Raw genomic sequence first — 72,089 nt, forward strand, 5'->3', positions numbered from 1 at the left:
TATTTAATCCACAATTAATCCCTTGATCATGAAAATATCCAAAACTCCCTTTAAAATTTTCAAAAATATTGAAATAGTCCTAAACAACTAAAAAATGGCCCATCAGGGCTCATTGACATGGTGGATGGGGCTAGCCGCCCGGGCATGGCCTGGGGGCCTTGTGTGCTAACCTCACAGTGAGGGGCAATGCGGGCACATGGTCGCACACCAACGCCCATCACGTGTCATTGTGCACATTGTACTGCGCGCACAACCTCACGCTAACCTCTTTCTCGCAAGTCATGTGCACAGCCGAAGCACACATCCTGCTGTCTGCCTTATAACATGCCTACTAACCTCTAACCAAACAACCATGCCCATCTCACCCTCACATATATGTCACTCGGCCACTACCCATAACATTATTTTTCACCCAGAACATGACTTGACTTTAAACGTGTATATCTTTAAATCTATAACTCTTTTGGAAAAAAGTCCTACAAAGTTGCTCTAAATTGTCTTAACTTTCTTATCTCAAAGTTTCAAAACCAAATGTTACTAGACATGCTTTGTAGCCTTCTTGAAATATACCTTGCTCAGATTCTCTTATAAAATGACCTCACCTTTTTTAGACCAAAACGCCTAGCTTCTCGCCTCAAAATTTTCCAATTTCCCTCTTCTATAAACTAGATTCAAATACTGAACTTTTGAAAGTGATTTGAGAGAAATTGCACGAGTTGTGAGAAATCTTTATGTAAAGTTGCCTATTTATAAGAAAGCCTTGGATGAAATTTATTTGACACCTAATTCTTAATCCACCCTTAATTTTCCTTTAGACACATCCTACTTCCATTCCAGCTCCATCTTAGAAGCAAACATGTGATTAGCTTAAAACACTTGGATTAACTTTAAATCGATTGCCATAAGCTTGCTAAGTAGTTGTCCAAAACACCTATATAACCTCTATGGTCCTCGCATAGCCTTGGCCGCCCAACCAAAATGCTTAATGTCATCTCATCTCGCCTACTAACCTCTTAATCCATCATAGCTTAGCACAAGACCAACCCTTGCTAACCTCTCATTTCCTTCTCGCCTAGCCATGTCTTTGCTAACCTCACAAGGTTTTGCCTGTTTGTTATATTTTTAAAATTTTTTTTTTATTTAAAATGTTAAATATCTTAAAGACCTATAATCCTAATTAGACACTTTAAAGTTAAACATAACGACAATGCTATGAGAATGAGATAGGACGGATAAAATAAGACCTCCATCCAGAATTACTATGATGTTATACACATCGTATTATGAGTCTATTATAAAGAGTACTCTAATATCCAATCCCATCCCAGAGACCAACCGCAGCATGAGAAACGGCCACATTTAACATGTTGGATATGCTCACACCCAAGAATATTCAATTCTCAAAAGTGTTTACATGGCCAATATCAAAGCTACGTGGCCTATTTTGATTATATTACAGAATCAAAGTTCACATATATGTACATACATGTATATAGAAGAACGAGCAACGGAATCAGAGAGCGTAAAACTGATCAAATTCATGCACATCATCCCCTGCTTTTGAGGCCCCTATCTCATCTACTTCTATATAAAACCTCTACATAAATGCTCTTCAACATTGTATTTCGTACCACCGTCTCTGTTAGTTTTTCTCATTGTGCTTGGCTTTTGGCTTGTGATTAGCCACTTTCTGTTTCCCCTTCTCAGCTTTCACATCCTTCTGTTTTAGCTTTCTCTGTTCAAGTTGCAACTGCTGTGATGGCTTTTTAGCTTCTGAGAAGACTTTCGTCTTGTCTTTCTTCACTTTTGTATTGCTCGAGCTTGATGTTTCTTTTTGTACATGTTTGAGATTTGGCCTGTTTTGCAACTTTTGTGCAGACTCTCCCTCTTTGTTGACAATGTTCGTCGCGCTATTCTCAGTCTTCACAACATTTTTGGCTGCAGTTTCCTTTCTAGCTGACACAAGCTTTGGCTTACATTGTGACTTGTTGGAAGATTCTTTAGCTGTGGACACAACGTGGACATGGGGAACTTTCATCTTATCCACTATCTTTGAATCATTTTGTGATGCTTTCTCCCTGCACATTGGCTCATGCTTTGGTTGAACCTGCAATCCTTGTGAAGACCCTTTGGCTGTTGGCATGTTATTGCCTACTTTCATTTTTTCCTTTGCCTTTGTAACTTCTTGCGATACTGTTGCCTTTGTCACTGTATCATTTTGGGATGTTGGTACCTTCTGTACCAACTCGATCTTAGATTGAAACTTCAACCCTTGGGAAGACCATTTAGCTGTTGACATGTCATCAGCAACTTTCATCTTATCCTTGGTCTTTGTAGCATTTTGACATGTTTTTCCCTTGTGTACTGAATCAAGATTTGGTTGAAACTGCAACCCTTGTGAAGTCGCATTAGCTACTATCTTCTTCTTATTCTTAATATTTGTATGAGATGCCGTTTCTGACTTGAACTTCCGCTGAAAATAAAACACTTGTGAAGAGCCTTTAGCTTTTGGCATCTTATTGTCAACACTCGTCTTCTCATTCTCTTGGCTTTTTCTTTTTGTTGTTCTTCTCTTCCTTCTGGAAGCAGATGAAAGCTTGGAACTTTGGCTTGTATTCGCAACCATGTTTGAAGTGTTTTTCTCTTGTACTCTGCACTCCAACTTTCGGGAAAGTTCTTCAATAGTTGTAACAACTTCAGGATCACTGAAAATAACAGGCAAAAAACGTGAAATGCGCATATTGATTCAGAACATCCTAATGCACTGGAAATTGATCATATTTGACGTAAATTTTCTATCAAAAATTCAAAACACCCCCCCAGGGCAGAAAATATTAGATGAAAGGCCACAAAAAGGTTCTGCAATTCACACAGTTCACTTGATTTAAACCAACCAATCACCAACCTCTTAAAAAGGATCTCATTTGTTTCGTACATACTAAAACCTGACAAATCCAAGCGATGAGCAAAGTTCTCATAATTTATTTTCAAACCATTTGAACTCTGGGCTAAACTTGGCGTTTACAATCACAAATTGATTAGATTTTCTTTTCTTTTTGTTCTCTCTTTTTCTAAAGAATCCATATTTCATAATTCATTGAATGGATAGGGGGGGAGTGTTGTAGTTTTCGATCGGGCCTTCTATCACTAAGTTCATTCCTTTAGCCATTGCGATAGAAACCCAAAGAGAACTAGAATAGTATTGAAACATGCAGAATAACCCATACTTACTATTTTCTTTGTTTTCATTTGTCACCATAATTTTCCTTAGCCTAAAAAAAAATTTAAAGACCAACTTCATTGAGAAAAAATGAAAAAATAGAAGAGTCCACATAAAGACCAAGCCCACTAAAAGAAGTACCCTATAGAAGAAGGGTCTCCAATCTAACAAAACAAGATCAAATGACTAATTACAAATAAAATAAAATAAAATAAAAATACGTCACAGACTATCATAATTCATTTATCTTTATTTGTTCAGCCTTCTTTCAGAACTTCAAATTTTATTTTAACTAAAAGCTCTACCAATAATAAAATATCATAAAAGAAATGAATTAGAGAACAATAAGAAACTAACTAGACAAGCCTCTCTTGATGATGATGAGCTATAGAACTAATCTCACCTTATATTTACTGCAGGAGATGTCTTCAGTTCATCAAGTATGCTTTTCACTCGAAAAAGTTCGGTCTCTTTGTCAAAAGAGCTTGTCTGTTTAGATTTGGGCCCTGAAGCATTTACGCAATGAACTTTTTTCTTTAACTTCATCTGAAATAATATTTAAGAGAGAATGCAGCTTAAAGACAAAATAAATAAATAAAATAAAATAAAAAACAAAAAACAAAAAACAAAAACAAAAATAAAACAAAATAAAACAAAAAGGAAAAAGAACGAAAGAAAGAGAAAAAAAAATAAATAGCATAACATAACAAGATGTTACCTTCTTTAAGGCATTCCTCTTGCAGCCCTTCGGATTGACCATACGAGTCTGTTTTTCTGAGTTCATTGAATCAGACACTTCACTCGAGTTCTGTTTGCTGGTGATTGATACTGCATCTATGTTGTCATTCTCATCCTCGTTGGCACAATCTAGCACTTGAGAGGTTTTAGAGCTGATAGACTCAGCTTTCTTGCTGGCAGAAGGAGAAGACGACCCACAATTGTGATTATAAGTGAGATTCTTTGCAAACAGCAATTTTCGTATATCATCCTTCTTGCCAATTTTATTCATTCTAATCAAAATGGTTGCTGGAGCAACGGGTTTCTTGCAAACATCTTTAAAACATACTTTCACAAGAGGATTCCTTATCTTCCAAACTGCTTCTGCCACATAATTCAGGAAACGATGGTTCTTCTTCCTTCTTTGCCTAAAAATCTTAGAGAATGCCTCAGGTAACTGTGAATGCATATCAGGTTTACGAACAAAATCATACAGCATGTCATAATACTTCCCCAAATTGGCAGAAAGTAAACACAGTATAATGACCAGTCGCAACAGAAAAATGGGATAGTATTCCTTTGAGTTGATGTTGGATCTCTTGATCCATTCCCTTGCACCACAGTTATTGAAGAGAAGCTCATGAACCATTTTTGCTATAAAGTCAAACAAGTGTTCAGAAGATATTTCGTAATTCACCATGCGTTGTACTTGCCTACTAGACCACTCCTCACAAATGAGCAACTCAATGAATGAAGATCGAGTGGTATAGAAGCATCTTTGAGACATTGATACCAAGACAAATTGACGCTCCACTATATACAAGAAACAATTAGGTGTCATAAAATCAAACTCTTTCTTCCAGTTCACAAAAGTAAGCATCAAAGCCTTATGCAACTGATTGATTAGATCAACTTCTCCAGAAGCCTCAACAACTTTCCTAGCCACAGAACTTTCTGAAGTTTGTGAAGCTGTCACGTGTCTTTTCAATGCATCAATTACTGCCTTCCAATGTAATTTCACATTGCATCTTCCGGCAATCTTATCATACAATCCAGAAATTAGCTTCCCAGAACCTAAAAGTGCTATCACCACCTTTCCAATTTTTTCATATGATAACTGACCCTTTGAATTAATGGTTTTCAATATGAATGCTTCAGTGACACTCCTAGAAAGTCCAGATTCTCTAAAAGTAATCATACTTTCAGTCATGGGATCAGTCCAACAAGCGCCAAACATATTATCAAAGAAATGGTCAGTATATGATTCAAGATAATCATGCAATTGTTTGTCATCATCAGGCAATCTGGCAAGATTAGAAGATAACAGGAAGTTTGCAATATCAACGATAGCAATGGCAACAGAACTTTGACGAAATTTGGAAAAGGAATGCATGACAGAGAACCTGTGGATGTTGCTTAAGAATTCCAAAACTTTCATACCAACCGAAATTAACTCTGTGCTCCAATAACTTTTAGCAGCAAGAGCGAATTTTTGAACATCCATGCTCATCATCTCTCCATTTTTCTGAACAGATTGAAGGTTAATATGAATTATCCAATCAGCATCAGTAAAAAATAACTGATAATTGTTCTGATTGTCAAAATGCTTCCTCATACCCAAGTATTTCAAACAGAACCCCTCATAAATTATGAAGTCGTCAACATTTTTTGTACCAAGAGACTCGAGATATTTGATTATGCCTGTGATCTTATCCTTCCAGAGATTCCAAAAGTGGGAAAGGGTTTCAATGGAAATCTGGCTCTGAGAGATTTTATTCTCTGCATGCCTCAAAAGATCACTCACTATATCATCTTCCCAGTCATATGATGAGAGGTTTGAACAAAGGTGAGCATCAAGAACTCGTCGAGCTGACAATATCTCACCACAGATGTTCTTATTTTCTCGGGAACTGCTCAAGTGATGTTTCATATCTAACAAGCTATAAATTCCATCAGATAATATATCAGTCTCTAAACAAACATTTCTGTAGAATACATCTGAATTGAGGCTTGCAATTGATTTTGCTTTTGATAGAAGTTCCTCCTTTTGTTTAAACTGCTTCAAGGGCCATCCTTTGCTTTGCGTTTTCCATAGAGAGCTGGCGAGAACATAGAAGAGGATCAGTTCCACAGCTTCTTCAAGTTGGCCAGCCTTCTCTAATAAATCAACTTCAAGCAGAAGATCCCCTTTCAGCCTTGCAATCAGAGCAGCCTCTGTAAAATTTCCTGATATTTCTTCCAATGATAAAAGCTCATCAAAGCAGCCCAAAGACTTCAAAAATACACGTTTTGAATCCATGGAATCAAAAGCTTTAACATATTTCAGCATTGTTCTTTTGTCTTGAAGCCTATGATAGTGAAGTGCACATGTCCTTAAAAAAGTAGATTTCAAACCTTCCAACTCTTGAACATTACCAGCTGAACTACCTTCGCCCAGATGTTGTTTGCAGCACAAGACAAACTGCAGCCTAACACTGGTAAAATTTTGCAAAAATGTTCCAGAGGCACATTTTAGAAACTGCGAATTCTTGAGAAAATTTTCAACTTCACAGAAATTAATGGCTATCATACTTTGACACAATTCAGAGACGTTAGAGGCAGTGGCAGAGAAAGAAAAAAGAGCGTTCAATTTTTCCAAGACCTTCATTCCCATTGACAGCACTTCTGCACTCCAATATCTCCAACCAGCAGATGTAAACTGGCAAGCAGCAATGCTAATTAAACCACCATTGACTACTTCTCTTACCCAATCAGCACCAGGATTGAGCAAAAAGTAGAGTGTTTTTTTATTATTGTATTGCCTCCTTACACCAAAGTGAGACAAACAAAAATCCTGTTGACTCTCACAGTAATCATCAACATCATCAATGTCAATAGAACATAGATAGTTTAGTACGCCAAAGAGACTATCCTTCCAGAGATTCCAGAAGTAAACTAGTGTTTGAAAAGACACCTGATTTTTTGAGATGGTGTCTTTTGAATGCCTTTCTAGCTCACTCTCTATTACATCTTCCCACATGTAATTTGACACATTGAGCTTAAGATGAGCATCTAAAATCTTCCAAGTAGAAAGAATTATACCTCTGAAATTTTTACTGCCCTCCGAAGCGGTTAGACTCTGTTCCATCTCATCCAAACCACCTACTTTGCATGATAAGATATTAACCTCTACAGAAATCATTTCATAAAATGATTCTGAATCACGTTTCGCTATGGATATCATTTTCTGTAATAATTTCTGCTTGTGCTCGAACTCCTTTAATGGCCAACCTTTGCTTCCAGAAGACCATAACGAGTTTGAATGTATATAGTGCATAAGAAGCAACGATGCCTCTCTATAGTTTCCTGTCTTTTCCAGCAAATCAACTTCAAGAAGAAGGTTTCCTTGTGACACTGCAATAGCCAGAGCCTCAGAAACGTTTTGTGCTTCCATTTCAAGAGACAACAGTTCATTGAAGTAGTTGAAAGACTTCAAGAATGAGCGTTTTGAATCCATAGAATGAAAGTCCCTGACAAACTTTAACATCATGCTGCTATCTTGTATTTTATGAAAATGGAGAGCACAACTCATGAGATAAGATTGTGAGTTGTCATGTACAGCTTGAATTTCATTGGCCAGATCTACATTTGGAGTCTGGTGCAGTCTTAAAAACTGGATGGAAAGATGCCCCGAGTCAAAGATTATTCTCTGATTTTTGGAGTTGATAGATGACTTGATATAATCATTTTCTGTGAGGAACTTGGCCATTTGAAAGATATGAACAGCAGTGAAAGCTTGAAGGTAAAATGAGAGAGAGCTCCTCACAGAGAGCATATGGAGATCTTTTAATTTAGACAAAACCTTCAACCCAACAGAAGATAATTCTGAAAACCAATAACTCTGTGCCGCTGCAACGAACTCTCGAGAATTGATGGTAACAAAATTTTCGTTGCCTTCAGAAGATACTTTCATAGCCCATTCAGCTTCAGGGTTAACTAAATGGTAAATGCTGTTCCCATAAATTAACTGCTTCCTTACACCCAAGTAATCTAGACAGAATTGTTCATAGCTTGCATAATCACCGTTGATTTGGTTTCCAGGGAGTTGCAGATACTCTAATATGTTCATGACATTTTCTTTCCAGAAGTTCCAAAAGTAAACTAGTGTCTGAACTGAAACCTGGTTTAGGGAAATTGTTTGCTCTACATGTTCTCTTAAATTTGTCACTATTTTAATTTCCCATATATATTTGGGGGCACTGGAAGTAAGATGAGCATCAAGGATTCTCCAAGCAGACAAAATTTCACCTCTCAGATTTCCATGCCTGTGGGAGGAACTCCAACTCTGCTCCATCTCAAATAGTTTCATTGTCTGATTTGATAAGATATTGGCTTCAGAAACAACATAATCATAGAAACTGTCTGACTCTTTCATTGCCAGTATCTTTGCTCTGGTTAAAAGCTTCTCTTTTCGCTTAAATAACTTGAGTGGCCAACCTTTTTTTGCGCATCCCCACAAAGAACTGAAAAGCACATGTTGCAATATGAGTGATGATGCATCCCTGAAATTTCCAGCCTTCTCTAAACAATTAATCTCAAATAGAATCCCTCCTTTCTTCATCATCATATCGATTGACTCTTCTACATCTTCCTCCAGCAACAATATTTTCTCAGAGAGACCTAAAGTCCTGAGAAATGAACATTTTTCAACCATGGAGTCGAAGCTTTTAACAAATTTCATCATGGAATGGAAATCTTGAAGTTCGTGATAGTGAAGGGCACCTTTCTCCAGAAACACCTGCCAGACCTTTTTGATATCTTCACATTTCTCAATCAGATCATCATTATCACATTTTCTCCAGTCGCTGATCACTTGTAATGCCATCTCAAAAAGATTTGCAACAGTGCAGACATTCAGGAACTTAAAGACACATCTACCCCTTGAATATGCCTCAGCCGCTAATTTGTAGCATTCAGCCAACATATAACAATCACCAGCATCTTCTAATTTTGCTTCTCCGCATTTTGTTAAATATATATAAGCTACATCAATAGTTGAGACATATTAACAAGATAGATTAAGATAGGTGTTCCACTTCAAAAGAAACACATTATATGCTTAAAAGAAAGAGAAATGAAAGGGAAACAGAAAGAAAGAAAGAAAGAAAAACATTAATAAAACAATAAAGAAGAGGTGCAAGTAAAAAGGATGGCTAACAAATACATATTTATGCAACGTGAGAATTATATAAAAATAGGGCCCATTTAAGGAAACCACAATTGAGGTAAGACAAAGTAAATTAAATTGTATTATCCATTTCTGTAAATGGATGCAAAAGTGAATTTCTTAAAATTTGTAAGGGCGTTGCATAATAAAGATTTTTCTTTTTATGAGAAATGATCAAGATCAACCTAAATTTCATTGATGGTATGAAATAACAAAAGACAAGGGAAGCCATGAAGATTATAGAAAGTAATTACAATGTGCAATAAGAGATGTAAGACTGCAGTCTGTATGCACAAATGTGAAGAGAATAAACACCAAGATTGAGAAATATGATAAACAATTTCCATTACTAGTTTTCTTATTGAAATTTTTTGTTGCAGTACAAACTCTGAAAAAATATCATTAATACCGTTGCATTAGCAAAGAGAATATACTTCAAGTGGTTCAAAGAAGTTGGACAGCTTCGTGAAGGTGTAAACTCAAGCTAAACAATCATCAAAATGGTGTACCATCTCATAATGCCCGGTCCCTCTATTTCTAAATAAATACTCTTAAACAAACTATCTCACAAATTATCATGTTATCCCTTCCTTACTATTTAGTCGCATTGGATTCCTAATTATGATCCTTTGAACAGTCTTTACTTTAAACAAGATTGAAGTAACGTACCTGCTGTTTTATATTCTTTTAACTCTAGGAAGCACTTAGCAGCAGCCTCAGCATGATCCATAGAAATATAAATTTCTGCAGCTTCCCGAAGGAGATTACAAGCCATTTGAGGATTCGAAGCATTCAATGAGCCAGCAGTTGCACGAAGAGAAGCAGCCCTGGTCCATTCTTTTCTAAGCCTGTCTTCAGCTCTTTCAAAGCACAAAGATGCTGCCCCATAAACACCCTCCGAAAATAACTGCCATAATGTATAAGAAGTAAGCACCAAAGATGAAAAAAGAAGAGCTTGCAACAGAAATAAGGATAGAATCTATGGACAACTTCGACATAGCTAAGACCGTGTTTACTCACCCATAAAAGTAATGAATCAATGGTAATTCGAAAAGTGGGCCCCATTTAATTACATTTATTGTTGTTTATCTATATTACGTAATTGTAATGAAATATGGGGTTCATTTCAAATTTTGTAATCAAAGAATGTAATATGATTGAAGAATCAAGGGTGTTCAATTGGATTGTATTTGAGATTTACGTAAGACCCACTAGCTAATATCGTTACCATTACATACATTGCCACTGTTACAGTATTAGAATTATGAATATGTCATATTTATGGTCACTATTATGTTATCGTTATCGTTATCGTTACCAATACTGTTAGGGTCTAATTGCAGCAACAGTAAGACTAACCATAAATATGACAGGTTATATCTAGTAGTAAAGGTAACGATATCGGTTGTAGAAACACAAGTAAATAAGGTCAAAAGCAATCAAATTACTTTTGCGATCCAGACTCATTACGATTGATCTATTAATGGAATTTCATTACGATTACATTATACCACTTTCATTATGGATTGGTAATCATGGTCTAAAAATATTTCCAAATTCATATATAACAAATCAATAAATTATTAGTTATTGGATACTTCTTATTATACTAAGAAAAAGTCTTCAGCCTCTGGGTTGTTTATCTGTTAAAATAGATGCATACGCCCATAATCATGATTTCCTTGAGCAAAAATGCACTTAAGTATTGAGTCCTTTCATTAGGAATCCCTTTTGGTGGAATAATGCTAAAAATGAGTAGCTTTTCATTGATAGTATTGGACGCAATAAACTTAAACACAAGACTTTACGTGGAAACCCGAGAGCAAGGAGAAAAACCACGATATTGTTACTTTTATTATTTTCCAATGATATTCTTGGCTGAGATTGTAATTGTTTAAATCTATTATGTAATTTGTAATTTTCTTTTTGGAGGTGATGAAGGTGCTAAGGGGGTGTCACTCTAGCTGAGATGCCCACGTACACTTCATGATCCGTAGCTTTATGCTTGTTGTTTCAATTGTACTTTGAGCATTAATCTCATATAATATCCTAATGAAGAGGCTTGTTTCTTGTTCAAAAACATTCAACAAATAGGGCAATCAAGTTATCAACAAGGCAGATTTTTTGGCTTGCACACAAGGATTCCTTGATGAGTATTGTTTGACAGTATAAGGTTCCATCTCAAAATCAATTGGCAATGAGAGAAGTAGCCCATCTATCTTATAAAGAGTGAGTTTCCTTAAGTTTTTCAATGTTAGATTCTCTAACATCTCAACAAGTATAATAGGAATTGAATATAGAGATTCTTATTGATAGCAAAAGATTCCTGAAAGAGATTACAATCTATCTTCCTCCTATTCTCAACAGAAGAACCACCAATAAACATACAGATAACGTAACGGCTTATTTAACCAACCCACATATATAGAAATAACTATATAAAAGTAACGACAGATAACTTCCAAAGGACTTCCCAATCCAATCCATTAATAACTTCTTGGAACTTCCCTATCCTATCCATTATTAACTACTTGGAACTTCCCAATCAATATATTATTAACTACTTGGTCAAATCCAATATATTATTAACTACGTGGCCCACTGACTGAAGCTTTCTCTTCCATGACCAACTCCTTTCCTTTGCTTCTGGTACCTCTCCTCGCATATGTGAATATAACCAGTGGCATCAGAGTGTTAGATATTATATTAAATTTATCTTCACCCATCAGCTTAAGCTTTTGGGTTTGAACCCAGAATATCTTGCAACAACCTACTCTAATACCATCTTAAATCACCAATTTACCCAAAAGTTTAACCTAGAGATTGAAGACAAATTTAATTATATATCATTAACACAGAGTGTTAATAGTGATGACATGGAGATCGAAATTCCAATTTTCATTGAGCAAGATAAGATTTCAACTGAAGTTGATAAAGATTCTAATTTCCTTTCACAGAGTTTGTTTGAAGATAAAAATTCTTTTTCTTCCTCGATAAAAAATTACTGCCTCAAGAATTTTCTGTTTTTTTGAAAAGGAAACAAACTTTTCATTCAAAATATGAAAGGAGACTAATGCTCGAAAAATACGTTAATGAGGAGAGAAATGGAGAAAAACAAAAGAAAATAACTGTTGAGATACAATGAGAAGAAAACACCAAAAAGAAAACTCTTAAAACCCAACAAATCAACACTAGAAAAGAAACTCAAAGCCATAGAACACAAACTTTAAAGCCAAAGTCAAAGCCAATTGAAGACCATCAAGCAAACAAAGAAAGAAGTCCTTGAAGACCAAAAGTACGAGTTCCAAAAAACAAAACAGTTCAACTTCTAAACTGTTGCTTCCAAGCTTGCAACTGCTATAAAAAATAACACAACTTCTTTAAAGCAAAATAGTAAGGCTAAGTCTCAAGATCACAAGAATGCCCCAATATTAGTTCTAACCCTGGACCAAACCACCTAACTAAACTTTTCTTGCTTCTTGGAAACTTTAAGCCATGTGCTGGTTTGTTTACAATTTGCAGGAGACATACTCAGAATCATTCAAGTTTACTCATCCAATCTTGTTTGTGCAGTGATTTGAATCTCAAACAAGGAATGGCCTTCCTTGCCTCGAGATATTAGTGCATAATGTATTCTGGCTTTTTATTTTCTTGAATTGATTTTCAAATTGTTTACAGGTTGAGTTTTATGGGTCTTATTAGTTAGCAAGATTATTAGTTCCTGCTCTCGGGATTTTATGATGAGCACCTAGATTCCATATGAAGTGTATTAATAATTATTAGAATAATCAAGAGGGTACTCCTTATCGGTACTTCAACATTATTTTATCATGCAAGCTGCAAGCTGGAAAAAGTGATCGTACCTCTAGCCCCAGTGAGCTCCACTCCTCTTTTGTGCTTTGGGCCTTCATTGCTTGTATGATCGAGTAATCCAATGTTTTCACTTGAATATAACACAGCTTTTTCCAATAATCAGCCATCGGATTGGGAAACTCCTGGTTGTCTTCATAAATCCATAATCGTTGCCTAGAACGTGTAATTGCTACATGGAGTAGCTTTAATTCCCAACATAAGCCCATACATACTGGCTGATTGAAGTTTGGAGAATTGTGAGAAATTTCAAGCATATCTTGCTCGATCATGTATTGATAAATGACTCTCCACTGATGTCCCAGAGGTGATGAGTTGAAAAAATTGTACAACAGAACATCCTAAAATGAAAAGGAGAAAAGAAGAATGGCTATGAATAAATAACCTGAGTTTCTGGTTTTGAAATGCCTGAGGTGATTAATCCCCCAAACTTGAGACTACTCTTAGAAGCGGGATGTATTATCTATTCAAAAATTCCTTAACAAATTTATTAGAATTCAAAATAAGAACAAATATTCACCTGAAACTCCAAGGACTGACACTCCATAATTGTAAGGACAATGGCTTGATTCCCTACGAGATTGGAGATCTCATTCCTGGCATGCTCATCACGAACCAGGATGACTTGTTTTGCTCCAACTTCACAAGTATCTGCATGTATATTTCTTCCCCCTTCAAATAATAGCGTCATCATATTTTGACATTTCCCATTTTCAAGAAGAACCGGAGTTTCAAAATTACCAGAACTCATTTCACTTGTTTCAGGGCACAATATATCGACACATTGAGGAAAGAAACGGAAAAGAAGATCTGTAACACTATTAGCTAATTGGAGAATTTTAGGTTGTGTACAACAATTCTGATTCATGTGAAGAATGTCAGGGATATTCAATAACCCCACATCAACGTCTTTTTCATCAGTTTTTACTCTTGATACGAATTCCTGGTAGAACAGAAATCGTATATCTTGGAACCTGAAGTCAATACTCTTGGCAATAGTTTGAGCTGTATTACTTGAAAAAACAAAGCCTGAACCAACATTTCCACATAGGTATTTCAAAAGAGCAATTTCCATCATAGTAAGAGCTTGCGCTTCATCCACATATACAAAATCCATCTGGTCACCTGTATATTGAAAACCTTTCAACCGATGATGAAGATCGCTGACTAGATCAGCCAAGTCATATTCCCCTTTTTCTTTCTTCATCTTTTCATAATCTAAAAATATATCATAAATTCTTTCTCTTTGCTTCCTACTTAATGTGGACCGATCCATTGCAGGTTGAGTATAGTCTAGCTTACTAAGTCTACCATCAAGAGCTTCCTTTGCTCCTAATCCACCTTTTATCTGGGAAATGATTTCATTGAAAACCACAACAGCATCAAGCTTTTTGGTTAGATGGCCACTGAAATAGGACCAGTAAGAAGAAGCAAAACTTTTAACAGTTACTTCTTTTGATACTATAAAATTATAGGCAGCAGTTGACAAGGGATCTCTGGGCTTGCCACAACTAAGTTTCCACTGTTTCTGGAATCTAAAGAAGTAGGAATCTCCCACAGTTGTATCAAGCATCATCAAAAACTTTCGAAATGTCATCACAAGAGGATATGAGTTGAATGGAATACCATCAAAGCTGTTTGGAACATCCAAAAGATCTTGAGCATCATCCATATCCAGAACGTCAACCCTATTAAAAGTTTGGTTCTCTTCTAAAATGTTCCCACCATTAGAAATTCTGCATATCGAAGCAACCTTCAATTAATGGCTTAAACAAATAAAGCATGATTCAGCAATGGTAAAATAAGAATACATCAGAAACATAATTTGAAACAGCCCTAGAAACAACAATCTGAGAACATTTTTACGGTGAAATAACTACAAAGAAGGGGGAAGATACAAAGTCCACAACCAATATAAGATTTACCATTTGGAAATGAAAGATCTCATGTTGATCTAAAAAAAAATGTTCTTATTTCATGAAGCTACTAATGCATCTTTCATGAAAGGAGTGACTTAGCCAATTACAATAACTTTGCACAAACCTTGACAAGTACAAAAGGTGCTCCTTTACAGCAAGGCATTGTTTAAGAGTGACTGTGATGAAAAGCTGTCGCAGGACAGTCCTATCAATCTTTTTACATTCCTCACTACTCTCATTTATGTAACTTACTTCAGCATTTTGTCTCATCACTTTGTTACATCCCTTTGGATGGATCCCCTGCTGTTTTTCTCTCATAAACAGCTTTATTGTTAAAGCTGCAGTTTTTCCCAAACCAGGCCTTCCCATTATGAAAGCACTGGTAGGAAAAAGAATTATATCCAATTGTTCATCTTCCACTTGACATGGGAGATCCAATTCTTTACTATCATGGCTTGAAAGCAAGAGTTTCGCTTTTTGATAGGATAAAGATTGGAACTTCATTTGCAGCAAATTCTTTTTCAGAGTTGCATTCTTAGTGTCATCACTGTCATCTTGACTTAATATGGCATCGAGATCAGCTTTGATGTGATCCTTATAGACAACGATATCATGAGAAGCACTCCATGTGATTGGAAGCTTAAGATCCCTGGACCAATAACAAAAAATCGTGTGAGACTAACATCAACCGATTTAAAGTAAATGTTTGAATGGACAACCATTTTCTCACTGTTCACATTTCAAATGAAAAGACATGGATGTACCCTTTATGAGAATTTGCCATACATAGATTTAGAAAGTCATCGGTATACAGCTCATGTATGTTGGAAAGGCAATCAACTACTCCTTTTACATCCGTCAAAGGTTTGATATCCCATATCTTTAGAACTTGTTTGTACTTTGAATCCTTCTCAATATCCAATGAATATATGATGTACAGACCTTCAACTTTAGCACAATTTATTATGTCAGAACATTTAGGATTCGAGAAGTTCTTAGTTTCTGGGCGCCAGCCACAGGAAAGCCTCAACAAAAGGACAATAATTGACTTCTTCTGGTTGATTGAGACCACTTTCTGGAATGATGCCCTAAAGGAATCACTTAGAAGAACCTGGAGATTATCAAGAAGGAAAATTTGTTTAAGCACTTGAAAAATCAATTTAAATATGGAAAGCTGAAGATAAGGAACATAAGTATCAATAATGAGGACATATATATCAACATTGGGCAACGAAATTCTCTAACACAATGACAGAGATTACAAGATACATACCTTCCACTGAACCATTTTAAACAGTACACTATCCTTGTTGAGTAAATCATCAAGCTCAAGGAGGACTTTCTTGACCTCTATTATAGCATCGGCCAAGTCTTTGTCTTCCTCAGCATTAAAATAACATTGACGATCTTTGGCATCAGAAACTACAGCTTCCCATTCAGAATTACTATTTCCTAATGTCGTTGCATCTCCCACAATCCAAAGACAGTGCCTACAAAGAAAGATGATTTTAAACTTTAACAAGTAAAAAGAAATTAAATATTACAAAAACATACATAGAGGATAACATACCTAGCTCTCGTTAAAGCAACATTGATTCTTTGTGAATTGGAGATAAACCCAATATTTTTTCTCCGGTTGGATCTGACAGTGGATAATATGATCACATCCTCTTCACCTCCTTGGAAACCATCCACAGACTTCACTTTTACAGTAAAACCTTTACTCTTCTCGTATTTTTGTCCAAGCCTGCCCTGAATTGCTGAAACTTGTGCAGCATAGAAAGAGATTACACCAATGCTGAGCCTTGTCTTGACACTCCTCCATGCTGCATATATATTTTTCCATATGAAAGAAACCCACATCACTGTGTTAGAATCCCACCTAACAAGGATTATCCCAAGACAAAGAATGAACTCAAGAACAATTAGAGACAATCAAATATGAAAATGTATGAAATATATTCAAAATTACCATAAGAACAAGTAACAAAGTAACCCTAGCCTTTCGAGAGAGCTAGACTCTCCCAAGGTCCCCTATCCCATTACAAGGAAATCCCTTTACAAAATTCTTCACACCTCTCTCCAACCCATCTCCTACTATTTATAAGGAAAAGACCTAACTAACTTACTAACTATTTACTAATATGCCCCCACTAACAACCATCTTCATTTCCTACTAATAGTCCACTATTTTCCTATCTAGGGTTCTTACATTACTCTGCCCTTCAAAGACAACTTGTCCGCAAGGTGTGCTTTCAAAACAGGATCACAAAATTGGCCCTAGTTCCTCTCTTTCTTAAGCAATGAAACACTCAACAGCAGTCCTCAGCCTCCTGAAAGTAAAAAACGTCTCCAATTTGGGCTTCCATTAATTCATTTGAGTTCAGCACATTCAGCAACCCATAACCAACTTCTGCAATTTGATCCCACTTGTTGACATCCCCTCCTGACACATCCTAGAGTTGTTTTCCCGCCCCTTTACAGAATAATAAAACAGCACTATCTCCTAATCTTGGTCTCCTTCCACCGGCAACACCCTTTTTCTTTGCATTTTCTTTTCTTCCCACCTTGATTGCCTTTTCTCCTCTGTCCATTGTTGGCCAACAATCTGGATGTTCCCCACTGTCGTCCAACATTTCAGCCCTATTGTCACAGCTCGTCGGACATCGAGCACCCAACTAACATTACCAATCACAATGCTTCCCTCGTGGAACAGATGTTCAAAGTTCACCAACAACATGCCTAGGACCCTGGTAATAGATTGAAAACCAACCATCCATAATTTTATCCTTTGTCGGTACCCCTGGCTTCCTTTAAAATTTTCTTCTTCCTCATTGTGTAATTTCCATCGTTGCCCTTTGAATTTTATTCTCCCGCCTTCTGGTTCGTCCTCTTCTTCAGTCTCATTGGCCATGGTTGGCATTGGATGCTTTAATAATGAAGCCGATCGACGACATGTGAGCAGAGCACACTGTAGTTCGGTAAGGGTGAGTTTCTCCCCGTGGTTATGGTGTTTCCCACGTGGGTCAGGTTCTGGATTTAAAACCAAATAAAACCCATTTGAAAACCCATCTCCAATTACTACCATATTTTTTGACTTAGCAGTGAATTGGGTGTCATCAAATTGGTTTACAGTTAGGCCTTTAACATCTGTATTATACTGCTCAATAAGCCCCAGATGCCTTGCTTCTCTGGATTTCTTTGATTTCTCATGATATAGATTGGGTTTAAACATCACATTAAAATTCAGAATCCCGCTTTTAAGGAGTCCATTGCGTAATCCCCATTTTTCCTCTCCTGACCGCGAGTGGGCCTTATCCTCCATATTTAAAATTGGCCCACTGAGGTATAGTCGGTTCGACCGTTGAATGAAAATTGAACCGTGGATGAAAATAGGTTTAGAATTTTCATTTCCCTCTCGTCTTCAGAATTCTCCAGCCTCTCCACTCGCAAAATAGTGGGCCTCCATTGTTATATTTAAAATAGGGATAGTTGCAAATGTAGCAATTATATTCAAAATAAATAAGTATATGGCAACATTTTAAAAAAATTGTAAATATAGGAAAATCTGTCAAAATCTATCAATGATAGAAGTCTATCACTGATAGACCATGTAGCAAATGTTGGTCTATCACTGATAAACTATAAGAGTCTATCAACGATAGAAGTCTATCATTTATAGACTTTGCTATATTTGCAATTTTTTAAAAATATTGCTACATACTTAATAATTGTTCTAAAAATTACTACCCATTATAATTACCCTTTAAAATAAGCTTAACCCTATTCGACTTGGTAAAACCCAAAATTTTAGGGTTTGTTTCTTTGGCCGTATCTTCATTCCAATGCCACATCAAGGGCCCCACCCTCTGACATTTCACGTGGGCAGCAATTTCATTTTCCACCTATTCATGCAATTCCTCCCTTTTCCCAACCTTCTCCCACCACCTTAGCTCAATTTCGTTCGGCATATCCAGTGCTTCCAACCTCATTATTCTTCCTTCATCTTTTCTCAACGAAATCAACAACAATTTAGTCTTTTAGGGTGTGTTTGGGGTGGGGTTTTAAGGGGAAAAGGATCAGAAAATTGGGTCAAACCGTGTTTGGACCAAGGATTATGATAAATGGGGATTAGGGTTATCCTAATCCCTAAATAACCCTATCTTATCCTCTCTTTTACTTTCTTACAACCCTACATTACCTTACCCAAATAATCCAATCCAAATTCTATTATTATTTTTTAAATTACTACAACTATAACCCTTCTCCCAAACACATATTATTATAACACTGCTATCATAATCCCTCCCCCAAACACATACTATCATAACACTATCTTTTATATTCTTTCTCCCAAACACATATTACCATAAGACTATCCATAATAATCTTTCCCCCAAACACATATTATCATAACACTAGAATTATTATAATCCTAGGATTATGTATCCTAAGATTATCATAATCCTTTTCCCCATAACTCTTTCCCTCCCCCAAACGCACCTTTATTCTCTTTGCCATCCCGAACCATGAATCAGTTGTGTCTTCTTTTTCCCTCGCAAGCTACTGTGCTTGGCGTTTATCAAGGTTTGCTTCTTCAGGCCATCGATGACCGCTTCAGTTCCTCTCTTCTGCCGCGACTTTGTTCGTCTCCACCTCGATTTTCCAACCATGGGCCTACCGATGTACTTTCTTTTCTCCGCCATTCCTTCTTCCATCTGCCGCAACGTGATATTTCCTTCTTTCATCGAGGTCAACCGCTCTCTTAGCTTTAAGCCACCAACCTTTCTTCATTCACCAGTTCGTGAACTTAAGCTCCTTCGACTTTTTTTTTATCTTTCTTGTTCAACATCCCCCTTCAATTGAGCCACTACTGCGACCTTTTCTTTGCACCTTTTTTTCCCACAAATAGTCTTTTTGGTTATGAGTCTTCTCTCTTTTTCGTTCTATTGACCGTGAGTTCAACAGTGGGTTCTTCTTCGTTCTTTTTCTCCTCGGATTGTTCTTCATCTTTCTTGTTTGATTTCCAACTCCGATCGAGACATTGCCGCCTCCAATGCACTATACGAACAACTTCTTCATGTCCCAGGCATCATCAATCTTCAACCCACTAATAGTTTTTTTTTCGTTTCATACTTGATAGTCTCAACCCATTTTTGCTCATCTCTTATATTTTCTTGCACTTTCTTCTTTTGAGCCTCTTCTTCCGCCATTTTGTAATTGTTCTTTGCAGTCCACTTTTGTGCTTGCTCCCATGTACATGGAATTCCTCCCCGTTCCTCCCATTCGCTTTTGAAATCCTTACTCTATTTTAACACTCACTCCCACTCCCATGACCAACCTGCTTCTTCTTCCATTTTCTCTTTATGTTTCATTTGAGTCCCATCTAAAGTTCTAGATTCTGGAGTACTGTCTTGCACTTCCTCCATAATATTTTCAATACTTTTGTAGAAATCCAACATCATTTCCTTTAACACTGAAACTTCCTTCCGTTCTTCAAGTTGTTTTTGTGTCATAGCTGTAAGCATTTTTCAGTTGTTTTAGGAAAGAGCTGTAAGCACTTTTTCAGTTTCTCCTCGATAACAATGATGCTGGCGGTAAACAGTAGATTTTCTTTTCCCTTGTTTCCTTAAGCAGCAAAGCAAGCAAAGTTGTTGTTCGTGTAGTAGTTATAAAGAAAATTAAGTTTTTAGGAGGAAAAGTGAGGTATCTAAGATGTTAGAAATTTTCCCTAAGTGTTAAGAAGAGTTAGGGTTAGGTGGCCAAAGAAGAGAAACTTGAGATTTTTGGCTAACTGTTGGTTTGTGAGCTAGGTGGCCAAGGATGTGTCCAAAGAACCTCCAAAGAGGCCAAAGGAGCTATTGTGAGACGGCCAACATGAAGTTTTAAGCGTTCAAGGTTGTGCTAGGTGGCATGATTGAAGAAGGGTGTAGAGCAAAGAGGCTGTGCGGCTAAAGGAGTGGCCATGTGGGCAAAGTGCGATAAAGAACCTCCATGCGGCAATACAAGGGTAGGCCTTGGCGTGGAAGACATGCTAGGTGTCACAATCGTAACTTCTCAACACGATTGTGCGGCACTTGCTTAGCTCGATCAACAAGTCAGCCGTTCGAAATTCGGAATCCGCAAACAAACTCGCGGTATGATGTAGCCTCCCTCCTCGTTCTTGAGAAAATGTTTTTATAAAACGAGAGAGAGAAATTAAATAGTTGAAAACATCATAAAGAAAGCATTGAAGACTGTCAATTGCAAAGAAAATAGCTTAACTTGCAAAGTGTGCGACAAGGCTTGGGCGGGAGTCGGACTAGTCATGTACCCCCTATAGTACATATTGAGATTTTTGGCCTTGGCACGCTTGCATATGAAAAAGCCGAAATGTCACACTGTGACTCGGCGACACCTAAACGAAAGAATTAACCTAAACTACTTGGACAATTATGCCCTTGACATTCTCCCCCACCTAAATGGTTGACGTCCCTGTCAACTGGTGAAGCTTGAAATCTTCTATCTTCTGCTTCCACGCTTCAAGATCTTCGACACGTTCCCAGCTGGTCTCCTCCACATGAAGGTTCTTCTACTTTACCAAATACTCGTGGATCCTTCGTGCGGGTCTTCTGCCCCTTCTTTAATTGCATGGCCGAGATCATTTTCAACCCATCTGGGTGACGTAGGTCAGTCTATACAACCGAGGGTGTAGGTCCAGAGATCACCAAGCATTTGGTCAAAGGCATTGGGATTACCTGATGTTCGAGTAGGAACTCCATTCCCAGTACCACATCAAAGTCATCCATTTTTACTACTACAAAGTCTACGAGGCCACTCCATCCTCCCAATCTTATCATCGTTTGTTTCACTAGTCCGATGATAGGTAGGGCAGCAGAATTGACGGCTTTCATTCTTCCTGCATCCTTCTCCCAGCGGAGATTCAAACGTTTAGCTTCTGCTTCTGTTATGAAATTGTGGGTGGCACCGGAGTCAACCATAGTCTTTTGGTTGGCTTCTCGTTGATCCAGGTGTCAACGTACATTAAACCCCTTTCCACTGGTGTGTTCGTCTCCCCCACCTTTTTCTGGAGAGATGACAGAAATTTCAAGGCCCCCATTCGAGGGTTATCAACTTCTTCTGTTTGGTCTGCTTCCCTCTCGGTCTGATTTTGTTGATTGTCTGAATCTGAGGCAAAAGTTGCCTGGAATGCATTGAAATGCATTGAAAGCAGTTTTGTTCGGGCATTCCCTGGCCATGTGTGGTCCCTTACATATGAAGCAACTAAAAGGACGATTGGACACATTCTGGTTACTTGGTCCTCGCCAGGAGTTTCCAGTATTCGATTGATGGGATTTACGATCTCCATTAAAGCGTCTGTCCCCTCCCATAGTTTTAGGAGAACTTGGGCGGTTGTTCCTACTTCCTCCAGATGAGGAGCTTGGATGACGTCTCGTATCTTGAGAGTCGTTAGACAGGTCAAACAGCCGTTCGGCTGCAGCGTACGCGGATGTGAGGTCTTGAACTCTTTTTTCATATAGCTTTGTCTTCGCCCACGGCTTCAATCCTTCGACAAAACAGAAAACTTTGTCTTTCTCGGACATATCGCGTATATCCAACATCAGTCCCGCAAATTGTTTCACATACTCCCGAATACTACCGGTGTGTTTCAGCTCCCGTAACTTCCGTCGATGCAAGATCTAGACATTTTCTAGGAAGAATTGTGAGCGAAGTTCTCTCTTCAAAGCGTCCCAAGTATCTATCACACAACGTCCCTCCTGCATGTCAACAAATCGGGACCTCCACCATAACTTGGCATCCTCAGACAGATGCATCGTCGCCAACGTGACTTTGGCTTCCTCTGTAACCGTGTTTGTGGCCCTGAAGTACTGCTCCAGGTCAAAGATATAGTTTTCTAGGGCCTTCGCGTCTCTTGCCCCACAGAAGGGCTTTGGTTCCGGGATCTTCACTCTACTAACCGGAATGGCTCCCCCAGCGGGAGCTTGATTTTCCATTGCTCGCATTGTGAGGCTCAGTCTCGCGTTCACATCTGCGATTTCGTTTCTGACGACATCGAGGGTAGCTCAAAAATCCTCTGACATGTCGTTTATCATCTCTAACAGTGTCTTTTGAGAGCTATGCAGCTCTTGAACACACTCCTCAATATGGGCAACAGAGCCCGTCGAACTGTCTCCACGCTCGTAGTTGACAATTCTTCCGATGTTTATGGTTGTTTCCAGGGCGTCGACCCATGTCATCAACTCTTGTATCGGAAACCCTTCGACACGGCCAGCTACCGCATCGATCGTATTAGTTTTCTCGAAAATTTCATCGAGACGAGACTCCAAGTAGCGGATGGAGTCGGGAACTTCGACTAGGTAGAGCATCTGTTCTTCTAGCTCTACTAGTCGGTCTTTCTGGGCCTTGCCCGATGGATTCGACGACGACATGTTTCGGTCTTATCGTCAATTAGCCAATTTGGCTCTGATACCACTTGTCACAATCGTAACTTCTCAACACGATTGTGCGGCACTTGTTTAGCTCGGTCAACAAGTCAACCGTTCGAAATTCGGAATCCGCGGACAAACTCGCGGTATGATGTAGCCTCCCTCCTCGTTCTTGAGAAAATGTTTTTATAAAACGGGAAAGAGAAATTAAATAGTTGAAAACATCATAAAGAAAGCATTGAAGACTGTCAATTGCAAAGAAAATAGCTTAACTTGCAAAGAGTGTGACAAGGCTTGGGCAGTGGTCGGACTAGTCATGTACCCCCTATAGTACATATTGAGATTTTTGGCCTTGGCACGCTTGCATATGAAAAAGCCGAAATGTCACACTGTGACTCGGCGACACCTAAACGAAAGAATTAACCTAAACTACTTTCAAGACATAAAGATAAAGTGATTTGGGGGTATTCGAGCATACGGCCATCGGTAAATAATACCTTGGACGATTATGCCCTTGACATTCTCCCCCACCTAAATGGTTGACGTCCCCGTCAACTGGCGAAGCTTGAAATCTTCAATCTTCTGCTTCAACGCTTCAAGGTCTTCGACACGCTCCCAGCTGGTCTCCTCCACAGGAAGGTTCTTCCACTTTACCAGATACTCGTGGATCCTTCGTGCGGGTCTTCTGCCCCTCCTTACTCGCTCGGCCAGAATTTCTTCAACATCTTTGTCTTCCTTCTGACTAAGGTCGATAATTGGGCGAGTTACGATATTCCGCTGCAGGTCCTCCGTGTCTTAATGGTACGGTTTCAGGTTACTAACATCAATTACTGGGTAGATTTTCATCCATGTGGGCAACGCTACTCTGTAAGAAGTATTCCCTACCTTTTTCAGCACTTCAACTGGTCCTTCGTACTTCCTGATGAGACGCTGGTCTTTGCGTCCTCGAAACCTGACTTGCTCTGGTCGTAGTTTGATGAGTACCTGGTCTCCCGCCCGAAACTCAAGAGGTCGTCGCTTCTTATCTGCCCACTTCTTCATCCGCTTCGATGCTTTTTCTAAGTACGCTCTGGCGATGTCGTTTGTCTGTTTTCACTCCTTCGTGAAATTGAGGGCTTGAGGGTTCTTCCCTGCAAAGGGATGATCAACAAGGTGTGGCAGTACTGGTTGCCTCCCAGAAACAATCTTAAATGGGCTTCTCCCTGTAGATGAACTTGTCTGAGCGTTTACAAAATGGCGCAAGTATTCCTCGAGCATGCAGTTGAATCGCTCAGTCTGGCCGTCAGTTTGGGGATGGTAGCTTGAGGATATGTTCAGACTTGTTCCCAAGAAGGAAAATAATTCCGTCCAGAAGGAGCCAATGAATCTACCATCCCTGTCACTCACTATACTTGTCGGGACTCCCCACAACTTAACAACATGCTTAAAGAACAATTGAGCTGTCATTTCTACTGAACACTGCTTGGTGGTGGGGATGAAGGTGGCGTACTTTGAAAAACGATCAATGATGACTAAGATGGCTTCAAAGTCGCCTACCTTAGGAAGATGGGTGATGAAGTCCATAGAGACACTCTCCCAAGGTCTTGTTGGAACCGGTAGAGAGTCAAGAAGTCCAGCAACCTTCACTTTCTCTACTTTATCTTATTGGCAGATGAGACACGTCTTAGTGTACTGCATGACATCATCTCTCATATTCGGCCAAAAGTAGCCCTTCTTCAACAGGGCGTACGTCCGCTGCCATCCGGGATGGCCAGCCCATAGAGTGTCGTGACACTCATACAACAATTTCTTCCTTAAGTCCCCTGCTCTTGGGACATATAGCCGATTGCCCTTTGTGACTAACAAGTCTTCCTCGACCCAAAACTGTCGTGTTTTGCCCGCCTTCACTAAATTCATGACATTCTGAGCGGCATGATCTTTCTGTAGGAACTCTCTCAAGGTGTCTCTAACCGACCCGCCAATCTCGCTTCCCCGGAGGTGAGCTAACAAGCATATGGCTGCATGTTCTTGTTTGCGACTTAGGGCATCAGCAGCCTAGTTGCTCGACCCCTTCTTGTGTTCAAATTCGAAGTCGAACTCGGCCAGAAATTCCTGCCATCTTGCTTGTTTCGAAGTCAACTTTGGCTGGGTAAAGAAGTGCCAGGTTGCACTGTTGTCCGTTTTCACTACAAACGACAAACCTAGTAGGTATTGTCTCCAGGCTCTCAAACAATGTACTACTGCGAGCATTTCTTTTTCGGACACAGTATACCTCCTTTCGGCTGTATTCAATTTTCGACTTTCGTATGCAATCGGGTGCCCATTCTGTAAGAGTACACCCCCCAACGCATAGTCAAACGCATCTGTCAAGACTTCGAAAGGTTTGGTCACATCCGCAATCCCTAGAAGTGGCCCCTCCATCATGGCTTGTTTTAGGCCGTTGAATGCGGCTTGCCATTCGGGGTCCCAATTCCAGTGAACGTCTTTTTTCAGTAGTTCAGTCAGCGGGCTTGCTCGTTTGGAGAATCCCTCGACAAATCGACGATAGTAATTTGCCAGCCCGAGGAAGGAGCGTAACTCCGAGACTGATTTCGACATTGTCCAGTCGCGTATCGCAGCAATCTTCCCTTCTTCCAATCCAATTCAGCCACACTCTATCACATGGCCCAAAAAGTTTATCCGCTCTTGTGCAAAAGAGCATTTTTCTCTTTTGACATACAGCTGATTCTCTTTCAATTTCTGAAAAACCTTTTGCAGGTGGTCTCTATGTTCCTCCATGGTCGTACTATAGACCACTATATCATCCAGGTAGACTACTACGAATTTATCGAGATATTCGTGGAAGACCTGGTTCATCAACGTACAGAAGGTGGCAGGGGCGTTGGTGAGACCAAATGGCATTACGAGGAATTCGAACGCACCATATCGGGTGACACAGGTTGTCTTCGGCTCATCTCCCTCTACAATTCTCACTTGGTAGTACCCCGACCGCAAGTCTAACTTTGAAAAATATTTTGCCCCATGTAAGCGATCGAACAAGTCAATAATTATGGGAAGTAGATACTTGTTGCGAACCGTGAGTTTATTCAGGGCACGATAATCAATGCACAATAGTAAACTCTCATCTTTCTTCTTCTGGAAAAGAACTGGGGCCCCATACGGAGTTTTTGCAGGCCTAATGAACCCTACATTCAGTAACTCATCTAACTGTTTCCAAAGTTCAGCTAACTCCGGAGGTGCCATACGATAAGCATTCTTTGCAGGCGGTTTTGCCCCTGGCACCAACTCGATCTCATGATCAATCATTCTCCGAGGTGGCAAAGACTTGGCCAAGCTATCGGGCATCACATCACGGTACTTCTCTAGCACGCGCACGATCTCCTTAGGGACTGTCTCCCCTGAGTTCTCTGACGAATTGAGTGGGATGGCCATAAATGTTAGTTCGTCTCGAGAGAGACCCTTTTTTACTTGCATGGCCGAGATCATTTTCAACCCATCTGGGTGACGTAGGTCAGTCTATACAACCGAGGGTGTAGGTCCAGAGATCACCAAGCATTTGGTCAAAGGCATTGGGATTACCTGATGTTCGAGTAGGAACTCCATTCCCAGTACCACATCAAAGTCATCCATTTTTACTACTACAAAGTCTACGAGGCCACTCCATCCTCCCAATCTTATCATCGTTTGTTTCACTAGTCCGATGATAGGTAGGGCAGCAGAATTGACGGCTTTCATTCTTCCTGCATCCTTCTCCCAGCGGAGATTCAAACGTTTAGCTTCTGCTTCTGTTATGAAATTGTGGGTGGCACCGGAGTCAACCATAGTCTTTTGGTTGGCTTCTCGTTGATCCAGGTGTCAACGTACATTAAACCCCTTTCCACTGGTGTGTTCGTCTCCCCCACCTTTTTCTGGAGAGATGACAGAAATTTCAAGGCCCCCATTCGAGGGTTATCAACTTCTTCTGTTTGGTCTGCTTCCCTCTCGGTCTGATTTTGTTGATTGTCTGAATCTGAGGCAAAAGTTGCCTGGAATGCATTGAAATGCATTGAAAGCAGTTTTGTTCGGGCATTCCCTGGCCATGTGTGGTCCCTTACATATGAAGCAACTAAAAGGACGATTGGACACATTCTGGTTACTTGGTCCTCGCCAGGAGTTTCCAGTATTCGATTGATGGGATTTACGATCTCCATTAAAGCGTCTGTCCCCTCCCGTAGTTTTAGGAGAACTTGGGCGGTTGTTCCTACTTCCTCCAGATGAGGAGCTTGGATGACGTCTTGTATCTTGAGAGTCGTTAGACAGGTTAAACAGCCGTTCGGCTGCGGCGTACGCGGACGTGAGGTCTTGAACTCTTTGTTCATATAGCTTTGTATTCGCCCACGGCTTCAATCCTTCGACAAAACAGAAAACTTTGTCTTTCTCGGACATATCGCGTATATCCAACATCAGTCCCGCAAATTGTTTCACATACTCCCGAATACTACCGGTGTGTTTCAGCTCCCGTAACTTCCGTCGATGCAAGATCTCGACATTTTCAGGGAAGAATTGTGAGCGAAGTTCTCTCTTCAAAGCGTCCTAAGTATCTATCGCACAACGTCCCTCCTGCATGTCAATAAATCGGGACCTCCACCATAACTTGGCATCCTCAGACAGATGCATCGTCGCCAACGTGACTTTGGCTTCCTCTGTAACCGTGTTTGTGGCCCTGAAGTACTGCTCCAGGTCAAAGATATAGTTTTCTAGGGCCTTCGCATCTCTTGCCCCACAGAAGGCCTTTGGTTCCAGGATCTTCACTCTACTAACCGGAATGGCTCCTCCAGCGGGAGCTTGATTTGCCATTGCTCGCATTGTGAGGCTCAGTCTCGCGTTCACATCTGCGATTTCGTTTCTGACGACATCGAGGGTAGCTCGGAAATCCTCTGACATGCCGTTTATCATCTCTAACAGCGTCTTTTGAAAGCTATCCAGCTCTTGAACACACTCCTCAATATGGGCAACAGAGCCCGTCGAACTGTCTCCACGCTCGTAGTTGACAGTTCTTCCGATGTTTATGGTTGTTTCCAGGACGTCGACCCTTGTCATCAACTCTTGTATCGGAAACCCTTCGACACGGCCAGCTACCGCATCGATCGTATTAGTTTTCTCGGAAATTTCATCGAAACGAGACTCCAAGTAGCGGATGGAGTCGGGAACTTCGACTAGGTAGAGCATCTGTTCTTCTAGCTTTACTAGTCGGTCTTTCTGGGCCTTGCCCGATGGATTCGACGACGACATGTTTCGGTCTTATCGTCAATTAGCCAATTTGGCTCTGATACCACTTGTCACAATCGTAACTTCTCAACACGATTGTGGGGCACTTGTTTAGCTCGGTCAACAAGTCAGCCGTTCGAAATTCGGAATCCGCGGACAAACTCGCGGTATGATGTAGCCTCCCTCCTCGTTCTTGAGAAAATGTTTTTATAAAACGGAAAAGAGAAATTAAATAGTTGAAAACATCATAAAGAAAGCATTGAAGACTGTCAATTGCAAAGAAAATAGCTTAACTTGCAAAGAGTGCGACAAGGTTTGGGCGGGGTTCGGACTAGTCATGTACCCCTATAGTACATATTGAGATTTTTGGCCTTGGCACGCTTGCATATGAAAAAGACGAAATGTCACACTGTGACTCGGCGACTCCTAAACGAAATAATTAACCTAAACTACTTTCAAGACATAAAGATAAAGTGATTTGGGGGTATTCGGACATACGGTCATCGGTAAATAATACCTTTGACGATTATACCCTTGACACCTGGCACCCTGATGGGGCTATGCACATGCATGCAGCCCTCTGCCGCCAATGCCATGCGCAAGCCATGCATATGTGCATTTTTAAGGCCATTTTTTTATGTTTTAGTAACTTTTGAGCAATGGATTATTTCTAGATTAAGAAGATTAATTTGAATTTAAATTCTTTTATTTTAAGGCAATAAGAGATTGGACAAATTTATAGACTTAAGGGAGTTAGCTACAAACCGTGAGTGACAAAATGAGTTTTAATTCTGTTTTAAACATGAATTTCTAGTTTAAAACAGAATTCAAACTCATGAATTTCTAGATTAATGGAAGGAACGAAGAGATTGGAATTGCAAAAGGGCCGTAGAGAGAAAATCGAAGGTAAGCCATGAAGCACAACAATGTTAACCCTAGTGGGCACTTTAGGAAGCACTAGCAAAGTTATGTTATAACTTGGTTCAAGCAGCCACCCAAGTCCAGGGCTCTTCCATGCCTATTGGATTAGAGAAGCCATCAGTGGAGCTTGTGAAGGTCACAGAAGACATGAAGTCTTTCAAGGCTTATCACAAGCTTCATGTTGAACAAGCAAATGCCCGTCATGTTGGTGCTCAGATGAAGAAGGTTGCTGAGGCAGAAAAGGGAGAGAAGAAGTAAATGGTTCTAAGTTTTTAACTGTGCCCCCCATATCTTTTGAGTGAAAATTTATTTGGCCTTTAAATTTAGTATCCACCCTTTTTCCTTAACATGTGCAAACCTCGTTTAATTTTGAAATGATTAGAGATTTGTTTTTATGCCAAAAAATAATTCTAGTTTAATGATCTTGGCATGCTTTGAGTTATTGAAGTATGTTTTATGAACTGATTTTACCAAGATGTTTATAAAAGCATGTGTTTAATTAAAAGCTTGAGATCTGATTTAAATGTTTAAGCTTGAGTTTAATGATTTTACTAAGCTATTTACAAAGCATGAGATTTAGCTAAGTTTGAGTTTAAAAGCAAGAGAATTTCTAAGCTAGCGCGAAGCATGAGTCATGATTTAGAAAGTATGTTTTAAGTATAAGTCTGCTATAAGCAAGAAATTTGTTCAAAAGCATGATTATTTCCAAGCTTTAAAAGAGTTTGAGCTTGAGCTAAGCATAAGTTTGAGATAAGTATGAGATTTAAGCAAAGTATATTTAAGCAAAGCATGATTTAAAGTTTTTCATGAGTTTATGCGATTTTCACTAGCGGCACTAAGTTATTGAGTCCAAGGCTAGTATATTATATGTGCACACAGAGATTATTTTGTTGTTGGTGTTAAGTTTACTCCATGACAACGATGTTGTCAAGAGCGTCAGGCATGCCTCACTACGGCAAGGACGTCGGGAGTAAGATGCTGAGTAAGTTAAAGAGAAGTCATGCTAGTGTATTTTAAATGTGAATTGCTTTGTTGAGATTGCTTACTTTATTTGCTTTCGAAGGCATGTTTTATTTAAGTTAGTCACTCGCCAGACTTTAACTCACTTTTTCAAATTGTACTTTCCAGGTAGAGAATGTGATCCCAGAGTCTTACTTATTGCTGCTAATCTGCTGTCAAATTCTAGTTTCTGTTATTGTATGTCACGTATTCTGGACATACATTTTGGTCTGTATATACTTGTTGTAAGAAGTTTAGGGAAATGTTTAGGAGTTTGTCTGGTTGTATGTTAAACCTTAGTTTGTGTCTACTTAAGACCATGATATATTGCTCAAGTTAGAACCCTAGTTGTTTAAGTTATGGGCTGCATTGTTGTGTTTAAGTTTATTTCATGTGTGTATTTAGTTGTTCTTATTCTGAAAAGTTAGTAGTCAAGTTAAAGGTCAGCAGGTATCGTTGAGAGGAGATCGATATTTGTTGGCTTCACGCCGTCTCTTAGACTGAGAGAAAGGAGTCTGGGCGGGGGTATGGCACTTGTCATTTTCCATATCGTTATATTACAATCTCCACAACAATTTTGCATCATCAACAAGAATTATTATTGATATTGTGACCTTTGACTGCTCTATATATTGATCTACAGGCGTGGGAAAAAAAATCAAACATAACAGAATTGGAATTTTCAAAATTTTGTTTGATGAAATGAAACTCTTTTAAGTAATCTAATTTAGAGATCTATTATCTAGGTGATTTTGCACACTAGAGTAAACTGAAAAGGAGATTTTTTGATACACTAATAAATAAAATCAGTGTTACCAAGCATGCTAGACGGTTAAGATTCCCATATAATTGATTTTGACCCAGTAAAAACTCCCAAAACGGACTTGATGTCTAAGTACCAACATACCTCTGTAAAGTTTTTCAATTATTTTGATCACAACAGCTACCTCAACCGCATTCTTCTTGCTATGTCCATCATCATCCCCTTCTTCTTTCCCAACAGAAACATTTATGAAGGTATATGGACCAAACATTGGACTAGGAATATAACGCTTCTTGTATGCTTCATCCATGACAAGAGGAGCATCTGTAATTTGATTGCTGTAAAATTTGGAACTTGGAAAGTAGCTTATTGATGGATGCATTCTGTATTGTGTGTTGAGCAAATGCTTTGAATGTCCTAATAAACTCAGTCGTTCAAAAAGACTTCGACCATATCCAGCTGCATCACAAACCTACATTATAGAAGAGAAAAGATATTTCAAGTGAGTTCAGAGGATACTTGGATGAAAAACTATGTTTGAATGTTAATATCAAAATAGACGATAAATTAATCTTACTTGGCTACTAACTATTGCTGGCAATTGGCACTCATCGCCAATGAGAATAGCATGCTTTATTCCGGGAAGCTGTAATGGTACTACCGATTCACATTCTTTCAGCTGTGCAGCTTCATCAATAACTAACAACTTCACTGGGTCCATTTTCATGGAGTTCAACTGGAATGAACTGGAAGCAGTGCAAAGTATCAGAGAAGCCCTCTGGAAACAGAACTTCTTCACAGATTTTTTATTTGCTGTAGTTGGGAGTTGAAGTTGATCCAGAGAAGCCTGAAGAAATCTGAGAATTGAGAGGCACTGGTTCCTCAAATGTAAAAAAGTTGCTTCCACTGAAGAATTTGGAAAGTCCATAATTACATCAAGACTTGAAAACAGAACCTCCATTTGTGTCGAGGTTATATTATCCTGGGACAGAAGCATCCCAAATGAATCAACCAAGTTCAGAAGGATCACTATATTCTGAAAATTATGCTCCAGGATGAATTGCTTGGGAATATGCGTTATCAAAGTTTGAAGACATCCACGTAGTGCCACAGCAGTAGTATTAAATTTTTCCCTTATGAACCTAAGGAATGAAGTGGCCGCAACCACATCATCTCCTGTCTTCTTTTCCCTTCTGCTCAGGTTTGCATTAGACTCCAAAAACATGTGATACTCAGAATTACTACTTTCAAGAAGTTTTATCAGAGACGTAATATGAGACTTCCAACCAGATTGTCCAAAACACTCAAGAAGCCTGTCAACACGATAATCTGAATATATTTCTTCAAGTTCAGAGCCAACTTTCAGCCGATCCTTATTCCCAAATAAGAGCACATCTCCCAAGGAGCATAGCACCCCTCCTTCTCTGGATGATTCTCTCAACAACTTCACAACTCGAGAAGCCAATTCTGTAATAGCAACATTTGTTGGTGCACAAGCAAGAACTCTTTGCTTCATTTCCAAAATTGCCCATAGCAAGAAACTGATAGTTTTAGTTTTTCCTGTACCAGGTGGACCCCATATAAGCTCCACCGAAGGCTTATGTTCACAAAGGGTCTTGCAGACACAACATAGCACTGCTGCTTTTTGAGAATCATTCAACGCAGAAGATAAACTTGTCCTCAATTTTTCAGCACAGATAACATTATTATACGAAGAGCATTTGCTACAGATTTCATCACCCTGACATCCAAAAACAATCAAATTAATTGCTTTTCTTTGAAACGGTTTCTGCTTTCCCCAAAATTATGCTTAAAGAAAAATGGGACATAAAAGAATGGAAGCTAGTGATGTGATAGGTGAACATCTTAATTCAGGAGAAGTTCTTACCATTGAGTTTTTGCTCAGTACATGCTTGACAATCTTCACATCTTCAGAAAAGTGTAATGAGTTCCATATTCTCAAGTTAGTAGTGACATTCATCAGAAAAACGCTAAAGAATTCTTTCTGCATGCCATGTTCACCGCTGATATTTTTTGATACATTTAGTTTCAGATTAGTAGAGCATCCAGTGTCAGTGATTTTGTTAACCCAAGCAAAAGCCCAGGTCCTTGTTGAGCATTGCAAATTAATATCAGTTCCCGGCTTATCATCCAATATGAGAAAGATATCTCCAGGCAATGTTCTATAAGGCTCCTTACCACTATTGTTTGTTGTATTTTTCCAAGCATCAAGCTTGACATTTAGTAACAATTTACCACTAGATTTTGGCTCCTCAATATAAACCATTCGAGCAAAAGGTGCTTTATGAATCGCCTTCAAACTTGAAGACAGTTCTGCTCTTGTTTCTTCTAATAAAGGAAAGAGATACGACCCAAGATATTGATGCACTGACTTAAACGATTCTGGAATATTTTGCACCTGAAATTTTAAACTCGAGAATAAGAATAAACACATATCAGGACTAATCATTTGACGTATTTCAACAGGCAAAACAGGAGATTTGCAGGAATGAAAAAGGTACTTCCATTTACAACAACGAAGAGATAAATTATGCCCCATCATATGAAGCTTACATATACAATGAAGTGAAGAAAATTTAGTTCCAAAGCCAGCTTGTTAATACTTTAATTGATGTCATAATACTTGCATCCAAATCTTAACCACTTGAAGCCGTTAAACTCATAAAAATAGTAGCATTATAGCATTCAGTTAGGTTTTAATTAAAATTTTGAAATTTTATGAACACTGAATCACATCCCATAATCTCATTTTTGTCATCGTTCAAGTTTTTACAATGTTAGAAAGAAGCTTTTACAACCAATTGCATATTATACATTTTTAACCAGGAAGATCCTAACTTAGGGAACAAAGAAGAAAAAAAGAACATTCCTGAAAAAATGGGAATAAGATTATGGGAAATGTAAGGTGCTTTATTGTGTATGCGAAATATCATGGATGGTAAACATTTTAATAAATATATCAGGAAAAAAATAATAAAAGAAGATGTAACCTTTTATATATAATATAATAAAAGTTGTTAATTTTATATTTTCAGTTAGTACATCATCATCTGTTGCCATTACAAAATAAAGAAATTGCGAGAGAGCAAAACGAACCAAGAAAATAAAAGATGATCAGAATTCAGAACATCAAAAGAAAATAAAAAATCGAACCTTGTCTCTATAGAAATCATCATACAATATGTCTTCCAAAGTCCAAGAAAACAAATGATCAATGAGGCCATTGAAACATATTTTCTTAGCTTTAATCTTCTTTGAAGATCCTCCTGCTTCCATTTTCAGGCACAATGACCAATCACAAACTCCCTCAGCATCAAGATTCCTTGATCAAATTGAGGCACAAACAATGAAAATGGGAAATATCAAGCTCAATCAACATTCACATCCCACTAATTCCTCACACGTCAACCGTTGTAAACTGATCAGAAGCAATAGTAACACTTCAGGACGAAATAAGAGAAAACCCATTTGTGAAGAAAACAATGTAGACTAAGAATTGACTTGAAAAAGCCATTATAGATTAAAAAAAGACTTCCATAGGACAAGATGGGTCCACCATACCTTCTTTTTCCTCCTTTTTCGTACACCCCATTTCATTTTTCTTGGTTTGGGATGCTTAAACATTTTCAAATTGAAAGAAGACGTCATTTTACGAGGCCTCACTTTGCAACCTGGCTAAGGAACCGCATAGGGCGGGTCTTCTCTTCTCTTCACTTATTTCACACTGTAAAAAAAGGGTAATGCATTTTCCCAAAATCCATCGTAGCCATGTCAGTCGATCACTTTTGTATCATCCAATTGAATTTCCTTATTGCTTGATTCTTGGATTTATATATTATCAAAAAGAAAACTTTTTTACCTGTTAGCTCTTCCATTTCCAAATTTTTTTTTTTTTTTTTTTTGCTGCTTTTCGAGGGATTGATTCTGTTTGAAGTGGCGATTTTGGGAATCCTTGGAAACCAACGAATTGAAAATCCACTAGACGACGGAAATTGATCTCTGCCCAAAAAAAGTGAAAATAATCCATTTGGAGAAGTGGGAATTCCAACTTTACTACTGGGAGCACAAGAACAGAACAGAAGGACCCAATAAAAATGAGTTTTTATTTTTTTTTTCTAACCGATTAATGACATGTCCCTTTGTAAACGCATGAGATCTAACCTTCCAACGTAAGAAGCCACTGCACAACAAGACCGTACATGTTTTTAGATTTCATATATTTGTCTGGTATGGATAATCTGTAACTGACGAAAAACTTAATAGAAAAGATATGTATTGTTCTATTTGGATGGTACCAAAATTTGCTTAAAATTGAGTAGACACCATCCAAAATCGAAACTTGGGGAATTATTAGATTAGTATCATGATGATAAATTTGAGAGTAGTTTAACCAAGGGTTATCAAGGTTATCATAATTTCTCTTCCATTCTCTCTCTTTTTTCTTAAACTCTCTCAACTCTCCCTAAGTTTACTATTTCATTTATTTTTTAAAATTTATTATTTATCAAAATCTTTTTTTTTTAATTTGTTTAATGAAGTTAAAATGAATATTATTTTTTATTTTATTTTATTTACAAACTTCATTGTGATCGGTCTAGGGATTCCGTCTTCATATTTAACTTTTTTTTTATTTTTTGAAATTTTATTATTTCATGTCTTTTGTTTGCTTTTATTCTTTTATTTGTTTTTCAGCTTTTCAAATATTTTATCTTAAAACTAACCTATCTATATCTAAACTATTTTCGATAAATTTAAGTTAAATGAATTTAAAAAAAATGAATTTTATTAAACTTATAAAAATCAAACCAAAATCAAATCAAACGATTTAATATTAAATTAAATAAATTTTGAATCATTAAATGATCTAAAAAATGTGAAACAAATTGTTGAATAAGAAATTTTGGAACCAATCACAAATTGCCACATCATTTACTAAAATAATTATATTTGGGATTAACTAAAAATTGGCATGTGTCCCAAATTAAATTTAAAGAAAAATTGGACAAATGATGTCACGTGTTTTATTATGACAATTAGGTCAACTTAATTATTTTGGTTCAATTAAATATTATTTAGTTAGGCTAAAATTCAATTGAGCCCAAAAATAAGCTTAATTTAGCGACCCAAATGCATGTGATTGAGCCCATGGGTATGGTCCATGGACCAGAACAAGCTCAAGTCCATAAAAGCCCACCAGGGAACTCTATAAATAGAGGAGTTCTCTTCATTTGTGAAGATTGGAAATTTTTGACTCTAGAAGGTCTAGAGAGAATTCTCTCAAGAGATAGAAGCCTCTTCAACTCCTGAAGTTGACCACCCTCGAAGATTGAAGCTCTTGAAGATACAAGCTTTCTTCCAAGACTCCAATTTCAAGAACATCTTCGAAGATTGAAGCTCCTTTGAAGATCCAAACTTTCTTCCAAGTCTCCAACTTCATTCAAGAACACCCTTGAAGATTGAAGCTCCTTTGAAGATACAAACCTTCTTCCAAGTCTCCAACTTTAAGAACATCTTTGAAGATTGAAGCTCCTTTGAAGATACAAGCTTTCTTCCAAATCTCCAACTTCAAGAACACCCTCGAAGGTTGAAGCTCCTTTGAAGATACAAGATTTCTTCTAAGACTCCAACTTCAAGAACATCACGTGCTTCGCTTCCTCAAATCAAGCGTAAGCATCCAGTCGAGAGAGAATCAGAGGGTCAAACTCTAGAGATTGAACCACATCGCATCAAATCAACATAAATACAACATCAACACAAGTTCAACTCCACGAATCAAATTTCTCCGGAAATCTCGTGTGAGCAAATTGACACCCCAGTGGGACCTCTCTACCTCTCATCTCTCTCGTCATTCAAATCTACAAGAAAATCAATGGCATCAAAGAAGCTTGCGTCTAACTGTTCTGTTGCAAGCGATGCTTACACAGGACCCATCACCCGTAGTCGTTCTAAGGGAATCATTCAAGAGCAGGATTAAGGATCTAACGTCGCTCAGAGCATTCTCAAGCAATTGATGGAGTCTCCTAAAGCTGGGATTGTCATCAAAGAAAATCCTTTGTATGATAATTCTGATTCTGCCTAGCAAGTCAAAGAAGGAAGCACATCCTGACGTGATGTCTGTCATGATGGCTGATATAAAGGCCGAAGCTGTCATGGCAGAGATGGAGAGGAAAATTAACTTTCTGATGAAAGTTGTGGAGGAACGAGACCATGAAATCACAGCTTTGAGGGAGTAAATGCGGACTCGTGAAACTGCTGAGTCAAGTCAAACTCCTGTTGTCAAAGCTACTGATAAAGGAAAGAATGTGGTACAGGAAAACCAACCACAACAACAATCAGTCTCTGTTACTTCTCTTTCAGTTCAGCAGCTACAGGATATGATCGCGAATTCCATTAGAGCTCAATACGGAGGATCGCCGCAAAGTACTTTCATGTACTCTAAGTCGTACACCAAGAGAATCGATAATTTGAGAATGTCACTTGGGTACCAGCCTCCAAAATTTCAGCAATTCGACGAAAAGGCAACCCAAAGCAACATATCGCCCACTTCGTCGAAACATGTGAGAATGCAGGATCAAGAGGAGACCAACTTGTCAGGCAATTCGTTCGAAGCTTGAAAGGAAATGCCTTCGAGTGGTACACCGATCTGGAGCCAGAATTCATTGACAGCTGGGAACAATTAGAAAATGAGTTCCTCAACTGTTTCTATAGTACCAGACGTACCGTAAGCATGATGGAGCTTACAAACACCAAATAGCAGAAGGGAGAGCCAGTCATCGATTACATAAACCGATGGAGAGCTCTAAGTCTTGACTGCAAAGATCGACTCATCGAACTGTCAGCGGTAGAAATGTGCACCCAAGGCATGCATTGGGGACTCCTCTACATTTTACAAGGAATAAAGCCACGCACATTTGAAGAGTTAGCAACTCGCGTTCATGATATGGAATTGAGCATTGCCAGCAGAGGAACCAAGGATTTTACTGTTCCTGAAGTAAGAAAAGATAAGAAGGAGACAAAGAGTGCCGAAAAGGTAGTGAAGAGCTCTGTGAAAGAATCTATGGTCGTAAATACGACCCCACTGAAGTTCTCTAAAAGAAAAGAAGGGAGAGTTGAAAAGAAGGATGATGGAAGCGAGAGACGATGTTTGACTTTAAAAGAAAGACAGGAAAAAGTCTACCCATTTTCTGATTCAGATATTGCTGACATGCTAGAGCAACTATTAGAGAAGCAGCTGATCCAACTGCCGGAATGTAAGCGACCTGAGCAAGCAGGAAAGGTGGATGATCTCAATTACTGCAAATATCATCAGGTCATCAGTCACCCGGTAGAGAAAGGTTTTGTGTTGAAAGAGCTAATTCTAAGGTTAGCTCGTGAGAAAAAGATCGAGCAAAACCTGGAGGAGGTAGCCCAAACAAACCATGTTGCAATAATGATAATGTCAGAGACTCTTTCGCCAAGATTGATTTTTGAGCAAAGGGAAAGCTTGGTCCAGTTCGGAACCTTTGAGCCTGTAGTGGTCCGATTCCATCAGGAAGTTGCACCCGAGGATTCTCAAGAAAAAGAAAGATTGATCGAAGAAGACGATGAAGGGTGGACTATTGTGACCCGCCGAAAGAAAAGAAAGACAACTTCGATCCAAAAAGAGCCTTGCTTCTACAGAAATTATAGAAGATGGAATAAGGCTCAAAAGAATAAGAAAAAGAAGAAGACTCGAAAGCTTAAGCTCATGCACGAGGAAGATAAGGATTTCCCTCGAACTCAGCGCTTAGTAACCTTGGCAGACTTCTTTCCAACAAGATTCCTTGGTGATCATCAGGATGAAAACCCAGGAGTTGTTGCATGTCATGCTATTAATGCAACCGAGGAAGAAAGCATCCCGCTAAGATCATTAGAGGAAGAAGGAGTGTCAAAAGACCTATCAAGGTTCAATGTGGATGATTTGTTATCACTTCCTCAAGAAACCAAAACCATCCTCATTAATGTATTGTTGAACTCAGCAGCATCAAGTTCGAGTGCTCCAACTGCGACATACGAGAGTACTCCTTACTGCATGTCTATAGACTTCTCAGATGAGGATTTACTATTGGGATCTAAACTTCATAATAGACCCTTGTATGTTTCTGGATATGTTCGAGAACAGAGAGTCGACCGGATGCTCGTCGATAATGGATCAGCTGTCAACATAATGCCAAAATCGACTATGAGGAAATTAGGCATCTTAATGGAGGAACTCTCAAATAGTAAACTGGTAATTCAAGGTTTCAATCAAGGCAGCCAAAGAGTAATAGGTATGATACGCTTGTAAGTTGTTACTCGGTCGTCCTTGGATTCATGGAAATGAAGTAGTAACATCGACACTGCATCAGTGCTTTAAATTTTATCAAGATGGTGTAAAGAAGATTGAAGCCGACTCCAACCCATTCTCAGAGGCTGAATCTCATTTTGCAGATGCAAAGTTTTATTTAAAGAATGACAGTAGCCCAGAAGCCGTATCTGTAGAAGTTCCTCTTGTAAACAGAGAAGATAATTTACAGCTGAAATCACTTGCAAGCAAGGAACCACATAAAAGTACAGGAACCTTTCATTCTGGAAAGAGTGAGGCATCCACAAGCACCGCAAAAAGTGCTTGCGCTATGTCCCACCGATTTTGCGCTATGTCCCCTTGTCGAGGTGCAAGAAAGGCGAATCACCATTTGTGGAGTCCCCACAAGTCTTGAAAGTTGGTGACATTGAAGTCCTAAAAGAAAGCTTCACTACACCGCTTACCAAAATAACTAAGCAAGAAATAAAGATAGACCTGACAGAAGCAAGCTTGCCTCAGAGGCGGACGAAAGACGGGTTCGACCTCAAGGCTTACAAATTGATGGTGAAAGTTGGTTATGACTTCACAACTCACACCGAGTTTAAAAGTTTGAAAATTCACGAACAACCTAAGCTTTCCTCAACCCAAAAGAAGCTGTTACGGGAAGGACATGCTATACCCATGTCAAGAAAAGGACTCGGATACAAGTCGCCAAAGCCAATTCGTATAACTAGAAAGGGGAATGAAAAAGTGGTTGACAGCAATCATATAACTGTAAAGGAGGTCGATAGCATGGAAGAAAAAGAAGGTGACAATCAAAGAACCTCAGCATTTGACCGAATTAGTCCACATGTTGCACGCGCCTCAGTATTTGAAAGACTAAGCATGACAGAGGTAGAAAGAAAAGATCATCAGTCAACATCTAACCTTGATCGACGATCGGCCTTTCAAAGGCTAACTATAACCTTTAAAGAAGAGAAAGGTATATGTCAGGCCTCGATGACTACAAAACCATCGGTCTTTGAAAGGTTAAGCATAACTAAAAAGAAAAATGCACAAACACCTTGTGCTCCAATCATTAATCGTCTTAGGGATGGAGGCCTACATGTCCAGACTGATTCTAGCATAGACACAAAGAAGATGGAATCAACATCTTGCGCGTCGGTTTGGCGTCGAATTAAGCATATAAACGTCGAGAGTCGCCATGGTAAGGATTTTCCTTGTGAGGTAAAGGGAGAAAGAGAAATTCGTAGCAATGTTCCTTCCCGAATGAAAAGAAAAACTTTTGTTACTCTCAATACAAGTCAAGGTTCCTTGAAAGTGAAAAGACATGATGTTATATTAACTAATCCTGAAAAGGAAGACTCAGAACAAGGAGAATGTGAAATCTCATGTCATCACATCACCATTCTTGAGGAATTAGAGATTGAAACTCCTAAAGAAGACGCGGAAGATGCCCCACAGAGTCTAGAGGATGGTGGTCAATCTACCGTAGACGAGTTGAAAAGGTAAACCTTGGTACAATAAAAGAACCACGCCCAACTTTCATTAGTGCATCTCGCTCTAATGAAGAGGAGGGTAAGTACATGAGTTTGCTTACAGAGAATAAGTACATTTTTACTTGGTCGTACAAAGAGATGCCAGGACTTGATCCAAAGGTAGCAGTCCATCATCTTGCAATTAAACCAGGGTATCGACCGATTAAGCAAGCACAACGACGTTTTCCACCAGAGCTTATTTCCCAGATCGAGGTTGAAGTCAACAAGTTGATTGAAGCAGGATTCATTCGCGAAGTCAAATATCCCACATGGATAGCAAATATTGTCCCTATCAGAAAAAAGAACGGGCAGCTTCGTGTTTGTGTAGACTTTCGTGACCTGAATAATGCGTGCCCTATAGATAATTTTCCTTTACCCATCACAGAAATCATGGTTGATGCAACTACTGGACACGAGGCACTGTCCTTTATGGATGGGTCATCTAGATATAATCAAATACGAATGGCCCTTTCAAATGAGGAAATGACAGCTTTCAGGACCCCAAAGGGAATATATTGTTACAAGGTGATGCCCTTTGGATTAAAAAATGATGGTGCCACTTATCAGCGTGCTATACAAAAAGTGTTTGACGATATGCTACATAAGTATGTCGAGTGCTATGTTGATGACCTTGTGGTCAAATCCAAGAGACGACAAGACCATTTGAAGGATCTAAAAGTTGTGTTCGACCGGTTGCGAAAATATCAGTTGAGGATAAACCCTCTCAAATGCGCGTTTGGTGTAACTTCAGGAAAGTTTCTTGGCTTTATTGTAAGGCATCGAGGGATTGAGATAGACCAGTCCAAGATTGATGCCATTCAGAAGATGCCAAGGTCAAAGAGTTTGTATGACCTAAGAAGTCTCCAGGGATGATTGGCTTACATTCGAAGGTTCATCTCCAACCTGGCTGGTTGGTGCCAACCTTTTCAAAAGTTGATGAGAAAAGGAGAAAATTTTGTATGGGATGAGGCTTCTCAGAATGCTTTTGACAGCATAAAGAAATACTTGCTCAATCCCCCAGTATTAGGAGCTCCAGTACCTGGCGAGCCATTAATATTGTACATTGCTGCACAAGAAAGGTCTCTAGGCGCATTGTTGGCGCAAGAGAAGGAGAAAGGAAAGGAACATGCTCTCTACTATCCAAGCAGAACTTTAGTTGGGGCCGAAGTTAACTATTCTCCCATTGAGAAAATGTGCCTTGCACTTTTCTCTGCCATCGATAAAGTGAGGCATTATATGCAGGCCTTCATGGTTCATCTAGTAGCAAAGGCGGACCCTATAAAGTATGTTCTGTCTAGGCCGATTATCTCTGGACGCTTAGCCAAATGGGCGGTTATACTCCAGCAATATGACATTGTCTATATTTCCTAAAAGGCGATAAAAGGACAAGCGTTGGCAGATTTTTTGGCGAACCACCCAATTCCTTCAGATTGGAAGTTATGTGAGGATTTGCCAGATGATGAAGTTTTCTTCACGAAAATGGTGGAACCTTGGACTGTGTATTTTGATGGTGCAGCGCGAATGAGTGGTGCGGGGGCAGGCATCGTCCTCATTTCTTCTGAAAAACATATGTTGCCTTATAGCTTTACGCTTGCTGAATTGTGCTCAAACAATGTGGCTAAATATCAAGCCTTGATAATTGGCCTTCAAATGGCATTAGAAATCGGAGTATCATTCATAGAAATTTACGGTGATTCAAAGTTGATAATCAATCAACTCTCGCTTCAGTATGACGTGAAACATGAAGACTTGAAGCCATACTTCACTTATGCTATACAATTGATGGAAAGGTTTGACAGTGTGATGCTGGAGCATGTCCCTAGAACAGAAAACAAAAGAGCAGACGCATTGGCAAATTTAGCCACTGCCTTGATGATGCCGGATAACGTAGCTCTAAATATACCACTTTGTCAACAATGGATTATGTCTCCACTTGTGCCTGAATGTCAGGAAGCGAACGTAACGACATCTCATTTGATTAATGAAGAAGATTGGCGTCAACCCATCATAGAGTATCTTGAGCACGGAAAACTTCCGAAGGATTCTCTTCATAAAACTGAGGTACGAAGAAGGGCTGCACACTTTATTTATTACAAAGGAACTTTATATCGTCGTTCTCTTGAAGGACTCTTTCTTAAATGTCTTGGAAAGGAAGAGTCGATAAAAGCTCTCTCTATTTTCTCCACCATTCAGGTCCCACAACTCAGTTCTAAAGAAATACAACTCATTTGAGGTAGAGAGTATATAGACTTTCGATATGAAATCCAGTTACAACTCTCTACACCAAGTACGCTTTAACAAAACAATGTATCAGAAAGAAGAAATTGTGCCTTGTTGAACATGGTTCGTGATGGAAAATAGGGACATGCACAGCGAAATAAGGATCAAATTTTACTCTAATTGCAACTAAACATTTTAGTTATTAACTTGCATAACTATCCTTGATTAATACAAGAAAGGGTTAAGAGAAAAACTCACCTTTAAAGCTATTTTATCCTCGTAATTTGCTCACGAACTTGAAGTCGTAACTACCACTAGTGTTAACCCACTATTCTCTGGACTTAGAACTGAGTTGTGGGACCTGAACGATGAAGAAAACAGAGAGAGCGAGATGGAATTAGGAGAAAGAAGTTTTGTTTGAGATTATGGAGAGATGAAGAGTATTTTGGTTTATTTTGCAATTCCAAATTACAAAAATTACCCAAAGTCCAAGAAGTCTTTTACATATTTGTAATAAACTTGTTTATAAGAAAACTTGTAATGAGTTTCTATTCTTAATACTTGACATTCCACCAACTATTAGTGGACTAGGTGTCTATGCATGTAATGAGCTTGCCAAACTCTCAACACTTGGCATTCCACTAACTATTAATGGACTAGGTGTCTTACATGCAGGAAGCCACTCGCAAATCACATGCAAAATTGCATGTGATGAGCTTGCCAAATCTTAACAAGTGATAGTGATTTATTTAACTTAATTAAATTAGTCTAAAGGCAATATGGTAATTTGGCATTTAAATCAAATTCAAACTTTGACTTTTCAAGTTGAAAGTCAACATTTTGACTTTTTACCATTTCGTCCATCTTGACTAATTTCGATCTCCCGAACATGAATCCACATTCATTTTTCTGAAATTTAAATCTTATTTGAATATAAAGCCGGTCAAGGTTAGACTTTTCAAAGTCTAAAGTCAATACTTTGACCATTTCCATCAATTCCAAACTTCTGAATATGAGTTTGTATTCATATTTTTAATATGTAAATCCTATTTAAACATAAAACTCTATCTCAAATGTATAGTTGATGCCGACATATATTCGTCGGTTTCTCTCTCTTTACCTAATTCGAATGATTCGAATTATTCCAATAAAACGTTCTAAGTTGATTCCTTATGAGCTAGCAGGAGAACCTAATAGACCTATAGATCATGGACTTCAACGATCCAAGATTAATTGGCTAAACTCTTTCAGACCAAGCTAATCAACATTCATTAGCTAATGGGTCATTCCACTAAAGTCTTGTAGTTGCACTCCCCTCAATATAGATATATTTGTGTCCATGTGATATAGCCATGATAAGTAAGTTAATCCTTCACAGGTTATTCATAACCTCAGTTGGGTCAAAGTATCGTTTTTTACCCCTAAGACTACATCTTGCTCCTTGAGTCTCATTGATCCACTATTGAACAATTGGTTTAAGATCCAACCTACAAATGGAATCCCTCTTAAGCCAATGAAAGGGTGGGGCTCCTTGTTCAAGACTTGGATTCATTCTTTAGTACAGACTTCTGAGGCTCGACTTGTGGCAAATTAAAGGGTTATCCCAGAGAAAAGGAGTGGACTATTAAGAAACTTTCTCTCTCGTTGCCATGCTTGAGTCGATTAGAATACTCTTATCCATCGTCAGTTTTTATAATTATGAAATTTGGTTGATGGATTTCAAGATAGCATTCCTGTATGACAATCTTGAGGAGAATATCTATATGGCTCAACTTAAGGGGTTTATAGTACATGGTCAAGGACAAAAAGTTAGCAAGCTTCAAAACTTTATTATGGTTTGAAGCAAGCATCTAGATCATGGAATATAAGATTTGATATTGCAATCAAGTCTTATGGCTTCGAGCAGAATGTTGATGAATCTTGTGTGTACGAAAAGGTTGTCAATTCCATCGTAGCGGTCTTAGTTTGGTATGTCGATGATATTCTAGACATTAGGAATGATGTACGTCAAGAAATGGTTAGCCACACAATTTCAAATGAAAGATCTGGGAGATGCACATTATGTTATCGGGATAATCCAAATTATTCGAAATCGTAAGAACAAAACACTAGCCAAATGTTAGGGGCTAGAATAGACCGATAAAATAATACTTATTTGAACCCCTATGCATGCATATATTCATTATTTTCATATTTTTATAGATATTATGAAACAAGATTTTGATACGAGAACAATGCAGCAAAAAACCAGCTCAAACGAAGTAGAATGAGTAATTTGAAGAGTAGTGGAAAGAATGTAAACATATGGAAGTTTACGAAAAATCACACACATTGCTTTAAGGTCGCTGCTTTGAATCTCAACCTCGCATATTTTTCTTCCACATTTTGTAGTTCCCCGTTGGTTGTTTGAACCTCAACACGTGCGAAACGATATATATATATATATATATATATATATATATATATATATATATATAGTATAATGGCCTTTTCCTAAATATTTACCAAATATCTGAAAACATTCCGCATTTCCCTCCAAAATCCTGTGCACGCATGACTTTAAACGTCTTGAGTTCGAATGCTAACTCTTGTATACTTTTTTAACATATTTTCGATGGCATTTTTGTGATTAGTTGGGAACTTTCCGAAAACTAACGTTTTTCCTGCCTTTTTTTTTTTTCGTGTTTGCGCATCCCAAGGTCGTGGCTTCAAGTCCTATTGACACTTATTTCATATTTTCTCTTTAAATACCCCATTTCCCCCTCATTCTCATATCAATTCATCATTTCTTCCTTCTTTCATCAAATCTTACTTCAATTCTGGACAATTCTCTCAAATTCAATAAAATGTAGAGTTAATCTCAATTTCTGCTCATTTCTTATTTAAATTCTGCTGAAATTTCTCCATGACAATGCTAGGCTAAGGTGTAATTGGGTTAATTTTCATTCCATTCTTTAAGGGTTTTCTTCAAATTATGCAAGTTGAATCATGACTATGACTTTATGATTACTTAATTTCTCCGATGAATGTCTTCTTTAGATTTAATTTTGGCCAAATTAATCTTTAAGAATTCAAAAATAATTTTAGTATGCAAGGTACAAAATTGAGAAGTTAGGGTTAAAAATTTCATGCATCTTTCTTTCCAAGGTTTGAAAAAGCAATCTTGTCTAATCAAGTCTTGGTCTGAAACTCATTGATCTTATTATCTTAATGCATTGTGGAAACTTTTGTGTGGAAAAGACAATGTGGAAAACACTAAATGACTCCTTTAGATTTATTGATTGATTGATTGATTTTTTTTTTTTGTTTTTGGTTGAAAAATTACTCATGGAATCAGCAATCAATTCAAGAATTAATTAAGATTATTGATTCCAATTGAATGACCAAGAATATCATTCTTCAGTCAACCTTTTTCAACCCTATGATGAGAATGGATGAAGATAATGCCCAATACCCTTTGCTTGTTTAATTATTGTAGAATCTCACACTTTGTTGAATTGAAATCTTCAATAATAAATTGTTTCTTCATAATAGCACAATCCAAGATTGTATTCCTATAATTTATTTTTATGTTTTTGAAGTTACTAATCAATTATTTTCTTAAGATTTAGATTACAAGAATTATAGCCACTAGTTCCTATGGATTCGACCCCGACTTATCGATACTACGGCCGGTAAGATTGGGTTACAAATTAATCGAAAGAATTGTTTCGGTAGGCCAACCCCTTTTCATTGCTTAATTGCAATTAAATAGCTACTTTAATTATACACACATTTCTTGTTAATCAATATAATTCTTGCATTCTTGCATATTACTCATTGCATATATCATGACCTTACCTCAACGATTTGCATCTTTCAAATTGTCTCAAACATCTTGTATAGATAAAATATTGTCAAGGTATAATATGGAGAATTCCAAGAGCTTTGTTACCTTACAGATATGAAATTCATTTGTCGGAGAAACATTGTCTTAAGACACCTCAAGAGGTTGAGGATATGAGACATATTCTCTATGCTTCCGTTGTTGGGAGTTTGATGTATGCAATGTTATGTACTAGACCTGACATATGTTACTCAGTAGGGTCGTTAGTAGGTATCAGTCTAATCCCGAACGTGATTATTGGATTTTCATTTAGGAGAGCAAATGACTACATTCTCGTGTATGGTGCTAAGGATCGATCCTTACTAGATAATGTGATCGATACTTTTGTTTCTTCATCTTATGTCTTTTTAATCTAAAATCTATACCTCATTTTGTTTTTTCGATGTCATCTGAAAACTTCTCTTTCTTAATGTTTTGGACTGGTCCATATTTCAAAATAGGAGATTTTTGGATAATGGGTTTTGGTGGAGGAATCCCTAAACAGAAAAAATGTCTTTTAATAATCCCTAAATGTAAAACCCTAAACTTTAAGGACCCTCAAGACTTATAAGAACTAAGTAAAAAAAGGGAAATGTTAATGAAGAGATCGAAAGATTGAGAAGGAAAGACATAATGGAGTGAGTAAGAAAATCTTAGGCAGTTTTGAGAGTTCTCGGGCAAAATCTTGTTATCTCGAACTAATCCCAGTGATGACTGGTTGAGATCAAGGACAGGAAAGCTTAAGAAGATAGATCCCAGAGCATATCTCAGAGCTTTCTCGATCGAGTTGTAGAATAGAGTGGTCTTTGAGTTGAAACTCGGGCCAACTCGGGGAAGTTCCTGAGCAATACTGGAAACAAAGAAGAATATTAAAGGATTCTCGAGCAATCTTGGGGTCAATTCCGGTCGAGATTGAAGGCAGAGAGGGATGTCAAATGGTCTTCGGGGCTATCTCGGGCTGTGTTCAACTGAGACTGAAGATAGAGGAGTTTTTTTCAAAGGTTTTTCGGGGTGATCTCGGGCCAATTTCGACTAAGAGTGTTGAAGAATAAGTTTTCAGTAGAGTGCTATTGCTCATTTAACAACATTGAGAAGTATATATATCAAATGGCAAGGCACTAATACCTGATCTTGAGGAAGATGGTTTGAAACTTGCTTTCAATAAAATTCTAAATTGTATAGTATTTTGCATCCATTTTTAAGGATTCTCACATGGAATTTTTAAGTTTCTACTTTATATATGCTATATAAGTTCAATATAATGCTTGCATATGTGTGAATTCATGGAAAGTAAACCGATTTGGAAATCTTGTCGTGTATTGGCCATTTTCTTAAATAGACTAAGATATGTTTTCTTGTGGTATGAGTTAAACAAATTTGAAATTAAGGTTGGTTTTATTTATTTATTTTTGAAATAACAGATAATAAGGAAGAAGACCTAACCCCACCACAACAAGCAGTACCTAAATACTATTCATTGTTATGAGAGTTGTGAGCGAAAGAAGAACATGGGTTTGTTTATTTGTTCTAGCTTATGCTCTTCTTTTGTCATCTTCTTGGAATTTTCTTGTTCTATATTGTCTTGGTATATATTTCTGAAAAACTAAGGAGGTTGTTAGTGGTGGAAGGGAAACAGATCACTAAAGAGATTTTTGGTGTTGTGGTTAAGATTTTGTTGAAGGAAGGTATTTTGGCGATTGCTTTTTGTGTTGTTTATGCTATTTTGGAAGGTATTTTTTTTTAAAAAAAATAATAGGATCTCCCAATGCTACATGTCTCGACATTGGAAAATCCTCTTTCGACGCATTTCGCCTGACCCCCTTTCAACGCGCATTTATACGTCAGAAGATCTTTTCTCAATACATTTTCGTATATCTCTCGACGATTTTGTGCATAGGGAGATCCACAATTTCTGATAGTGAAAACTAATAAAAATGCTAAAAAGTCTACATCGGGACCAATATTTTTCACACCCCCTACACGACCATCTACTCTCAACCTGTGAGACAATGTGAAGTCATCTAATACTCTCTTTTGTCTCAATGATATCAACTGACCCTAACTATTTAATCCTTACTTAAAACTCAACAGAAGCATAAAACCTATCTTTTAAGGAAAGAAAATTCAAGTGTAAGTCATCTTATTTACAAACTTTTATAAAACAAGGTATTTACAAAAGTTTTGACATAATCCAGACTTCTAATACAGTTAGTTTCCTTTTACCCACAACATTGTTACTTAAACATAAAAACTTTACAAAATTCTTGTATAGACTGGTCAGCATGGCAGGGATAAGCTCAGTTCAGGGAAACGTGATCAACACCTGAAAAGTGAGAAAACATTTGAAAGAATGAGTTGAAAATGCCAGTGAGTGATGTTTTTGAAAACATGTTTTCCAAATAGTTATGTCCAATGCTCAGCTTTAACGTACAAATTGTTGTAAACATAGCATATTAAAGCTTTAAAAGCATTTCACAAACTCCTTAACCATTCAGAGATACATTAAGCTATCGCATACCAGCTATTTACTTAGACATTCATAATTTAACATAGGCTTGTATAATTGAACCTTCTCCCATTAGCATTATGTCCTTCACTGATGTAATCGTCATTGGTGATAAATTCTCTTTTTGGTAGGTTGTTAAAAAGATTGAAGCAATGATGCAAAAATAGATGTAAAGATCCTAGTTATTGCACAAAAAAACAAATTATGATTGTACATAAAGAAATGAAATTAGGATATTCAAGAGAATTTGGTAAGAAATTCTACCTCAAGAGACCTTAAAAAAAAAAAAATTTATAAACCCAACTTATTGTTAAATGAAAATGAAGTAGGGTGAAGTTGAGGTCGGTCTCAAAGGAGCTTGTGACAAGAATCAATTAAATTGTTAGAAATTTCAAGAACAATTCAAAGAAATGTAGAAATAAGATGAGTGTTTTGAATCAAACCTTGGAAAGAAATTTGCAATAAATTGGTAGACCTAAATTCTTAATTGTGTATTTTGCATACTAAGAGTAAATCTTGATTTCTAAAGCTCAAATTGGCCAAATTGAAGGAAGCTTTGTTTGAAGAAAGTAGGTAACTATAACATCACAATCATGATTTAACAATCAAATTACAAAATTGAACTCTCAAAGAATGGAAAGAAATAAACCCTAATGCCCTTTTTATGTTCTTACCTAAGCTATAATTGCCCTGGAAAATTTTTGCCTAATTTTGATAAAGGAGAAATGCAGAATTGAGAAGAATTTCACTCTTTATTGATTTGGAGAGAGTTATTACAAATTCTTGAAGTGAAATTGAGAGAAAAGGATGAAAAATTGAGATGAATTTGGGGAAAAGGAAGGTGTTTAAAGAAAAAATATATGAATTATCGTCGGCTGGATTCGAACTCACCACTTGAGCGATGAAAAAGCGTGGGAATGACGAAAATTTCGGAAACATTTCTACTTATTTACATTTTTTCCATTTGAAAAAAGATTCAAATCCATGAACACGGTGTGGCGCACGCGCGGCCGAAGGTTATGCGTGTCACGGATAATTCGAAGATATTACGATTTTGCCATTCGATTATATAAAGAAAAATTGTTTTGTCGACCGAGTGATTCGAACACGCGTGCATGGGCTAAAAATGGTGAAGAAATTCTCTCGCGGCTGAGGTTCGTGCTTGCGACCTTGAAGAAAGTTGTGTGAGCAAAAATTCGAAAACTTCTAACTATTTTACAAATTTGCCCTTGATCTTCAAGTTGCCTGTTCTCCTCGCTTGAGCTCCGTTTTAGCTGGTTTTCATTGCATTTTTTTCTTGTATTGGAATCTATTTTTGTAATCCCTATAAAAATACGAAGATAATGAGCATATGTATGCATGCGATAGAATTAATTGTAATATTATCGATCTATTCTAGCCCTAACAATAGGTCCCTCTATAAAGCCTTCACATATGTAGTTGGGAATCATTATGTGCATATTCAGAAGTAGTTTGATATAGCACTAGCATAGCTTAATAAGAACATTCAAATGCAAGTTGCTAACAAAGCTTGAAGTTCATCTTAGAAATCATAAGCATTTAATTAACCTTTTCAATGCAAATCATTCACAAGTTATTGCTTGTGTACCTTGAAATCATTCATGATAAATCAAGCTTGTAAATATCCTTAGAAATAATTTAATGTAAGCCATTCACAAGCTATTGCTTGGAGAACTTGAAATCATGTTTGATAAACAACTTTTAAAACAAGTTTTACTCACAAACTTGAAGCTTTTCTCCTTATCTTGAGAATATTTACTAAACTTCACTTGTCTTGAAAACAAGGTATTTACACTCCATTTAATCCCTAAAATTTAGAAAATACCAAACTCCAAGAAATAATTGGTAAAACATAAAAAAAATTCCTAAAATTGTAAAGTAGGTTGGCTGGTGTGTAGGGCATGAACGGCAGGCTGCACACACGCATGCAGGCCCAGAGGCCTAGCCACGTGCTAACCTTGCAAGCCTTCGAACACCACACAATGTGTGCCTGGGTGTAGGGTTGGTTGCGCGCTTCTTGTGTCGCGTCGTGAATTGCACAAGACTTCCATGTATACGCATGGCACCCTATATGGTCTCGCATGCCCCATGGCCCCAAATAACCTCTTTTGTCCAAAACACACATCCGCCGCACCTTGTCATATTGGCACTCAGGCCACCCTTGATTTTGCCTAAAAACATGATTTTTAAGAAAAAAAATTACTAGACTTTGGAGCTCAAAACTGAAAATATAGTCAAGAAACTTTCTTTGATAAACTTGTTTAGAAATGTCTTAGCTAGCTTAACTTAAAATTGTAGCCATAAATTCCAAATATTGAGTTCTATAGTTCCAAACTACTTAGCACTACTTAGTTTTCCTTCGAAAATGACCTTTGAGTCTTTTTTCACTTCAACGCCTACTTTCTTGGTCTCTTTTCTTCTTCCCAACCTTTTTCTTGATACTAGACTCAATTTACGAGATTTTCCAAGTAAAATTCTCAATTGGCACGAGTGGTTTGTGAACACCATTCATCCAAAGTTGTCCTTATATAGTGATCCTTGCATGCTCCTTGATTGACACATTTCTTCTCACCTTTTACCCCATATACCTTTCACTTTCCACCTCATGTTGCTTACCTTACACCTCATAATTTGCAAAATATAGGTATCTTGCATGTTGTCCATTTGAACTCCATCTCACTTCTTAGCTCATCAAGCTTAGGTCATCCTTTGGCTACCTACCCTCTTTTTCAATGAGGGTTCTTTAGTAAATTCTTGCTAACTAGAATGCCTAAGACTTTTTCTTGCTTGCTTAACCTCTTATTTATATGACAATGCCTTTAATAAACATGTTGTCCAAAGACTAGCCTTTGGTGGCATGCCCTTGGGTTGCGTGGCATGCCCTTGGGTTGCATGACACCCCTCTTAGCAGCATGGCTCTTCTTGGATGCATAGTTCTCTTAGTTGTAAAGCAGTCCCTTAGCCACATGGCCCTTGGCCTTGGTCTCTTGGTTGCATGGTAACCATTTTATAGCTAGGTTCTTGACACCTCCAAAATGTCTAGCCTTTTTGCCTATCATACCCTTGACCATCTAGCCTTGTCTTATAGAGGTTGTCTTGACACCTCTCAGCCACACAACATCTCTACCTCGGCAACCCAATTCCTTATCCTTAAAGGTTCTCTTGAATTTCTTTGCCATCTAGAGTATGCAACATACCTAGCCAACACTTGGCTAAAACTTAAACATTTCTTAGGCCTTCCTTAGCTACAATGACACTTTTCTTTTGTCATCTTAGAAACAATAGCACATCTTCCATGACACTTGATTTTAACCATCAAATCTTAATAAAATTCCTTTACAATCTATCTTGAAGCATCAATCTTAAACCAATTTTCTCTAACTAATTTCAACCTCTTATCTCCTTCTAAGTTCCTTAGATGACTTAAGGATGCTTAGGGATTAGGGTTTACAATATTCACTCTAAATGGAGGAACAATAGTGTGGAGAAGCATAAATCAAACATGTATTACAAAGGAATGTCTAATCGTTTGGTATTAAAATGCGAAGTGATGCCATGTGAAGAAGAAGAGTTTATCATTTCAAGGGAATGTCTAATCTTGAGTTGACAACTAGTTACGTGTTGAGTTTAAGCTTAATGCATGGCCTAATGAGTTACAAGTTGACACGTGCAAAATTGTATGTAGGAGCTAGCGAGCTATAAGAGGCTTGAAGATGACTAATTAGGTTAATAAGTATTTCTTGAGTGATTTTCTAAAAGAGAGAAGTGTTTTGAAAGCATTCTTTTTGAGTCTTATGTTGTATTTATGTTTAACATGTAATGTATGTTGTTGATGTTGATGCTGTTTATTGAAAAGAAGGTTTCTAAATTAATGTTTCTGTGTGATGATTGTGATGTTTGTATGTGAGTAAACCATTAGCCTTATTCCTATCAATGAGCTAGCTATTACATGCAACTAATGAGTAAAGGCAACCATGTAGAAAAGGAGTACATGGCAAGATGAAGTTAGCCAATGAGTTTGAGTTAACAGCCTGAGCAACATAAAATGAACTAGGAAAATTCTCCAAGGGATGTTGTTGATGAAAAGGCCATCACAGTAGTCTATGCGTGAGAATGGTTCATAATCTTGGTGGAAAGGAATAAGTAAAGGCTAATGTATGATTGATATGTTTTATTGAAATGAGACATTGAGAGCCTGTTTAGGAAAATAAAAATAAATTTATGATTGAATTGTATTCCCCAAAAGGTTTTCTAAAATTATCACTCACTAAGTATTTGATTATGCGTTAAAGTTTCCCTTCCCCAAGTATTAGGTGTTGAGGCCAAATAGAGAAGGGTAAGGCAAGCTGCTACGCATTGAGGCCAGTAAGCTAGGTGTTTAGTGGAAGAAGTTGTGCTAGGCGTTGAAGGACTAAAGTTTATGTTTTAAGCTTTGTTGTAGAGAGAGTATGATCATTGTATTTAGAATTCTGGTTGTCAAGTAAATAAAGAGAAGTTATTTGTTATATTTTGTTGTGTTATGATTATTCTTATCGCTTAAAAGTTAAAGAGTTTAAGTTGAACTACGCGATAAAGCTAAGGTTCAAGTTGCGTTGAGATTGGTTGTTGAAGTAATTTTGGTTCCTAGGCGTTCAACGTACTATCTCGCAGGTAAATATGCGTTGAGTGTCTAGGCGGTCATGTCTCATCTTGGTCTCAAGTAGTGTCCTTAGAGCAAGGCATGATAAGGGGTCACAAGATAAATAGCAATATAAAACATTTCATTTTGAAAAATATAAAAAAATTAAAATTAGAAGAATGACAAAGTGACTTGTAGGATTATTAATTATGAATTAATAATTCACCAAAATATCCCTACTGCAAATCATAACCACCAAGATTTCATTGTAATTAAAAATAGGATATTTTTAAATCCTATTAAAATATATAGTTACTAATAGAAAATTCTAAAATTCAAATAGTAACTATCAAATCTTAAGTATATTGCTAAATAATTATGATTAAAAAATCTATTAACTATGAAAAGGGTAATATTTTTTAAAAAACCTTAAATTACATTTAAAAGAAAAACTATGGAACACAACATTTAAAATAGTTGTTAGTCACATCCTACAAAAACATTATCCTAAAAAATGTGTGTCGTCAAATAGGAATTCACAAAAATTGGGCAACCAATTTTCAACAATACCTTGTATTTGCACTATTTCAATGTGAAAAAAATAACTATAATCATAGACTTGAGACCCACAAATACCTTATACTTAAAGAAATAACTAAACATGTTGCACTATATTCTCAAACTATATTGTATTTGGGAAAAAAAGCTTAACAAATGTTAAGAATAGAGTCAATTGATTAGTGTATAATACCTTAATTATATATTTTGTTAGTTCATGATCCGTTGTCAAATTAAGAGGTAGGCACATCGCTCATGAACCAATACAAGAAAAACCACCTACTATGACAGTTGTTCCATCCCAAATTGAAAGGAGAGAAAAAAATAATTGTCATCAAATGTCAAAGAACGCGTTTTTGGAGGGAAAAAGCGTTGTTTTCGAATTTTCCAAATACATGACAGTTATTTACTGTCATAATATGTAAAGGTATTAAAAGAATTAATTAAATATTTTTTAATTTAAATTTATTAAAATAAAACTAATTTTAAAATAAAAAAAAAGAAAGAAAAGGGACCAAAACCCTCATCTCCTCACGCAAAAATCCCTCCATCCCTTTTTTCTTCAAATGCAAAATTCCTCCCGTTCCCGTCTTCTCCCTGAACGTCGCCGGCCGCTGCTGCTATCCTTAACTTCTTCGTCTTCGAACGTTACCGACAGCTGCTACCGTTTCGATTTGAACGCCGCATCTCCTCTCCCTCAACGCTGCTGCTACCCTCTGTAAGTCTTGTTCATCTCCCTTCTCTTGAATCCTCGAAGAATTTTTTTTTGCTTTTTCTTTCATGAATAGGCGTAGTGCCGCCACGGTGCAACGACTCAAGATGTATAATACGAGGCCAAAACGTGATCGGAAAGGAAAGGTGTTGAAGAATGACCTTCAGTCGAATGAGTTACCTGACACATGAATTCAATCCGATCGCCGCTGGTTCGGTATGTTCTTATTGATTTGTGTTTTATATGCTTGCAATATTTCATTTTCTACTTTTCTATTTCAATTGCTTGGTTCTTTTAGTTAGCTTTTTTGTCCCACACGTTGAGAGAAGCACATAAAAGGGTTCCCTGGGGGGCATGAAAATGTTGTTCTTGGTTGAGATTGTAGGAAAAAAGTGACCGTCAGGTTGGAGTGGCATGTTTACAAGCTGATTAGCGGATCGTTTGAACGTTTTGTGTTGATTTAGCAAATGGGGGAGAAATTGTCGGAGTCCACCAGAACAATGGGGCACAACGTTGGATGAGAGTAACTTGTAAGATGGATTTCATACTGTTATTAGGAATTTAGGGGCATGTGGGTTTTCGGACTTTTAGTCGATGCTTATTGGGAGCTCTCACAGTGGCCTCATTCGATCATTTTTCCAGATGGTGCCATGCCTACATTTCTCTCCTTGTTCATTATTTAATGAACTTGTATTCTGAATGCTATTGTATTGTGTTGTGATTAAGATTTTGGAGAGGAAGCATAATGATCAGTATTTACTTGAATTGATAGGGAATACCCGAGTTGTAAACTAGAAAGAGCTCGAAATTTTCCGTGAAGAGCTTGAAAAATGGATGTCAAGTAGCTATAATGTGATGTTGAAGGAAAGGAAGCTGCCCCTTTCCCTGTTGAATGACCATCAGAAGGTAGGTCTTTTCTAAAATTTGTTGATTTGAAGTGTTTTTAGGTTAACTTTCTTTTATAGATAAGGTTTATTTATACACATATTTTACACCACTGTTGCCAATGTTCTTAGTTGTTGTATCGTTTTTTTTATCAAAACTTGACAAAAGAAAGGTTGTCCAATGCCTGTTGAGTGTGTTAGTGTTGTTATCTCTCACCTTCCCACATGATCTTACTCACTGATTCATATAGTAGATGAAGCTTTGAATGCTCTATGACATCATTATGTATGCTAAGACAATCATCCATTATGGTATCTTGTTATAAGAGAATTATGTTACTAAGGAAGACAAGTTATATTTCCTTTGATAGTGTTCTCTTGTATGTCCTTGGATTATTTCATTCATCAATGAGATTGTTTATTATAAAAAATCAATATATATTTTTTTCATTCAATTTTTTTTTTATTGTTGTCATCACGGATGTTAAAAGTACTATTTTTCCTATTGCCTATTCTTTATTCTTTAGATGACTTTGAGGAAAAGTATGCTAAAAATGCTATTGTAGAGGGAAGCGAAGAAGATGGTTTTAGAGACCTAGTTCGACATACTATGTTTGAGAAGGGTCAAAGTAAACGTATATGGGGTGAGCTCTACAAAGTAATCGATTCTTCAGATGTTGTTGTCCAGGTTTGTTGTAATTATTGTAACTATTATTCCTAAATGTTGTTTACCTTATTTCTTGTTTGGAAAGAAACGTCTTCAAATAGTTTGCACAGCTGCGTATTATTACATTTTACATGTTAAACTTCTTATCTTTTTCCTTTCGTGTCAGAATTGTGTTGTGTTACCCTACAACTTAATACAAAAGCCCCTATCATTTCTTGCATTTCCATTCGACTTCTCTTCTGATTATTTGTCATTGTTCCAGGTTCTAGCTAGATGCAAGAGATCCACAAGGAACAAGGTGTTACCATTTAGAGAGACATTTGAAAGAGCATTGCAAGCATAAACACGTGGTTCTTCTGTTAAATAAGGTTTTACCTTATCTTTGATTTGGATTTTAAAGTTACCTACTTGGTTCTGAATTCTTTGATAACTTCTTTATGGCCGGCTGAGACATTTTAATAAATGGCATTTTCAGTGTGATTTGATTCCTGCTTGGGCAACAAAGGGTGATATTGAATGATGATTGAATAAACTGCTTAATATATTTCTTAAACTAGTGGCTTTGTAGAAGTTCACATGGGAATACTCTTAGGGTACATTTGGTTAGATTGACTTCGGAGTTATAGTTAGTTCTGGCTATTAGAAACATAGTCAGCGTCTCATCATTTTTCATTGAGGGATAAGATAGCTTTTTTCCAGATTTCTTTTTATTTTCTAAATTCACTAATACTAAGACGATCGTGTTGTTTTCTGATATGAAAAGTATTATGCTCATTTGAGCTTCTCTCTAAGAATATCAGTGTTAAATTATTGTATGTTATAATGATTACGACGTACAACATTGTCCCAAAATTTGTTGGGAAATTCTGTTTATAAACCTTTTCATTCGTTAATTTAGAAAATGAATTCTGACATATATATACTTCTCATATGTTTCATACTTATGATTTTTTTTGTTTGGATCACTAATCATGTAATGCTTGTAGTTTCCATAAAAGCTTCTTCATTCTCATCAGCTTGTTCTTCATTGATATTTTACAGGAAATGGGATTACTGGAAATAAAACATGGTTTGCTTCAACTAGCAGAGTCTTTAAACTTTCTTCATAGCAATGCACGTCTCATTCACCGTGTTATATCTCCGGAGGTATCAATTTTATTTCAACATTTTTTTCTTTTTCTGGTAGTTTAAAACTTTTTATTAAGTTTCTTGGGAGTATTTGGAGTTTTTTCTAGTGCTTCATTTTAGAACTGAAGTGTTGAATGATACAAACACCATACAAATGGAGTTTTGTTGATGTATTGAAGTAGGAGAAATTTATGCGTTAAGGTAGGCGTTTTGTATTATAATATAGAAATCATATTTAGTAGGTGTTTATGGATCATGTGTGTATTTTTGTAGGCATTTTGTATTTATGTGTCGCCTCTAATATGTTTTGTTTTGGACTTTGTGTGAAGTTTTATAATTCATTTAGCAGTTTGTGTGTTGTATTGTTGAATATATTTTGTTTTCTTTTATTTCTTACTAGGTTTTGCCAGAATCCATTGGAGCAACGAAGTCATATTTGCAGCAATTCATTGATGTATACGCATTTTTGTAGGTTTTTGGTAGGAAAATTTCTGGTTTAAATGTAGTTATTTAAATAACTTGTTCGTAACAAACCATATATGTACCAACACTTAAAGCGATATTATAAAATGTATGTTTCTTTATATTAAAGCGTTCACCGTTTCTTTACATATATAATTGTATTGGTCTGTGTAATGGTATGTGTAATGGTAGGGCAACATGAAAAACAAGATTCAATAAAAAATAGTGCAAGAAAAATAGTGACTAAAAACAAAATTATGACATTTAAATGTAAAAAAAAACTGTCATCGAAAAAGTTTTATTGACAGTTAATTAATATCATGGAAAGTGAAATGATAATGGTTAATAAGTGTCATAAAAGATAAATAATGACATTTAATATCTATCATACAATATTAACAATGACAGTTATTTGCTGTCATAAAATGTAAACAACGACAGTTATCCGATGTCATAAAACATAAACAATGATAGCTATTAACTGTCATCGAAAATAAATAATGACAGTTATAATCTGTCATAAGATATTGAATTCGAGACATTTATTCTATGTCACGAAAAACCACATTTCGTGACAGTTTGGAGAACTGTCATAAAATACTTTCCATGACTGCTGCATCAATGACTGCAAAAAACTGTCACGAAAGCTTTTAATGACAATATTTAACTGTCATCGTAGGCCATTTTTCTACTAGTGAACTAAAATGGAGAGCCAAATGATGGATGAAGGAATTAATCCACACAGAAGGAGAAAATTAGCTTAGGACATGAGAAGCTTGTTACAAAATCATTATTGAGAATAAACTTCAAAAGGTAGGATATAACACTACTTTAGGACCCTCAATCCTAAAAAACAAATTTGTCAATGAAGAAATTCACACTCTGAAGAGCTCAAAATCATGAGAATGGTAAATGGTTTATTTTAAAAAAATTATAGGGATTGACACTTTTGTTCAATTTGCATAATTGGATTTGGTTGAAAGTGACAAACAACATTTTAGCAAATACCTTGTATCGAAGGGATTTGAAATTTTATGGTCTTCCCACTCAACCCCATTATAAATGGATGATAAATCTCGTATCTTTCCATCAATTGATAATATTGTAGAAACTTTATATCTCTTAATCATCAGCTTGCTTTCTTAATCTTCCTCAAGTAACTCACAATTGAGACTGAACATTGAGCTTTATGCGGCAATTAACACTTTTTCCTATCTACTCAAATCTTGCTTCAACCCAAAATTTTCAATGTTTCGCTAATAAATTTACAAACTCTCACTTATGCTCATACCTTATTCCCCATTTTCATATTCGTTCATTCATTTGCAGTTCGATGTCCCAATCGGTCCTTGAGACTATAGGAAACTTACCCATTTAGGGTCATTTGCAAACACAATTTGACTTTACACATAACAACTTTTTATCGATTACACCAAGCTTTTGGTTCAATCTTCACATTCTACAAGTACCTTCAAATTTTGAACCAATCAATTTTTACTTAATTGATTTATATATAAAAACAAAAGATATGAATTCAAATATGAGATTATTAGACGGTGAGAATTGTTATTTTAAATTTTAAATCTAATAAGATTTATAGGGATTTAATTATAAGGTAGATAGATAATAAGTTTATTGAATCCAATTTTTAATATTTAATTTAAAAACTACATTTGAGAGAGAAAATTGTAGAATTTAAACAACCAAACTACAGTTGGCTTTTTTTTAACTACTAAGGATATTATTGGATTAAAAAAATACTGGATCAGGTGCACGTGCACCAAAGGCTTTTTCCTATAAATCTCCTTAATTCTCTTTTTCACATCCTTCCCAAGTTGCTATATCTACAAATTTTCCTTTTGAATTATTTAAATCGATCCGAATTATAATTTTTACGATGGACTCAAATTTTGCTGTGAATAACGACATAGAATTTAATTGATCGAGGATTTTCCTTTAACAATAACTTTCTATTTTAAAATATTAAAAAATAAAAATATACGAGAAATTCTATCAACAAAATATTTCTGAAATCTATTTATGATATATTATTAAACATTAGAACATTTTGGAGAAATTAGTCATGCAGTAAGTTAATTTCCTAAATCTTTCGAATTTATAATGTTTTTACCCAACCTTAAAGTCCCAAATTCATTGAAATTTGTTTTTGTATAATAGATTAGTAAAATTTTAATTTCATGTCTCATACATGTTTGCTTCTTTTCATAATTTTTAATTTTTACGATAGTGTCATATGTAGTTGAACCATAATTTATGTCTAATAGCTATTTTTGCACAGTTAAGTACATGTTTTGATTAATTTTCTAAATGTTGAAAAAAGTGTTTATAAATGTAAAAAAATGTTTACAAACACTTAAAAGGTCAATCTGAATAAATAGTTTGTATTTTTTTAATACCATATTTTTCAAAACTTTAAATTTAGTGTTTGGTTTCTCCAACGACTTTAATTTGTATTCAATATGTATTTATACTTTTCAATTTGTGCCTAAATTTTCAAATTTGTTTGTAATGGATATTTTAAATTGTTTGATAATTTTTCAAAAACTTTCAATGCAGTGTCTACTTTGTCTTTCATTTTAATTTCTGTTATTGCATATGTACACACTCTAAAATTTGTCTAAAATAGAATTCTAAATATTGAAATTTAGGTTAGATTGTTTAATAAGTTTGTAAACTTAAAATAGAATTCTAAACATTATGCATTTAATGACTTTATGTCATAATAAGCCATGATGGGCATCTATACATTATCTAATATCTATAATATTCCCCCTTAGATGTCCATTACGTATATGAAATATGTCTCATTAAAACCTTATTAGAGAAAAACTTTATGGAAAAAATCCTAGTGAAGGAAAAAGAGTACATATTTCATATAATTTATACACTTATACAATTAAAATTTACTCCCTCTCATGGAAATATCACTTGAAATCTCTAAGTCTCGCACTCCAATGTCGTATACCAATTTTTCAAATGTTGCGGTAGGTAGTGATTTTGTAAATAAGCCTATCAGGTTATCCTTTGAACAAATTTGTTGTCCTGTGATGTCGCCATTTTTTTCAAGATCGTGAGTATAGAAAAGCTTTGGTGAGATGTGCTTTGTTATATTACTTTTAATATAACCTTCTTTTATTTCATCTATACATGGTATATTGTCTTCGTATAATGTTGTTAGAAGGATTTTACTAGAAGATAAACCATATGATTTCTCAATGTGTTGGGCATTGACCTTAACCATATACATTCTTCGCTAGCCTCGTGATAATTGCAAGAATTTCGGCATGATTTGAGGAAGTGGCTGTTATGATTTATTTCATGGATCTCCAAGATATAACAGTTCCTTCACATGTGAATAAATAACCTATTTGAGATCTAGCTTTATATGTACTAGATAAATATCCAGAATTTGCAAAACCAACTTCGTTAATATTTGATTTATTTGAATAAAATAATTCTATATCAATTATTCCTCGAAGATAATGAAGTATATGTTTAATTTCATTTCAATGCCTTTTTGTTGGAGATGAATTATATCTAGCTAAAAGATTTACTGAAAATACAATATCTTGTCTTCTATTATTAGCAAGATACGTAAGTGCACCAATTGCACTAAGATATGGTATTGGGGGGAATCTAAGGTGCAACATAAAACAGTCGAAAAGATGGACAATGCTTCCAAAAAGTGACGAACATTTGTCCAGGGTAAAAAAAACAATTGAAAATACATTTTCAGCGAACAAAATGGGCCAAGTTGAAGAACTTCTGGTGTTCGTCCCAAAAAAAAAAAACCAACGACAATACTCCAGACTCAGTTTTATGTTGAGGGGTCAAGAGTTGTCCATCAACGGTTTCTTTGTTTTGTCTTTGTCGTAAACAATTCTAGCTTAGGGATTTAAATTCTAAAGACTTCAGCCTACGTTCCTGGCATGGTCCCCTAGAAAAATGCCAAGAACAATGCCCCTAACTCCTGGTGTTCGTCCCAAAAAGATGCCAACAACAATGCTCCAGACTCAGTTTTTTATTAAAGAGTCAAGAGTGGTCCGTCAACGGTTTCTCTATTTTGTCTTGGTCATAAGCATTCCTAGCTTAACGATTTATATTTCAAAGACTTCAGTTTATGTTCCTAGCATTGTCCCTTAGACATTTATCCAAAGTATAGGTCGTGAAATGAGCTCGTTAGGAGGAATCTAAGGTACAACCCAAAACGGTAAAAAAGATGGACATTGCTTCCAAAAAGTGACGAACGTTTGTCCAGCATAAAAAAAAACTAAAAAAACATTTTCAGCAAAGAAAATAGGCCATGTTGAAGAACTCTTGGTGTTCGTCCCTAAAAAAGGCCGACGAAAATGCCCAGACTCAGTTTTTTATTGAAGGGTCAAAAGTTGTCCGTCAACGGTTTCTTGTTTTGTCTAAGTCATAAGAATTACTAGCTTAAGAATTTAAACTCTAAAGACTCTAGTTTACGTTCCTGGTAAGGTTCCAAGATATTTATCGAAATTATAGTTCGAAAAATGAGCTCGTTGGTAGGAGGACTAAGGTGTAACCCAAAACGATAAAAAAGATGGACAATGCTTCCAAAAAAAGTGGCAAACGTCTGTCCAGTGTAAAAAATAACTGGAAATGCATTTTGTTGGAATTTGTATCCTAAAACTCCTACTTTGTTATTTGATTCAATAAATTCTATTATTGAATGCTATAATCTTAAAACCAATAAATTAAGGTCCCGAGGCTATTTTACTGAGTTTGTCAAATACACGTGAACTTTATGTAGAGTAAACATGGATTAAGTTCAAGTTAATAGCTCAAATAGTCTATAGTGTATGAATAAGGTTGGGCGTTTTATTATGGATAAATACTATGGATGCGGCCCGCTCCGTAGTTAGTACAAATGATGTAATCCTGAATCGTTCATGTAGAGACATGGGAGTGGGGGCATCCTATGTAAATAGTTTGCAAAAGACTGGAACCACGAAATAGTCACTTTTTGTTATAACACCGTAAACTATAAACTGACTATTTCATTTATGATGACCTAGGTAACTTGATCTTAATCCTAAGCTAACTATGAACTTCTATTCATTTGGTAGTGTCTTTAGATCTGCATAGGTGAGGGCAGCTCATCATCGTTGACCCAATAAGCCTCCCATTTCAGGGATAAGACCGAGTGGATAGCTAGGGACATAGGGTGCAAGACGGAATTCACTCCTACCCATTTCTGGGATAGTAGATAGGTTGTTCCCTTAAAGACTGAATCCAAGTCTTGAACAAGGGGCCCCACCTTCTCATTGGCCCGAGAAGGATTCAGGTTTATAGGTTTGACCTTAAATCAATTGTTCAATAGTGGATTGGTGGGTCTTAAGGAGCAAGATGTAATCTTTGGGGTAAAACGGTATTTTGACCCAACCAAGAGTACGAACAACCTGTGAAGGATCAACTTACTCATAGTGAGAGGAGTGCAACTAAGAGTCTTTAGTGGAATGACTGTTTAGTTAACGAATGTTGATTAAGCTTGGTCTAAAAGAGTTTAGCCAGTTAATCTCGAATCGTTGGAGCCCAATCTATAGGTCCATTAGGTTCCCTTACTAGCTCATGTGGATTCAACTAAGAACAAAATGTTGAAGTAACTCAAATTGTTCGAATTAAGAAAAGAGAGAGAAACCGACAAATATATAAGATATAAGTCGGTAGAAATAAACTTTAAGCTTTGTGTTTAAATATGATTTAAATAAATATGAATATCGATTCATATTTAAAAACTTAAAAAGTTTTGAACGGTCAAAGTTGTAAAAGTCAACTTGTTGACTTTTAACTTTGAGAAATAAAACTTTGACTGGATTTATATTCAAATATGATTTGAATTTTAAGAAAATAAATGTGGATTCATACTCGGGAGGTTAGAATTAGTCAAGACGGGAAAAATAGTGAAAAGTCAAAGTTTGACTTTGACTTTTGACTTAATTGGTCAAGTGACCAAAATGTCCATTTGACTAATTACTTTATTAATTAACAATTAATGGACAATGTGACAGATTATCGTGAATTTGAAGCCACTAATTCCATTAAGAATTAATGAATTAATCAGGTATTGAAAATGTATGAAATAATTTGCATGCAATTTGAATGTAAATTTCATATAAAACATTTCTCATTACACAATGAAAATTGATGATGTTTTTCTGAAAAACTACCTAAATGATACACTATCTCCTTCTTTCTCTTAGGGGGCGTTTGGGTGGCGGATTAATACTGTGGGGTTAGGGTAACTTAACCCTAACCCACGTTTGGTACTAGGGTTATGGAAACCCTAGTTTTAGGGTTTTCATAAACCCGGTTTTGCCCTTTCTCCAACTCGTGTTTATGTTCCTTCAACCCATGTTTGCGTTTCTTGCGTTTCTTGCATTTCTTCTTCAATCGCCATTTCTTAGTCTGCCTCTCCATTTCTTGCATTTCTTCTTCTTCCTTCTCCTTCTTCTCCATGGTTCTCTTCGATTCCATGTTTGCTTTTCTTCTTCTTTCTTGCGTTTCTTCTTCAATCACCGAATCTTACCTGTGTTTCTTCTTCTTTCTTCTTCTTTCTTCTTCTTCTTCTCCATGTTTCTCTTCCATTTCTCTTCAATCGCCGAATCTTACTTGCGTTTCTCTTCGATTCAGAGTTGATGTCGAATAGTATGCCTCTCCATTCCCCATTCCATGTTTGTTGAATATTTTGGATTGGAAATGTGGTTTCATTTCAAGAACGGAACAGAGGAAGAAGGAGAGAAAGAAACGAACATGTGATCTCCAAGTAGAGAAAGCCTCAATTTGCCGATGTGGATTTCAAGGAAGTTGGGGATAGACATAGATCCTTCCGATGCTTTTCCACGCGCGAAACCGATGGAATGGAATTGGGAAACCGATGGAATGGAATTGGGAAATTGACGATTCTGAGTGAATTTAGTGCACAACAGTCGCTAAATGCTACCCTTGTCCAGATTCATTCATTTCTTCTTCTTCTGTATTGCCCTTTCTATCAATCTTCTCTTTTTTGGGTTGTCTTTCTTTTTTACTCTTATGGGTGTTTGCTTTTCTCATATGGGTATTGTTTTTCTCATCTAGATATTGTTTCAATTCTTCTTTTTTTCTTAATTTTGTTCTTGTTTGTTGGTTATTTGTTGTTAATATCACGATTGTTTGCTAATGTACATTTTTGCTTGAACCTTTCTTTCCATGTCATTTGTCTATTTGGATTAAAATCAAGTTATTCAATTGTGGTAGTTCTTATGAATTCATTAACATGGTAACTCAGATCAATTGTGGCAAATGAAACTTGTGAGCAGTAATATTCTTGTTCATGGTCTTTGATTTCAATGTGCATTTTGCTTATTTTCTTAGTCTTGGTTGTGTTGTGCTTTGTTCTTTTGGCTGAAGAGAGAAATGGACTAAGAATTGTGGAAGGTAGTACACATTCTTCTTCATCTAAAAGTTTTCTTAATTTTAAGTTTAGATTTTATAAAAATAATAGAAAGATGTGAAAAGGCAGGAAGACCAACTCTTCAAAGGAAAAAAAAAAGAAAGAAAAATGAAAAGACAGGAAGACGAAGATGATGATTTGTATGCTTGGAAGTGTGTAAAATCTTGGGGTGAGTAGTTAAAAAAATGTGAATTTCTACATGAATCTCAAAACCTTTTTTTTCTTTTGTAATTTTCCTTTCACAAATTTGATTACGAGAAATTTCGGTAACTGTACATCAATTGCCTGATATAGAAGAATCATCAACGTTAATGCAATCCAATGGTCACCAATTTTGTAATTTCAAGTAGGATTTCAATTAAATTAATTGTAATAGATCTTACAGGTCACTCATTTGTATAAAAATTTAATAAAATATTTAAAATCGAAGGTAATAAATTTTATATTTTAATATTTTTATTATGTATAAATAGCTTGTCAATTTTTTCTATTTTCGAAAATTCAAATTCAATCTAATTATACACAAAATATTGTAAAAAAATATTTTACTACATACAAAAAAATTATTAACCTAACCCACATAATACTTTCCCAAATAAATTTTATCAAAAATTTCACATAAACCTACCCACCTAAACCCTTCCCCCAAACATGGGTTATGATAAAACTAGATTTAACATAACACTAGTTTTATCATAACACTAACCTTTCCCAAAATCAACCCTTCTCCCAAATGCACTCTTAAAGTTTTACTTCACAAATCGAGTCCCACAACTCCGTTCTTGGTCTTGAGCTTAGTAGATCAACTTAATGGTTGTCCTTGCTCGTGAATTCAGGCAAAGAAGAAATTTTGAATCGAAGAAGAAGTTCAGAACTATAAAAGGTAAATTCATCGTTTACCTCTTATGCTCTTCGCTTAGGTCTATCGCATAACATATACATGTTAATTTCTAAATCGTTTAGATGCATATAGAGTAAAGCATGATTTTAATTCTTCTGCTGCAGCATGTCTCTTGTTGTTTTCTATTACATTTCTATCAAAGAAAAAGGACCTAGTTGAAGATGTCCTGGTGTTTGTCTAAAAAAAAAGGCAAACGACAATGCCCCAAACTCATTTTTTTATTGAGGGGTCAAAAGTGTTCCATCAATGGTTTATTTATTTTGTCTTTGTCATAAGCATTTATAGTTTAGGGATTTAAATTCCAAAGACTTCAATCTATGTTATTGGCATGGTCTCATAGACATTTACCTGAAGTATAAGTAAAAAACGAGCTCGTTGGGGGAGGACTAAGGTGCAACCAAAAACGGTTGAAAAGATGGACAACGCTTCCAAAAGGTGACGAACGTTTGTCCAACATAAAAAACAACTTGAAATGTATTTCGAACAAAGAAAATGGGCCAAATTGAAGAACTTCTGATGTTCGTACCAAAAAAGACCAACGACAATGCCCCAGACCCAGTTTTTTATTGAGGGGTCAAAAGTGGTCCGTCAATTGTTTTTTTTTTATTTTTTCATGATCATAAGCATTTCTAGCTTAGGGATTTAAATTCCAAAGACATTAATATACATTCCTAGCATGATCTCTTAGACATTTACCCAAAGTATAAGTTGTGTAACAAGCTCGTTGGGGGGAGGACTAAGGTGCAATCCAAAACAGCTCAAAAGATGGACAATGTTTCCAAAAAATGACGAAAGTTTGTCCAGTGAAAAAAAAAATTTGAAAATGCATTTTTAGCAAGAAAAAAGGGCCTAGTTAAAGAAATCCCGGTGTTCGTTCAAAAGGAAAAAAAAAGCCAACAACAATGCTCTAGACTCAATTTTTATTGAGGGGTCAATAGTAGTTTGTCAACGGTTTCTTTGTTTTGTCTTGGTTATAAGCATTACTAGCTTCAGGATTTAAACTTCACATTCTTTAGTCTACGTTCCTGACATGGTCCCCTTGACATTTACCTAAAGTATAGGTTGGGAAATAAGCTTGTTAGATGGAGGACTAAGGTGCAACCCAAAACGGTAAAAAACATGGACAATGCTTACAAAAAGTGGCGAACGATTGTCTAGAGTCAAACACTTGGAAATGCATTTCTAACGAACGAAAGAGGCCTAGTGTAAGAACTCTTGGTGTTCTCCCAAAAAAGGCTAACGACAATGGCCCAAACTCTGTTTTTTATTGAGGGGTCAAAAGTTGTCCGTCAATGGTTTTTTTGTTTTGTCTTGATCAAAAGCATTTATAGCCTAAATATTTAAATTCCAAAGTCTTCATTCTACGTTCTTGGCATGATCCCTTAGTCATTTACTCAAAGTATAGGTCGTGAAATGAGCTAGTTTTGGAGAGGACTAAGGTTCAACTCAAAATGGCCAAAAAGATGGACAATGCTTCCAAAAAGTGATGACGTTTGTCCAATGTAAAAAACAACTGGAAATGCATTTCCAACAACGAAAGGAGCCTAGTTGAAGAACTCTATGTGTTCGTCTCAAAAAAAGGCCAATGACAATGCCCAGACTCTATTTTTTATCAAGCAATCAAAAGTGGTCTGTCAATGGTTTCTTTGTTTTGTCATGGTCAAAAGTATTTGTAGTTTAGGGATTTCAATTCCAAAGACTGCAGTCTATGTTCCTAGCATGCAAGGAACGTAGATTGAAGTCTTTAAAATTTAAAATCCCTAAGCTAGAGATGCTTATGACCAAGACAAAACAAAGAAATCGTTGACGAATCACTTTTGGCCGCTTGATAAAAATACAAAGTCTAAGCATTGTCGTTGGCCTTTTTTGCGATGAACACATGGAGTTATTCAACTAGGCCTCTTTCTTTGCTGGAAATGTATTTTTAGTTGTCTTTTATGGTGGAGAGACGTTCGCCACTTTTTTGACGCATTGTCCATGTTTTCGACCCTTTTGGGTTGCACCTTAGTGCTCCCTCCAACAAGCTCGTTTTTCGACCTATACTTTTGGTAAATGTTTAGGGAACCATGCCAGAAACGTAGAATGCAGTCTTTGGAGTTTAAATCCTTAAGCTAGAAGTTATACTGACCAAGACAAAATAGAGAAACCGTTGATGAACCACTTTTGACCCCTCAATAAAAAACTAAGTCTAGGGCATTCTCGTTGGCCTTTTTTGGGACGAACACCAAGAGTTCTTCAACTTGACCCATTTTCTTTGTTGAAATTGCATTTTCAATTGTTTTTTACTCTTGACACACGTTCGCCACTTTTTCGAAACATTGTCCATCTCTTGGACCGTTTTAGGTTGCACCTTAGTCCTCTCTCCAACGAGCTTGCTTTCCGACCTATACTTTGGGAAAGTATCTAACGGACCATGCTAGAAATGCAGACTCAAGTCTTTGGAGTTATCCCTAAACTAGAAATGCTTATGACCAAGACAAAACAAAGAAACTGTTGATGAAACACTTTTAACCCCTCAATAAAAAACTGAGTCTAGGGCATGGTCGTTGGTCTTTTTTTCTGACGAACACCTAGAGTTCTTCAACTTAGCCTATTTTCTTTGCTGGAAATGTATTTCCAGTTATTTTTTATGCGGGACAAACGTTCGTCACTTTTTAGAAGCATTGTCCATCCTTTCGACCATTTTAGGTTTCACCTTAGTCCTCCCTTTAACGAGCTCGCTTTTCGACCTATACTTTGGGCAAATGTCTAAAGGGCCATGTCAAGAATGTAGACTCAAGCCTTTGGAGTTTAAACACCTAAGCTAGAAATGCTTATGACCAAAACAAAACGAAGAAACCTTTGATGAACCACTTTTGACTCCTAAAAAAAACATGAGTTTGGGGCATTGTCTTTAACCTTTTTTTTGGGGCTAACACTAGGTGTCTTTTAACTAGGCCCATTTTCTTTGTTGAATTTACATTTCAATTGTTTTTTATATTGGACAAATGTTCGTTACGTTTTGGAAGTATTGTCCATCTTTTCGACCTTTTTGGATTCCACCTCAGTCCTCCTTTGTCACACCATCTCCTAAACTACCTGCTAGCTTAGCTCGAATGGCGTGAATTCAACTGACATCATTATGCTCTAACGATACCCGTTGACCCTATTGAACTATTACACTTGATAGACTGGCTATTTTCATACATGAAATGCTATCTATGCACAAAATACAACGGGACGGTAATAGACCTGTAAGTACACACGAGTATCGATACTCTAACTCACCCACTTTGAAACATTTACTTGGATAAAATATTTAAAATTCAGAACATATAAATGTATAAAGTAAACTGATGAGTATGCTTAACTTAAATTTCGACAACACTAGTACAAATTTGGGTTTTAACGACACTAGTAATCAAATTATTGTGTCGTTAAAAGTAAAAAAAGGTGGGGTGGAAGAAAAATGTGTCGTTAAAACTAACAAATGCAGAATTTTTAACGACACATTTTTTGCGTCGTTATTTAATGTTTCTTGACAAAAATTTTGTGTCGCTAATTAACGACATAATTTATGTGTCATTAAAAGGTTATTCAAATAAAAAAAATAATTTTATTAATTCTTGACACAAATTTCCTTGACAAAAATTTTGCGTTCCTAATTAACGACATAATTAAAGTGTCATTAAAAAGTTATTCAAATAAAAAAAATAATTTTCTTATTTCTTGACACAAATTATATGTGTAAAAAAAATCCCTAATTAGTTTTGTGTTTGCGCCGGCTGCTGCCTTCCGACGTCGTCTCTCTCAATCCAATCACCGTCGTCGTCTCCCTTTGCCATCCACCACTCTCAGACCTCAACCGTCGTCTCCCTCCGCCATCCACCACTCCCAGACCTCAGCCGTCGTCTCCCTCTGCCATCCACCACTCCCAACCCTCAGACCTCAGTCGTATACGATTTTCGGCCGTCGAATCACTCGAACAATCCAACAGATCATCGTCGTTTTCTCCCTCCGCCATCCACCACTCGAATTTGATTTCCCGCCGTCGAATCACTCGAACAATCCAACCGCTCGCAGACATCCTCTGTCGAGTTCTTCATACCACCTCGTCTGCCTATTGAATTATCACCCTCCGTCGTCTTCCTCCAAGAGATTTTTGCTATCATTCAGCAAGGTAATTCCGTCCCAACCGTATATATTTACCTTTTATATATTATAGTGCTTCTTTTAACTGCTTACAAAATAATTATTTTGAAATGCAACATCACTATGTATGTACTACATACATAAAATTTCCATATTTCTCTGAAGAAGTAGATAGGACTTTATTCTTGTTCATCTTAAAAAGACAGCAACTGTTCAAGTGGCAGGTCTGAGATACAAGGGAATATAGTTTATGGGTGTAAGCTTGTTTCCAAATTTACTTATTATATGTCTGATTGCAAGTAGCTATTTTGTCTGAGATACAAAGTCTTCAAGTGAGGGAAAAAAGAACTTAATGGAACACAATAAGGGAACCATCAAAGAGATACAACAGAGAGGGGAAAAATCCATACAACAACAAAACACTCCAAAAAACAAATTTCCAAGAGCGAGCCTGATTATTCAGCCTGAATAACCAAATCCAACACACAAAAAGAAAAAGAACTTTCCAAGAAGAGAGCCTGATTATTCAGCCTGAATAACCAAACCCAACAGAAGAAAAAAAACTTTCCAAGAAAGAGCCTCATTATTAAGCCTGAATAACCAAACCTAACACAAAAAAAAAAAAAAGCTAAAAGACCAAGATAGAACCACTGAACCCAAACCTGTAGACTACAGACGAACATAAAAATTGATTACCGGTTGAATTTATAAGAAAATGCTCGCATCTCAAGACCACAAGCTGCACTCAAAGCCTATGCATTTGGTAGAGGTACAAAAATTCAGTTCTACCGATTGACCTGCCTCTCTTCTTATA

The 72,089-nt window shown here is 36.8% G+C and overlaps 2 protein-coding genes across 5 annotated transcripts; one reads left to right on the forward strand and one right to left on the reverse strand.

Moving 5' to 3' along the window:
* Positions 1–1,312: 1,312 nt before the first annotated feature.
* Positions 1,313–35,344, reverse strand: LOC103495156 (uncharacterized). 4 transcript variants are annotated; one of them, XM_051091378.1, is made up of 16 exons: positions 35,148–35,227; positions 34,850–35,012; positions 34,442–34,610; positions 33,156–33,686; positions 31,845–33,008; positions 31,412–31,739; positions 16,503–16,758; positions 16,206–16,422; positions 15,697–16,043; positions 15,057–15,581; positions 13,534–14,749; positions 13,007–13,354; positions 9,813–10,050; positions 3,939–8,959; positions 3,624–3,766; positions 1,313–2,705 (listed from the first exon to the last, which is right to left on the reverse strand). In XM_051091378.1, the coding sequence occupies exons 3-16, from the start codon at positions 34,562–34,564 to the stop codon at positions 1,643–1,645; spliced, it is 11,520 nt and encodes a 3,839-aa protein (XP_050947335.1). In that variant the 5' UTR covers positions 34,565–34,610; positions 34,850–35,012; positions 35,148–35,227; the 3' UTR covers positions 1,313–1,642. The 4 variants fall into 4 exon arrangements, with proteins under 4 accessions (XP_050947335.1, XP_050947336.1, XP_050947337.1 ...); XM_051091379.1 differs by having other exon boundaries at positions 34,442–34,706; XM_051091380.1 differs by having other exon boundaries at positions 34,442–34,706; positions 34,850–35,344.
* A 13,351-nt stretch (positions 35,345–48,695) lies between these two features.
* On the forward strand, positions 48,696–49,508 carry LOC127151165 (uncharacterized). The gene is made up of 3 exons (XM_051090586.1): positions 48,696–48,778; positions 48,825–48,943; positions 49,486–49,508. Exons 1-3 carry the CDS (start codon positions 48,696–48,698, stop codon positions 49,506–49,508), a joined length of 225 nt encoding a protein of 74 aa, XP_050946543.1.
* The last annotated feature ends 22,581 nt before the right edge of the window (positions 49,509–72,089 follow it).

The sequence above is a fragment of the Cucumis melo genome, chromosome 10 (assembly GCF_025177605.1).
Source record: "Cucumis melo cultivar AY chromosome 10, USDA_Cmelo_AY_1.0, whole genome shotgun sequence".
Lineage (NCBI taxonomy): Eukaryota > Viridiplantae > Streptophyta > Magnoliopsida > Cucurbitales > Cucurbitaceae > Cucumis > Cucumis melo.

What these genes read in the sequence shown, in the direction of transcription:
- LOC103495156 (XM_051091380.1), bottom strand. Translation starts at nt 34,564, where the DNA reads ATGGAAGCAGGAGGATCTTCAAAGAAGATTAAAGCTAAGAAAATATGT. An exon ending in GTTGCTTTAACGAGAGCTAG is followed by an intron (nt 16,423 to 16,502) that starts GTATGTTATCCT and finishes CTTTCTTTGTAG; the next exon opens with GCACTGTCTTTGGATTGTGG. An exon ending in CACCTTTTGTACTTGTCAAG is followed by an intron (nt 14,750 to 15,056) that starts GTTTGTGCAAAG and finishes TTCGATATGCAG; the next exon opens with AATTTCTAATGGTGGGAACA.
- LOC127151165 (XM_051090586.1), top strand. Translation starts at nt 48,696, where the DNA reads ATGAGAGTTGTGAGCGAAAGAAGAACATGGGTTTGTTTATTTGTTCTA. An exon ending in TTGTCATCTTCTTGGAATTT is followed by an intron (nt 48,779 to 48,824) that starts TCTTGTTCTATA and finishes AAAACTAAGGAG; the next exon opens with GTTGTTAGTGGTGGAAGGGA. An exon ending in TGTTTATGCTATTTTGGAAG is followed by an intron (nt 48,944 to 49,485) that starts GTATTTTTTTTT and finishes ATTCTTGTATAG; the next exon opens with ACTGGTCAGCATGGCAGGGA.